At 42.0% G+C, this 60948-nt stretch overlaps 3 protein-coding genes across 3 annotated transcripts; 1 reads left to right on the top strand and 2 right to left on the bottom strand.

The window, feature by feature from the left end:
* Positions 1-1365: 1365 nt before the first annotated feature.
* Psmd6 (proteasome 26S subunit, non-ATPase 6) lies at positions 1366-11055 on the bottom strand. Its single transcript, XM_038350074.1, has 8 exons — positions 10837-11055; positions 10173-10378; positions 7115-7260; positions 6718-6937; positions 6491-6599; positions 3436-3604; positions 1710-1787; positions 1366-1577 (listed from the first exon to the last, which is right to left on the bottom strand). The coding sequence occupies exons 1-8, from the start codon at positions 10979-10981 to the stop codon at positions 1481-1483; spliced, it is 1170 nt and encodes a 389-aa protein (XP_038206002.1). The 5' UTR covers positions 10982-11055; the 3' UTR covers positions 1366-1480.
* Positions 11056-20336: 9281 nt separating this feature from the next.
* Positions 20337-50008, top strand: LOC119827686 (mediator of RNA polymerase II transcription subunit 14-like). The gene is made up of 2 exons (XM_038349515.1): positions 20337-24595; positions 48047-50008. Exons 1-2 carry the CDS (start codon positions 20452-20454, stop codon positions 48070-48072), a joined length of 4170 nt encoding a protein of 1389 aa, XP_038205443.1. The 5' UTR covers positions 20337-20451; the 3' UTR covers positions 48073-50008.
* A 728-nt stretch (positions 50009-50736) lies between these two features.
* On the bottom strand, positions 50737-51687 carry LOC119827755 (olfactory receptor 2T6-like). The gene has a single exon (XM_038349613.1). The coding sequence runs from the start codon at positions 51685-51687 to the stop codon at positions 50737-50739; it is 951 nt and encodes a 316-aa protein (XP_038205541.1).
* Positions 51688-60948: the final 9261 nt, after the last annotated feature.

The following is a 60948-nucleotide window of genomic DNA, read 5'->3' as shown; positions in this document are numbered from 1 at the left end:
GAGCACAGGCTTCTCTTCCAGAGGTCCTGAGTTCAATTCCCAGCAACCACACGGTGCCTCACAACCATCTGTAATGAGATTGGGTGTCCTCTTCTGGCCTGAAGGCATTCATGCAGGCAGAATACTGTATACATAATAAATAAATCTCAAAAAAAAAAAAAAACCAACATAATTTGCCTCTATCAAGACTCTAGGATAATGTTCTTCTTTAACTTAGGGGATCTTCTTTGGACTGTTTTCATATACCCTTTCCTGCCTAACTCTTAGCAAATCTTGTTGCTTCTACCTGGTTGAGCACTTCAACTGAATGCACCATGACAGAGCAAAACACTTAAGTCCAACCTGGTCATCCTTTGTTCAAAGTGTCCCCATTGTCTCCCGTACTCCCGTACTCCCCTCAGGCACCAATTTGCATGATCTTATTATACTCATGTAGCTCAAAGAATAGAGTTCCCTTCACAACCTGGATCCCTTTTATATTCTGTATCTCTCTCCATAGCACTAACCCCTTAGCATAGAAGGCAGAATTTTGATTACCTTATGATCATTGTGCTCCTATTAAAAAAAAAAAAAAAAAAAGGAAGATTCATTGTGGCTAATATTTCCACAGCATCTGTTCGGGTAAGTCATATTCTAGAGTCTAGCTCGTGCCAGCTGCCTAGAGAGGGACAACACACTTTAAAACAAGACTGTGGCAAGAAAAGTTTTCATATTTTGTCTTAAGCAGAAATCACTGCTGAATTGTGGTTAAGAGCATCTAAAACAAAGAGATTCCACATCAAGAGATGACCATCTTGTGCCACCTCCCTAATTTACTAAAAAGGCAGAGTTGCAGTGAGTAAACCTGACTACAGCCTTTATACTGTGGACTACACGGACAGGCAAAAGCTGAAGAACTGATGGAGGACTCTCATTGGTTAATAAAGAAACTGCCTTGGCTTTTTGATAGGGCAGGATTTAGATAGGTGGAGTAGACAGAACAGAATGCTGGGAAGAAGGCAATGGGGCAGACACCTCAGACAGATGCCATGCCTCTCCTCTCTGAGACAATTGCCATGGAGCCAGCAGCCAGGTCAGACATGCTGAATCTTTCCTGGTAAGCCACCACCTCGAGGTGCTACACACATTACTAAATATGGGTTACAGCAAGATGTAAGAATTAGCTAATAAGAGGCTGAAACTAATGGGCCAGGCAGTGTTTAAATGAATAGTTTGTGTGTTGTTATTTCGGGGCATAAGCTAGCCAGGCTGCCGGGAGCTGGGCAGCAGGAACCCGCTGCTCCCTTCACTACAAAGAACATTTTCCATTAATAATTCAGTTGGCATTGGTGGACCCATAAAGACATTTATGTTTAAGAAAAGAAATTCAACATAAAAAACTGGTGTATTTATTTGATGCTATTGAAGTGGGCACACAATGAAGAAATTTAATGAAAGAAAACTTCAAGTAACATCTGTAAGAATACATTTTTAAATAGTTTTACATGTTAATTACTCTGGACAATTTCTGAACCCTGTTCAGCAGCAAGTCTCCTTTCTTGATGGTTTCTTGGTACTGCCAGTTCTTGCTATCAGGTCTATAAAGTTAAGGAAAACAATAAATTATTTAGCAGCCAGATGAGTCCAAACAAGAGCTGACCTACTTGTGTACACAGGCACTTAAACTCCCCTATTATCAGCAAACACAGATGATGGGATAATAGGAGTACCTGTTAGTTTCTACTATTTCGTTGACTTTATCAATTTTGCAGTGTAGTCTTCCAGCAGCAATAAACCTGGACAGTTCCCTGATTCAGAAAAAGGAAAACAATCCACCGTTAGTTTCAGAGAACAATCAAAAGAAATGAATTCTGTCTTAGAGGTGAGATCTCCTTCTCCTCAAGCTTCAGCTACCACATATATATAAAATACCACAGATACAGTGCTCAGAGGAAACCAGGCAGAAATAAACTGCTAGAACCAACAAACCCTGACTACAAATGCAACAGCCACCTGTATTGGAGAAACAGCTTATTCCTTCTAAACACTATCCAGTTTCTTCCGCTCTTGCTTATGCTGTCTGAGAACACAAATGGGAAAAAACAACAACAAACTCTGCTTTTGACTCCATTTCTCAGCACAATTTTCAGAGAACTACACAGTCTCTGTGCAGCCACTTCAGTGAATCACCTGTGAGCTGCTGTGTTGAGTCTCACACTGCCCCCTTATTCTAGTGCACACTTTAAGGCTAAAGGGGGAGCAACTGTAACGTCAGCTTTCAGGATGCTGCAGCAGGAGGATTGCTTTCATGAGTACCTGGCTAGCCAGGGCTACAGAACAAGAAAGCAGGTCTCGTCCTTGCGCTCATGAGTCTCCTCCCGCCAGCCCACGAGAAACCCAGCTGACACGGCCTGCGATGGTGACCAGCCTAGAAAGTAAAATGTGGGATACTGCCCTTCTATGCTGGTAAGGGTCATTTGAAAAGCTAACAAGTGAACCTCTCGACAGGGGCTTTGAGTGACTTAGAGATCTATACATCTCAGTGAAGACAAGCTAAACCCCAAGACAATTAGGAGTCAGATCCTAGGAACATCGGTTGACGTCTGAAACTTGCCTGGAAGTTATTATGTGTTCAGAAAGTGTAATACAAAATTCACTGTACAATTTAGAATTCCTTTGGGTTTTATAATAAACTATAATTTAAAAATGTATACGACACAAGAGAATAGTCAGGTTTAAATGCAAAGCGCACCACTTTCCACTGTGGACCATGGTGCTCTGCAGTAAAAACCCTGCAATGGCGTCCCCTAGCACACAGGTCTTAAACTCTAAGACCACAGTCAACTGCTACACCTTAGCTATGCTACAACTTGCTCCCATCTTTAAGCTGTTCTTGCTTTTTCCTTTTTTACATGTGGAGAGCTTCACATGTCTGACATTTCTAAGTCACAGCACACTTTACCTCTTCAGGCATGCCATATCTGACGCACTTCCCAACTGTGCTATCTATACTGCTGATTTGATCTGAGGTTTGTTACAGTGCATTAAGAGTCCACAGCAGCACCAACCAACAGCTCAGTATCTGATCAATCAGTGATTCTGCTTCCACATTCTGTCATCAACCTAACTGCCACACTATCACAGGAAATGGCATTAAATACAGACATAACAGAAGGTCTGGGCAGCACTGTGCGCAGTGCAGAGCGCTCCTCTGCAGCCCCGGGGAACTGGTGAAATGACTCGAGCAAAGCACTTCCCAGCCTTGCACTTTCTCGTCTCAATGGGAAGTGTACGCCAAGGAAGTCACACAGGGCAGACGCCTCTGTTAAAACAATACTTCAGAAAAAGTCTTTGCTTTATTTTCCTTCGTAAAACTGAGGAAAGCAATGTAAATTCAAAAAAATGTAGAAAACCACATTAAAAGGCAGTTTTTATGCATAAATTTGTTAAACTTACTGGTCAATGAATTCCACACCCACGCCAAACGCTTCTGCCATATAGCCAAGGGTTAATGATCTATAGGATTCCAGCAGCTGGCTGTACGCATGAATTCTCATTTCTCTTACGTAGTATCGGTAATGTGGCGCAAAAAGCCAATCCTTTTTCATTTCCTGTTCCACGATAGCTACAATAAATAAGATGACAAATTACAAGTCTTCCTCTCACCTAAGGAACTGGCATCCAGCAGCTTTGAGTCCAGTATGGATCACTGTTCTTCTATACCGTCCAACAACGGACGGGCAGCAGCAAAGACAGACCTACTGGAACTACCCCCAGATTACAGCATAAAAATGTTCCATTGCAGAACTTTTTATGTACTCAAGCAAAATTGAGTAGTTTCATTTATAATTATAGCAGGGACAGTGATAGATGAAAGACAAGAACCAAAAAGACATTTTTATGACACCACAAAACAAGCAATAGAGAGTAATAAAACCTATTATCAGAAATGTAAAGTTTGAGGACAAATTATAATAACTTTTTTTTATTCTATGTATGTTTGCTGGGTTTTCTGTAACTGGAGTTGTAGACAGTTGTGAGCCATCATGTGGGTGCTAGGAACTGAACCTGAGTCCTCTGGAAGAGGAGTCAGTGTTCTTAACCACTAAGCCATCTCTCCAGCCTGAGGACAAATTATAAACTACAAGGCTTACGTAGCAGTAAATTGATAATAAAACTGAAGACCAAAGTGTACATGAGATATTAATGGGCAAACCACAGGAATATAAATCATCTTACTAAATTCTTCTGCTCTGGATCCTAAAACATGATACAAAATTAGTAAGTCATATACAGAAAATGGCAGTAGCCACATGGTTACGAAGCCCTCGGCCGGGGCAATAGAGAGCAAAGACCTCTGAGAAACTTGCAGAAATTACTACTAGAGAGCAGAGTTAGTAAGCACAAGTGCCAAGGCAGGATGAATAAGAAAAAACTGCACAAGTTTAAGAGGGTAGGGACAAGATGAATAAGGGAATTTGGTGTGAACAAGCTGAAAATCCCAGGAAAAGCAATAATTTTGGCTGTAGTCTTTTGGGCAGTTATTTCTTTAGAGGGTAAAAAATGAGGTTCAGACATGCTGTGTCACTATTCAAGTGGATGTGCCATCAGACAAGCAAAGCTATCAAGGAGGGGTCAGGACTACAACCAGGAATCTGCAGAGCACAGACCCAGATAAAGTTCCTAAAAGATGACAGGGACAAGGCAGGGACCACCAAAAGCAGTCAGTCACTGAAAGGAAGCCAAAGAAAACAAAGCTCTGTCCGTCTGGAGCCACGAGAACCAACTGAAAAACAGAGGCTGTCCACATCCAGTGAGGGGGACAGGCCACGGAGACGCGCGCTCCTCCAGTCTTCTAAAATGTGGACGGACACGCGTGCTTTCAAAATACTCTAAGTGAGAGAAGTACAGGTGATGTGCGCAGAAACTGGCTCCGATTTTCTAGGGGCAGCGGGGTCAAAGTGTATTAATACTCCATCTCTCAGATTCCACCCACCTAAGGAACTGGGTGTGACAGCTGAGCTACCTGCACTTTCAAAGCAAGATTACTTTACAGGGCTAAGTTAAGACCTTAGAGATCTTCCATCAGTAGACACAGGGTACGTCCCAGAAGCCCTTCAACAAGAAGAAGCTCTAAGGAGCTCCACTTGGTTGAGCTCTGCACTTGGTCCACGGGAGTCACTTACGACTGTGATTTCAACAGCACACTCCTGGAGGGTAAGAATGGAGTGAGTGGGAAAGGTGGAAGCCTTTACATCCAAAAGCTACCAAATTCATCAATTCTGTTTCACTAGAAAAACACACTTTTTACAAAACAGCAGCAGCAATTGTCAATAATCAGCTTTAGGGAAATCCAGAGGAGGTTGCCTTTATTATCTTAGAAATTTAGCCATCAGTAGCAAACCAAACGGCCAGGAGGGAGTTTAGTCCTCAAAAGAAGCACACTGGTGTGCACGGGGCTCTGTAAATTAGTCGTTAAGGAACACAAGAATTGTATGCAGATTATATTTTCAATTCACAGACCTAGCTATTACATTATTTAAAAAAAAAATCCTTGAATGGAGTGATGATTAATTAATCTCAGTCTCAAGAGATTCAGAATTCCCTACATCTTCCCCACAGACCTAATAGTAAACCATCTGCACATATTCGCTCTGTTCCTCAAGAGTAAAGTCAGGTCAGACAAACTCCCAGGTCACAGGGTCAGACACCAAAAGTTTAGGCTTTGCTAACCACACAGCTCTTTGTCATACATTCTTTTTCTATTATTTTAAACACCACTTTAAAAAAACAAAATTCAGGGGCTGGAGAGATGGCTCAGAGGTTAAGAGCATTGCCTGCTCTTCCAAAGGTCCTGAGTTCAACTCCCAGCAACCACATGGTGGCTCATAACCATCTGTAATGGGGTCTGGTGCCCTCTTCTGGCCTGCAGAAATACACACAGACAGAATATTGTATACGTAATAAATAAATAAATATTTTTTAAAAAAAGTCAGCAGGGCAGTGGTGGCGCACGCCTTTAATCCCAGCACTCGGGAGTCAGAGGCAGGTGGATCTCTGTGAGTTTGAGACCAGCCTGGTCTACAACAGCTAGTTCCAGGATAGACTCCAAAGCTACAGAGAAACCCTATCTCGAAAAATAAAAAAAACAAACAAGAAACAAAAACAAAACTCAGACCAATCTAGCACAGTAGTAAAGGCATCGACTGCCAAACTCGATGCCCTGCGCTCAATCCCCAGGGCCCATGTGGGGAAAGGAAGGAAACTCTGAAATTGTCCTCTGACTTTCACATCACACCTTGGCATACATGTGCATAACACACAATCATTCTTACATATGCAGACAGACAAAAACACATCAAGGTTGCTGACATTCCACTAAGCAAAACAGGCAGAAAATGAGTGAAGACCTCCAGTTATCAAAGACCCCTGTATCTCTCACATGTGAAAAACCCAGTTTTGTTTATTTATCCATAGGACCAGCAGATGAAGACAAATCATCAATCCTTACCTAATGACTGGAAGAAAGCCGAATAGCGGCATTCATAGAGAGAAAACAGATACTGCCGGACTGCCGGAAGGCTGTGCAGCACTTCAAGAATCTCTGCTCCTTTAATGACCTAGGTATGAAAAAAAGCAAAAACAAAAACCAATAAACACATTTTAATCATTTCTGTGTTTTTAAACTAGGAAAGCATGAAACAGTCTTTAAAAGGGTATTATGCTTTCTTTTTTTACCTTTTCCCTAAGATCTGGTCTTTCTAAGGCAATCATACTGACGTAAACTGTGTAAGTCACAAACGTCTTATAATCCATGAGCTCATAGGACGTAAATGTAGAAACTGTGTCAAGAAAGAGCTCCGCAGCCTGTTTGAAGTCACGGACAGCCACGCAGTACAGACCTTGGTACACTTTCAGCCTGTTTCTCCTGTCCCAGTCCCCACCTTCTTCAATTAGGCTAGCAAATAACACAAAAGAAACAGATTAATTCTTGAAGAAAAAAAAAACAAACTTCTAACTTAAGTATTTCAGTAAGTCAAACTCCCAACTATAAACAAAACAAAATGGGTAAGCTTAGGCCTACCAACTTATTATCAGCGCATAACCTCCAAGCTTATCCCCCTGCTAATGTTACCTTTTGGCCTTTTCTGTGTTCCGAGTGATGAGGTCATTATCCATATAAAAGAGGCCGATCCTTAGCAGATAAAACACGATATCGAGTCGGTGACCCAGGGCCACAGTCTTATCGTACGTCTTGCGAAAGGCTGTCAGAGCTCCCTCCTGTCAAATTCAAGACCAAAGGGGGAAAAGTATACAATTTAGCAATGCCATCAACTTCCCAGATTTCCCTGGCAAGAGTGGCCAGGAAAACAGGAAGGAGAGATGAAGTGAGAAGACAGGGAGAGGGAGGGTCAATGCTGTACTTGGAGTAAGGACCGAGGGTTCCTTTGGCTGGACAAAATGTAGACAACACCAAGTACACTGCACTCAGAACAACGCATGGAAACCACTGACCACACACAACAGCACTGCTGTTTCCACAGCCTCACTGCCTGTGCCTTTAACAACTATGTTACTTCACAATAATTTCCCTATAAATTATCAATCATTTTAAGAAGAGACTTGTGTCACTGATTAAATACCATTGAAACCATGAATATACAATTTCATCTCTAAGAACTGAAATAAAATGATCCTGCTCTTTACAACACACTGATAAAATCAGACTAGCTAGTTTGTTTCAGTTATTATTAGTCATGCTTCATAGATGTATAAAAGCAGTGTACCCAGTACCCAGCCTTGGGTCTGCAGTACTAGTCCTCACTAGGCAAAGGGGGTTAGGGGAGAAACAATGACTGCCAGTTTGCAGAGTAAAGTTAAAATAGAGGTGAGTTTATGCCATCTTCTATCAAAAATGAAGGTAAGCACGGGAGCCCAACGAAAGGACAATGAGGCTATGCTAGAGGACTCCACTCACAATCTGCAACAAACCAAACATCCTAAAAATCAGTTTGCAAACAATAAGAAAACCCACTGCATCCATTAAACATGTAGAAACTGTCAAAATATAAAACCTGAACTTTCCTTTTTGGGAAAACGCCTCTGAACCAACATAGAAGGAATTTGCATCACCACACAACCATAATCACCTGCTGCTAACTCAGCCATATTCTAGATGAAATTCAAGACCTGAACCAAACCTTCAAATCTCACTCACATAGAACACAGATCACTCTCTGAAATCTCACATCACATAGAACACAGATTACTCTTTCAAACCAAACCATACTCAATACTTTCAATGCTTCTATGTTTCCAGGTTTTGGCCTGGAGAGATGGCTCAGCTAAAGGCTAGGCTCACAACCAAAAATATAAGAGTTTGTTTCCCAGCACCTACTGTTGTCCTTCCAGGTACATTGAGAGAGAGAGAGGAGAGAGGAGAGAGGAGAGGGGAGAGGGAGAGAGGGAGGGAGAGAGAGAAAATAAAGTTTTAAATTCAACAACTTAGAATTCAAGTCCTTCCTTGCTAGTGCAATTCTAAACCCTTTGCCTCTACCTTTAATCAGCATGAGGTAGAAACACATCCTATTTTATACAAAAAAAAAGCAAAAAAAACCTGAAGGAGCAGTAAATAGTGACTACTCAGGCTAGGAATATAGCCAAAAAATCATACCCAAGAGCTCACACTATTTTTAAATATTGGAACCATGTCATCCTACATCTAAATACTAAGGAGTGAATCCAACACAAGAGTTATGTAAAATGACTGGTCATACATAAGAAAACAAATGCTCACCGTCCCAGCAATTTCACCTCCTCACTAATCAGTATGCTAAAGCAACACTGGCGTATAATCACAAGGAGACATGGGAACATGTTTTTCACCTCAGCAATTTGTTTAAAAAAAAAAAAAAACAGCTTTTATGGCTAGTTAAAGCAAAGGCAGCTGAAACAACGTGCGTGGCCTGCAACCACAGACAGCCTGCTCCACAGGGGGATGACAGCAGGGAGCCAGGATGTTGAAGATGTTCTCTCAAGTGTGGTGACAGACGACAGGATGAGGGGACTCCTGGAACACACTGTGGCCTCAAGTACAAAACCAGTGCTTACTACTCATTCTCTACAAGACACACACACACACACACACACACACACACACACACACGTGCGTAACTGCAAAACAAAAGAGCTTTTCTCTCAAAGTAGAGAGTAAGAAAAGTCAGACGGCCACATCTAATGTCTTAGACCCTAGAATGGAAAATACTACTAAATCTTTTAGATTTATGTGCATGAGTGTTGTATTATACCTGTACACAGGCTTGCCTGGTTGATGCCAGCGGAGGTCAGAAGAGGGTGCTGGATTTCCAGAACTGGAATTAAAAAGGGCTATAAACTGTCCTGTGGATGCTTATGAATCTGGGTCATCTGTGAGAGCAAGCAATGCTCTCAACCCCTGAGCCATCTCTCCAGCTCCCTACTGTACATCTTTTAAAATGTACAGTAAATGCTTCCCAACCAAGTGAACTACTGTCAATGGCCCCCATGTTAGAAAGGGAGTGAGTAAAACCTCTGTTCGTGCACTTGTTTTGGAGATTTATTTTTATTATTTTCAAGCACATGCATGTGTCTGTGTCTGTTTGGGGGTACGTGCACATGAGCGCAGGTGCCGCTGGAGGCTAAAGGCATCAGAGCCCCTTGGGTCTAGAGTTGCCAACCTCTTGATGTGGGTGCTAGGAACTGAGCTCACGTACTCCACAAAACAGTACACTCTTAAACCACCGAGCCACCTTTCTAGTTCCATGTGCACTTAAGCTTATAATGACACAGAAACAAGAACTAATATACACCTGGCTTCGGTTCAGGGCAGGAACCGGGTGCTACAACATAATCATGTACTAACTGTCCTTGTACGGACTCCTCAGTGCCTGTAAACATGATTAGCCTTCCTTCAAAAAAGGTTTGCCAGGCGATGGTGGCCCAAGCCTTTAAGAACTTGGGAGGCAGAGGCAAGCAGATCTCTGCGAGTTCGAGGTCAGCCTGGTGTACAGAGCAAGTTCCAAGGCTGCCAGAACTACAGAGAAACGCTGTCTAGAAAAAAAAAAAAAACAACAAAAAAGCTCATTTATGCAGTGAGATATTACCCAATATCAATCAGTCTGTACCTCCAGAGAGGAGAGAGCGTCTCCACTGACCTTGTCACCTATCTGACAGAGGTACTCTGCTTTGGCCATCATCGCGTCTCGAATTTCACTCTCTCCCAGATTCTTCTCTGCATCCTCCAACTCGTCATCCAAGCGTTTCAGCTCTTCTTCATTTGCCTTCTTCATTTTACTGAGGAGATCCACGTCCAGCTGCCAGTCGAGGGATTTGCACAAGGCTTCATAATAAGGAGCCATATCTAAAAGCCATAAATCGTGCACGGTCAGAGTCGGCCTGCTCTGTCCCACCTCACCAAAGGTCAGCTAGCAGGCGCCTACCATAAGGGCGCCTAAGGGCCTGGGATAGCACAGCTAAGGCATTGAAGCGGGGAGGCCCGCGTGAGGGCCAATCTCTATTAAGCCCGCAGGGAGGGACATCCTCAGGTTGCTCTGTCCAGCTCCTGTTCCAAAGCAGTCAGGGACAGACCCAGCTGTCCCTTGACAGGGAGCTCAACACTGTCGGGACCAGAGCCACGGAGCCTTTGCGGGCACCAGCACTGAGGCTTGTCCCGCGGCAGGAGCGAACCACGGAGGCAAGGCCCTCTCGGAGGCAGGAGGGCTCCCCAGGGTTCCCCGAAAAGCCCCAACGGGAGACGCCCAGCCAGGCCACCCGGACCGCCCCGGCCTAGGCCGCTGACTCGGCGCTCCCGGGCCTCACTGTTTTCACGGACGGCTGCCATCAGCTCCTCGCGCACCGCCGCATTCCCGCGGTGCTCGGGCAGACTGAGCAGGAAGCGCAGCTGAGCGATGCGCAGGTCGGGGTTCTTGGGCAGACCCTCTTCCTCTAGGTTTTCCAGCGGCATGACAACGACAGGGAAGCCAAATGCGGGAAAACACCACCGTCCTGCACTGCCACCGGAAGCAGGAGGAGGCGGAAGGCGTCTTGTAGCCGCCAGCCTGACTTCCGGTCGCGTCTCTACCTCCCCCTGCCTGCAGCGTTCCCTGCTGGACACCGGCGGGAGTTCACCGGAGCGCTTTCTTGCTCTAGGTCTCAATTCTTGCATATCTTCTTTTCCTTTTTAGCTGTTTTCCTTATGTCACATTTGCAACAGCTAAGGATCTGGAAATCCTCTAACGACGTGAAAATCTAACGCCGAAGAGAGAAACAAGAGAGACAGGGGCCACGTTTTTCCAGGCCCTCTGATGTTAACCGTCTTGAGGCTAGGAAGAAATTCTATTGGCACACATTGCAGGCGTGCAAACTGGAACATAACGTGTTTAGAAAAAAATGACTAAGTTAACACAACAGCTAAGCGGCAAGGCCTGAATAAAAAAACCTCTCTTCTTTACCTTTACAAATCCACATTTTTGCCTGCTCTAAGGAAAAGGCAGACCCTGTGTTTTTTAGGTTTAATCCAGTGACAGTCTCTCCAAAAACGGCTTTTACAGTATTTACTTTTGTGTGCACATGTTGGAATAGCCTTCGGGATGGGAAATGGTTACATAACACCCCACTGTGGTGTTTGAATGAGACACAGTTAATTGAAGACCTGGTCCCCATCGGTGGTGCTGTTTGGACTCCTTAAAGAACCTTTAGGAGGTATAATCCTTACTTGAGGATGTGCCTCACTAGGGATAGGCTTCGAGAGTTTCTGGCCTCTCTCCATTTCTGGTTCTTTCTTTGTTCTCTCTGTGTGTAGCTGAAGATGTGAGCTCCCAGTCTCTTGTTCCCGCCAACTGCTTCCACACCTCCCCCACTATTAAGGACTCTCTGAAAGAGAAAGGCAAAATAAACTCATAAGCTGCTTTTGGTCGTGGTGTTTCTCAAAGCAACGAAAGTAACTAGTACAACCACTGGATGCATTTACTTTTATTGATCCCTGCAACTGAGGCAGCTACCCTCCCCCAAGAGAATCTTACCCATAGGGTCTAAGGCCAGGGGGTTACCACAGATGTTGAATTCCACTTTGAAGCATAGACTTCTACTAGAAGCTTTATTATTATTATTATTATTATTATTATTATTATTATTATTAGGTTTTTTGAGACAGGGTTTCCCTGTAGTTTCTAGAGCCTGTCCTGGGACTAGCTCTTGTAGACCAGGCTGGTCTCGAACTCAGAGATCCGCCTGCCTCTACCTCCCGAGTGCTAGGATTAAAGGCATGCGCCACCACCGCCCGGCTATTTTTTATTATTATTATTATTATTATTATTATTATTATCCTCAGTACAGCAGTTGCACCAGAATCTGCTGCTGTTTCAGTTATGCAAGCTCACTGTCCTGCTGCTCAGGTCAAGGCCCGGCAGCCTTCTGAATCCCATCAGCTGCTGCATCCCACCAGCCTTCTGCATCCTACCAGAACTGCTTCTGCCACTATAATCAAATGTAGCTTTCTTTGTTTTTTTTTTCTTCTCTTTTTTTTTTTTTTTTTTTTTTTTTTTTGTCTTTTTAAGACAGGTGTTCTCTCTGTAACAGCCCTGGCTGTCCTGGAACTCACTCTGTAGACCAGGCTCAAACTCACAGAGAGATCCTCCTGCCTCTGCCTCCTGAGTGCTGAGATTAAAGGCGTGCACCACCATGCCTGGCTCAAATGTAGTTTTTCACCAAGTCTCTATCGTTCTATTTTATCAATAAAGACTCAAGAGTCAGATGCTGGGGTGAAAACCTAGCTCAGAGAGGCTGAAGGCAGGGTTTTGCTGTAGTTTTAGAGCCTATCCTGGAGCTAGCTCTTGTAGACCAGGCTGGCCTCGAACTCACAGACATCCGCCTGCCTCTGCCTCCTGAATGCTGGGATTAAAGGCGTGCGCCACCACCGCCCGGCTGCAGTGGATCTCTTATGCCGTCCTTCAACTGTCCTGGGTCCTGAAGCAGGATGCCCCGTGAAGGATGTGCAGACCCAGGAGCCACACCCCGTGTGATGGTTACCATATGCCTGACCTTTGTGAAAGGAGAATGCAAAGGTTTGTCAAAATTGATGCTAAGGGGCAGTCTGTTTTATGCTGCCAGGATGTTATAACTTTATATGGAAACTGATCCTCAGTCCCCCACAAGAGAGGTGCTGTAGAGGTTATCCTAAGACTTTCATGAAAGCCGAGCGGTGGTTAATCCCAGCACTCGGGAGGCAGAGGCAGGTGGATCTCTGTGAGTTCGAGGCCAGCCTGGTCTACAGAGTGAGTTCCAGGACAGGTTCCAAAGCAACACAGAGAAACCCTGTCTCAAACAAACAAACAAAAAAAAAAACACGCACACACAAAACAAAACAAAACAAAACAAAACAAAACAACCTAAGACTTCCATGAATGTGTACGGGTCAAGAGGAACTGGAGCTTTAAATCAAGCCCCTTTGTGACTATAAGGATCTTGCAAAGACTGGGTTCTTACTATACATGGAATATGAATAAAATTATATCCATAATCTAGTCATAAACAAAAACTGTTTATAAAAGCTGGATTGTTAGTTCCAAGAAACATACAGTAAATGGCCACACCTTTAGCAAAGAAATTCAAGCTCCACTTTCTATGAAGATCAGTCTTCCTGGCATCCTCATGCATGCCTTTTATCTTAGTAACTAGGAGGCAGAGACAGGCAAATCTCTGTAAATCTTATATCAGCCTGGTCTTCACAGTGTGTTCCAGGCCAGCCACAGTAACATAGTAAGACCCTAACTCAACAACAACAACAACAAACCTGTCTAAAGATGCTGTCTACCCAAGACATCAATGTTTAATGAGCTTCTCTTCTTATATTCACCTTACCATAAGTCTGAAGTTCACAGACAATAAGGGAACAAGAAATCCAGAGGAAAATCCTTGGCACTGCACTGTGTCTTACAGCCCCTAACTGCTCATGAGGCCACAACTCTCAGAAGAGGCCTGCAGCATGGGCCGTGGTCACCCTTCCCCACAGCACCCACAGGAGTAGTGGAGACCTGAATGGACTTCCAAGGTGTATGTGCTGGTCACCTCTGACACTGTGGTAAAATACCCGAAGGGGAAGAAACCGAAAGTGTTTACTCTGGCCTGTGATAAAGGTTTACCTTCGAAAGAAAACTCAATATGTCTACACCCTTCTAATAGCTCATTCAGCTAGGAACTCAAGGCATTAACAAACTGATGGAGTCAGTACCTTGGTGGTTTCATCGCTTCTCAAAAGCACCAGCAGCTGAGGCCCAAGCCTTTTAAAACACAAACTTTTATAAAGCATTTCATACCCAAACCACAATAGGGTGATTACCCAAAGCATTGCCCCCATAAGGGCAATAGATAATAGTGTGATCTCTTTGTAGCCAGGTGCCATGATTGGCCGTGGCCATTCAGAGTTTTCTCTACTTTGTCTTAAGGCATGTTTGTTTCTCACTTGGCAGAAAGACCCAGAATGAAGCTAAAAATGCTGTGGCACCCAGAGAATCATGGCTAACAGAAACAGGGACAAAACCAACCAATATACAGGTATCAAGTCATGTGCCATACATTCTGCATGGAGCAAATCAGGGATATTTGCCCACTATGTGAAGATGTATTACTATGATTGGCTTAATAAAGAGCTGAACGGCCAGTATCTAGGAGAGAATATAGGTGGGACTTCCAGGCAGAGAGAAAGAAAGGAGGAGATGAATCTAGGTGCATGGGAGAGGCCAACAAGACACGGAGGGAGTCAGCCATACAGAATAAAAGAAAGGTAAAAAGCCACGAGGCAAAACATAGATGAATATAAATGGGTTAATTTAAGTTTTAAGAGCTAGTGGGACAAGTCTAAGCAAAGGCCAGGGTTTCATAATTAATAAGAAGTCTCTGTGTCATTATTTGTGATTTGGTGACTGACAGCAAAGCTTGCTACAGATCCCTGTGACATGACAAGGACAATCCACTTGGTTGTCTTCTCTACTCTGTCTACACCAACCTGGCTTACACCTATTGGCATGGCCTTCCCTAGCCAGTTCATTGTTGATGAGTTCGCCTCCGCCAACTACATACACGATAGCTCCAAAAGAGCTTCTCATCTCCTTGATGAACTCACTCTTTGGAGCTTTGGAGTCTCCTGCTGTGGGCTGGCATCTAAGTGTGAATCCCTAAGGGTACCCAATGGGCAACTTCACCAAGTCCTTGCTCTCGTAAAAAAAATTTTTAACTGTTACTCTCAGTGTACCACCTTCTGTTTACAATAAAGTCAGATATATGACTCCCCCCTCCCAAATTATCTGGGGATTTTCTGTCTGCACAGGTCCCAGTCATGAGAGTATTTGGCATCTCCCTGGTATGCAAAAGAACTATGGGTGAAAATAGCCTCTGGGTTGAATGTTACAGGATGTGGATCCAGATAAAGAGAGACTAGCACTTCCCAGCTGCAGATGGGCACTAGCTTTCATGTGGAGAAGCTAAGACAGCTTATGTCAGTATTCCCTGCTTGTGTGTGGGGGGAAATGTATCCGTATAAACATTAATAAGAAAACAAATATTAAATGCCTTATTTTCCGGGTTTGTTGTAATATATGGATCGAAGACGTGTTTGTCCATCGCTATGTCAGTTCCTTGAGTCGATTTTATAAAAATAACTCTACTTCCCCTAAATAAACATCATTTTAGCAGACACTTGCTATTACGTTCAGCTAACTTTGGTCACAACTTCCCATTAAGAGACTAGGAAATGACTCAGGAAGGAGAGTAGGCACTGGAAGTCACAGAGCTGGCAAGGGGCAGAGCTGTCTGAGATTTTGCAGTCTCAGTGGTGCTGGCCTATGTGATCTATGTGCCCTGGGCTAGGCATCCTTTACGACCGATTATATTGTCCCTTAAATGGATACTTAAATCTTCTGAAAGACAACCAGCAATGGTGTGTAGCACTCTTTGTGAGTTGTTTTTTTCTGTAATACCCTAAGCTACCTGCACAAGACAGACTTAAGTCTGAAGGATAAAATCTAACTCAAATATGAAAAAAAAACCAAGTATCTCAGATTTCTATAAATGCTGAGAATACATGGAGCGCTTCCTAGTCTAGAGGCTGATGCTTTGAAATCTCTTTGGGGTCCAAATTTCCCCTCCTGAACTTAGAGCTTCAAGAGCAGCTAGTTCATACCTGAACCGGAGGGGGGGGGGTCCCAAGAAATGCCTTCCGGTACTCCTCCTACCTCTGCGATATTCTTATGAGCTACATAAAGTACATTTCCTTCAGAGGAATATATACGATATATATTATATTTCATATGAGATAGTCAATATATTTAATTCTGTTAAAATAAAGAATTTCTTCCAATATCTAAAACATTTTATTAACGTGTAATTAATTTACCCAAGTAGTTAGCAGTGTATGTGTGTGTGTGTGTCTGTGTCTGTGTGATGGTATATGTTCATGTGCATGCATGTGTATGCCAACATATATGAATGTGAAGGCTAAAAGTCAACCTCACTTGTTGTTCCTCAGGAACCATCTACCATGTTTTCTGAGACAATCTGTCTTTGTTCTAAAGATCACCAACTAGGTTGAGCCATGTAGGCCAGCAAGCAGCAGGGACCTGCTTGTTTCTACTTCTTCCATGTTGAGCTCAGAAGTGTATACAACCATGTGATGCAGGATTCCCCTCTGTATACGGTGAATGTCATTGGCTAATAAAGAAGCTGCTTTAGAGCCGGGTGGTGGTGGCACACGCCTTTAATCCCAGCACTCGGGAGGCAGAGGCAGGCAGATCTCTGTGAGTTCGAGACCAGCCTGGTCTACAAGAGCTAGTTCCAGGACAGGCTCCAAAGCTACAGAGAAACCCTGTCTCGAAAAACCAAAAAAAAAAAAAAAAAAAAAAAAGAAGAAGAAGAAGAAGAAGAAGCTGCTTTAGGCCTTCTGCAGCACAGAATAGGGCAAGGTGGGAATTCCAAGAGAAAGAGAAAAGGCAGAGCCAAAGAGAGAAGTCATGTAGCCCCAGCAGGAGACAGGCACGGATGCCAGACAGAACCTTACCGGTAGGCCGCAACCACATGGTGATACACAGATTAATAGAAATGGGTTAATTTAAGATATAAGCACTAGCCAATAAGAAGTGTGAGCTAATAGACCAAGCAGTGTTGTAACTAATATAGTTTCTATGTAATTATTTTGGGTCTGAGCGGCTGGGAACGAATGAGCAGCCTCTGTCTACATTCGTGCCCTGCTTTCATATCTGGGTTTTGGAGACCAAACTCAGGTTGTACTTCCAAAGCAACACTTACCAACTAAGCTATCTCCTTAGCCTGGGTTAATAATTTGATTCCTGTCATGTTAGGAGGGGATATGTAGATCACATGCCTACATATTTGTTAAGCAAGCTTATTTATAATGTAGCTATTATATGCTTATATTTTGCTAGAGTTAGGAAGCTGATCTGTAGACAGAGATTGCACTTTCATTCCCAGCCGCCCAGACCCAAATGAGCACATAGAAACTATATTACTTACAGCACTGCTTGGCCAATAGTTCAGGAGTAACCCTATCCACCTCTTATGTCTTAAATTAACCCATTTCTATTAATCTATGTATCACCACGAGGCTATGGCCTACCACTAAGGTTCCGACATCTTTCTCCTTCAGCAGCTACATGGTGTCTGCCTGACTCCACCTTCTTTTCTCCTTTATTTCTGCTTGGAATTCCTGCCTTGCTCTATTCTGCCCCACCATGGGCCAAAGCAGTTTCTTTACTAACCAATGGTAATAAAACCATATTCACAGCATACAGAGGGGAATCCCACATCAATGATCAAAATGAGTAAACATGCTAGAGGAAGGTTCATTTACATGTGTTCAGTGTGTGTAAGAGATTGGTAAGTGTCATTTTCTTTTTTTGGATTTTTTTTTCCAAGACAGGGTTTCTCTGTGGCTTTGGTGCCTGTCCTGGAACTAGCTCTTGTAGACCAGGCTGACCTCAAACTCACAGAGATCCACTTACCTCTGCCTCCCGAGTGCTGGGATTAAAGGCGTGCGCCACCACCGCCTGGCGATTAGTAAGTGTCTTAATGCTGGAGCCACTGTTACCGAGTTCAGATCCTGCTGCTTCCCCTAATGTCTGCCTACAGCACACTCTCAGTTCTCCTTGTTTCCTGGCCCATGGCAGCAAACCTCAAGGACCAGCTGATGATTGTCAGTCTTCCTATGGAAGGACAGACCCTTCCAGAACAAGACTCCAGTTTTTGGGTTGGTGCTGTTGGTGTGGCCTGTGTCATGAGCACCTTAAGGGCTTGGTTGATAAACTTGTCATTTGAATTTTGGCCTTAATATTTATGGTTCTTTTCAATTCTGGATACTAATTTCCCATCTTAACACTGCTAGGTAGCATTATTTTTCTCATTTGGTAGGCTGTCTCCTCACTTTGCTAATGGTTTTCAATTTCACACAACCCTATGTGTCATTTTGGGGAGTGTTTCGTGTGTTATTAGATTTCTGAGAGTCCTTGCCTGTGTTCAATGTCTTTCCTTTATACGTTCCCATAGAATTTCTAAACTTCAGGGCTTATGTTCACAGATTGGATTCATTTGAACTGATTTGTTCAGGACGAGAGAGCCAGGTCTAATGTAATTCTTCCCACCCCTCCCCTTTGTTTTTTTTTTTTTTTTTTTTTTCGAGACAGGTTTTCTCTGTAGCTTTGGAGCCTGTCCTGGAACTAGCTCTTGTAGACCAGGTTGGCCTTGAACTCAGAGAGATCTTTCTGCCTCTGCCTCCCGAGTGATAGGATTAAAGGCGTGTGCCACCACCGCTGGGCTTAATGTAATTCTTATACAGAGCTACATCTGATTTTCCAGGAACAATTTTTAGAAGAGGCTGTGTTTTTTCTAGTGAATGCTTTTGACACCTTTATCAAAAATATGGGTGGCTGTAACTGTGATTTTACTGTGGGGGGTCCTCTATTTTAGTCTATTAGTTTGCATATATTTTTAATGCTGGTATCTATTTTTCTTACTATGGGTTTGTAGTATAGTTTGTGATTGGACCTTTGATATTCTTCATTGTTAAGTTGACTTTGGTTATGTATGGCCCTCAGTGTGTCTGCTTATATTTTAGTTTTTATCTATTAGAAATGTCATTATAATATTGGAGAATTCAATCTGTGCTTTATTCAAAGAAAAGTGAAGACCCAGGACCACCCTCTCATCAGAAATATAGTTTCTTTGTTCCTCAGATGTTACCAAGAGTAGTTTTACTTTCGTTTTGTTCCTTTTACTGCAATAAGAGCAAAATTTTGGGGTCAGAAAACCTGGGTTTAAGTCTGGGCTTCTTCATATTTTTTAGTTCTGTTGGACCAAACAGGTGACAGTTTTTCTAAGCATTTAGTTTCTCAGTCTGTAGAATTGAGATTACAAATTCCTGCTTCTGTCTGTGCGGTGAAGATGGACCTCTGTGATTGCCTCAGCCTGTCTGGAATGTTGGTGTCGCCAGTTCCTGCTGATTCTGAGAGAGCAGAGGAACCGGTCTTGTGGGTGAGCAGACCAAGACCGACAGTGCTTGAGAAAGCAGCCACAGGGATCAACTGAAAATTAAAAATGTCCTTGAATAAACAGAAACATCATGGGTTGCCTCTATAAAAAAAAAAAAGCTATAAGCTTTTGTGTTGTAAATTATCTCACAGTAGCCACATGGCTAAGTATATTTAAGGAAACTGAGGCACAAGATTATCTGCTAAAGTTCATACAGTAAAAATAGGAATTTGAAACCAAGCCTATGTCCCTAGTACCTTTACCCATCCTATACATTGATGACGCACTATATATCTGTGAGTATCTCCAGGAGACTTTGCACATATTTTTGTAATTGTTCTTATGAAGCAATTGCGTAGTCATTTTATGAAACGTCTATGAATGGATTTTCCCCGTGATCGGTGACGACTTCCCTCCATTTCTGCTTGACCAACATGTACAAGATGGAACAATTCTGTATCACTCAGCAACAGGGCTGCTTCAGAGCATGTGGTGAAAACTCATTAGCATGGCTGTTCGTTTGCTATAATCAGACTTTATAAGCCCTGCACTTAAATCTCTAGAGCTCACTCCCTTCCGCGGCGGCGGGCCCGCCCCTCGGTCCTCCCGGCCCGCCCCCCGGTCCTCCCGGCCCGCCCCCCGGTCCTCCCGGCCCGCCCCCCGGTCCTCCCGGCCCGCCCCCCGGTCCTCCCGGCCCGCCCCTCCGCCCTCCCGGCCCGCGCTCGTCTCGGCCCGGCCTATTTTAGGGGCGGGCCTCCGCAGCCCGGACTCAGCTTCCTGTTCGGAGACGGCCTGGCGCTGGGATCGGCGGCCGCTCTACCCGCGCCGCCTTGGTAAGGTCACCGACCCCGGGGAGGAGGCTCCAGGCCGCATCGGTCGCGCCGAGCCTGGCTGTGCGTCGCCATGGCCCCAGTGCAGCAGGAGAACCACCAGGTGATTCCTCCGGGCGGGGGCAGCGGCTCGGCGTCCGCCCCGGCTCCTCCGCCGCCGGGAGCCGCGCTGGCGGCGGCAGCTGCGGCCGCAGCTAGCCCTGGTTACCGGCTTAGCACGCTCATTGAATTTCTGCTGCACCGGGCCTACTCGGAGCTCATGGTATTGACGGACTTATTACCAAGGAAATCTGATGTGGAAAGGAAAATAGAAATTGTACAGTTTGCTAGCCGGACCCGGCAACTCTTCGTTCGATTATTAGCTTTAGTCAAATGGGCTAATGATGCTGGCAAAGTAGAAAAGTGTGCGATGATCTCTAGCTTTTTGGATCAGCAAGCTCTCTTGTTTGTGGACACCGCTGACCGCTTGGCCTCCTTAGCTAGAGATGCACTGATCCACGCACGCCTGCCTAGTTTTGCTATCCCGTATGCCATTGATGTGCTGACTACTGGGTCTTATCCACGACTTCCAACCTGCATCAGGGATAAAATTATTCCTCCAGACCCCATTACCAAAACTGAGAAACAAGCCACGCTTCATCAGCTTAATCAGATTCTCAGACATCGGCTTGTCACAACAGAGCTTCCTCCGCAGCTCGCGAATCTTACAGTGGCAAATGGCCGCGTGAAGTTTCGAGTTGATGGAGAATTCGAGGCGACCTTGACAGTAATGGGGGATGATCCAGAAGTCCCGTGGCGCCTTCTCAAGCTAGAAATCCTAGTTGAGGATAAGGAAACGGGAGATGGCCGAGCTTTGGTTCATAGCATGCAAATCGACTTTCTCCATCAGTTGGTGCAGTCCAGGCTTTTTGCTGATGAGAAGCCTCTTCAGGACATGTACAACTGCCTGCATTGCTTCTGCTTGTCTCTTCAGTTAGAAGTGTTACACTCCCAGACTCTGATGTTAATCCGAGAGAGGTGGGGTGACCTTGTGCAAGTGGACAGGTATCATGCTGGAAAGTGCCTCTCTCTCTCAGTTTGGAACCAACAGGTTCTAGGAAGAAAAACAGGCACAGCGTCTGTTCACAAGGTTACAATTAAAATGGATGAGAATGATGTCTCCAAGCCTTTACAGATTTTTCACGATCCTCCTTTGCCAGCTTCGGATTCTAAATTAGTCGAAAGAGCTATGAAGATTGACCACCTGTCAATAGAAAAGCTCCTGATTGACAGTGTCCATGCAAGAGCCCACCAGAAGCTGCAGGAACTGAAGGCCGTTCTTAGAAGCTTCAACGCTAACGAAAACTCTTCCATAGAGACTGCACTTCCGGCTCTTATTGTTCCCATCTTGGAGCCCTGTGGTAATTCGGAGTGCCTGCACGTTTTTGTCGATTTGCATTCTGGAATGTTCCAGTTGATGCTTTATGGACTTGACCAGGCCACTCTGGAGGACATGGAAAAATCTGTGAATGATGATATGAAGCGGATCATCCCTTGGATCCAGCAGCTAAAGTTTTGGCTTGGACAGCGGCGTTGCAAGCAGTCTATAAAACATCTGCCTACGGTAACCACAGAAACGCTGCAGCTTTCCAACTGCTCAACGCATCCCATTGGAAACCTCTCCAAGAACAAGCTGTTCATTAAGCTTACCCGCCTTCCACAGTACTACATTGTTGTGGAAATGCTTGAGGCTCCCAATAAGCCCACTCAGCTAGACTACAAGTATTACGTCATGTCTGTGAGCACTCCGGATGGTGAAGACAGCCCTGTCACGGCACTGCTGCTGCAGCAATTCAAGGACAACATCCAGGACATGGTTTCCTCCACGAAGACTGGGAAACAGACCAGAACTGGTACCAAGCACAAATGGTCTGATGACCCGTGTCCAGTAGAAAGCAAGAAAGCCAAACTGTCAGGAGACACGTGTGCCTTTGATAAAGTTCTAGCTCATTTTGTCGCTATGTGTGACACCAACATGCCATTTGTAGGGCTTCGATTGGAGCTGTCCAACCTGGAGATACCACATCAGGGAGTGCAAGTGGAAGGTGACGGCTTCAGCCACGCAATTCGCTTGTTAAAAATTCCTCCCTGTAAGGGAGTAAACGAGGACACCCAGAAGGCCCTGGACCGCTCTCTTCTTGATTGCACTTTCCGATTACAAGGCAGAAACAACCGCACCTGGGTGGCAGAGTTAGTGTTCGCAAACTGTCCGCTCAATGGCACTTCCACCAGGGAGCAAGGACCATCCCGGCGTGTGTACCTCACGTATGAAAATCTGCTGTCTGAACCTGTTGGTGGTAGAAAAGTGGTTGAAATGTTTCTTAATGACTGGAGCAGCATTGCCCGATTATATGAATGTGTGTTGGAGTTTGCACGTTCTCTACCAGACATACCTGCTCATCTGAATATTTTCTCCGAAGTTCGTGTTTATAATTACCGAAAACTCGTCTTGTGTTATGGAACCACCAAAGGAAGCTCAATTAGTATCCAGTGGAATTCCATTCACCAGAAATTTCACATTTCTTTGGGAACAGTTGGCCCAAACTCTGGGTGCAGTAACTGTCACAATACCATTCTCCACCAGCTTCAAGAAATGTTCAACAAAACACCGAATGTGGTTCAGCTGTTACAGGTGCTGTTTGATACTCAGGCGCCGCTGAATGCCATCAACAAACTCCCTACTGTGCCAATGTTGGGCTTGACTCAGCGAACTAACACTGCCTACCAGTGTTTCTCCATTCTACCGCAGTCATCCACCCACGTCAGACTGGCCTTCAGGAACATGTACTGCATTGATATATACTGCTGTAGTCGAGGGGTCGTGGCAATACGGGATGGTGCCTATAGTCTTTTTGATAACAGCAAGTTAGTTGAAGGCTTCTATCCTGCGCCCGGATTGAAGACATTCCTGAACATGTTTGTTGATAGCAACCAGGATGCTCGGAGAAGATCTGTAAACGAGGATGATAACCCCCCTTCTCCTATAGGAGGGGATATAATGGACTCTTTAATATCACAGCTCCAGCCACCTCAGCAGCAGCCGTTTCCAAAGCAGCCAGGAAGTTCAGGCGTTTACCCTCTTACTTCCCCTCCTGCGTCCTACCACACCACAGTGAATCAGTCTCCGTCTATGATCCACACCCAGTCTCCAGGAGCCCTTGACCCTAGTTCTCCGTACACTATGGTGTCACCGAGTGGTCGAGCAGGAAACTGGCCTGGATCTCCTCAAGTGTCTGGACCCTCACCAGCAACCCGTTTGCCTGGAATGTCACCAGCCAACCCGTCTCTACATTCTCCTGTTCCCGATGTTTCTCATTCCCCTCGAGCTGGCACAAGTTCCCAGCCAATGCCAACCAACATGCCTCCGCCTCGCAAACTACCTCAGCGCTCCTGGGCAGCATCCATACCCACCATCCTCACTCACAGTGCCTTGAATGTCCTACTGTTACCCTCTCCAACGCCGGGCCTTGTGCCTGGCCTGGCAGGCAGTTACCTCTGTTCGCCGCTTGAGAGATTCCTTGGATCTGTCATCATGAGACGACACCTTCAGCGGATTATTCAGCAGGAAACGTTGCAGCTGATCAATTCCAACGAACCCGGTGTGATCATGTTCAAGACAGATGCCCTGAAATGCAGAGTAGCCCTTAGTCCCAAAACCAACCAGACCCTTCAGCTGAAAGTAACACCTGAAAATGCCGGACAGTGGAAACCTGATGAGCTTCAAGTGTTGGAGAAATTCTTCGAAACAAGAGTTGCAGGACCACCGTTTAAAGCCAACACACTCATAGCCTTCACCAAGCTGTTGGGAGCGCCAACACACATCCTCCGTGACTGTGTGCACATTATGAAGTTGGAGCTGTTCCCAGACCAAGCGACACAGCTACAATGGAATGTTCAGTTTTGCCTCACCATCCCTCCCAGCGCACCGCCGATTGCACCTCCTGGGACACCGGCCGTGGTGTTGAAATCCAAAATGCTCTTCTTTCTTCAACTGACTCAGAAGATATCAGTCCCTCCCCAAGAACCTGTCAGTATAATAGTTCCCATCATTTATGACATGGCTTCAGGTACCACCCAGCAGGCAGACATTCCCAGACAGCAGAACTCTTCTGCGACTGCGCCCATGATGGTCAGCAACATCCTGAAGAGGTTTGCAGAGATGAACCCACTGCGACAAGGTGAATGTACAATATTTGCAGCTGTTCGGGATTTAATGGCTAATCTTACACTTCCCCCTGGTGGGCGTCCATAGACACTGTTGTTTTTAATTCAGGAAGGCTGACAAATGAAACACACACACGGACACACACACACACACACACACACACACACACACACACACACACGAGGCTGTATTCAGCCATCAGTTTTTAAAAGGAAAAGGACTTCCTTCTTTTCTTTCTTTCTTTCTTTTTCTTTCTTTCTCTTTCTTTCTTTCTTTTTTTTAAATTCTAAGAGCTAAATATTTTAAACTAGCAGAATTTTTCAGGGTGCACTTCTTTCATCCAAAAGACCGTCAATGTTTTGAATAGTGAACTTTATAGTACGTTTAAATGTGACACATTTCAAACTAGGTAAAAGATCAGTGTCTGCTTGCCAGTAATAAGTTTAATATTTCATTTTATACTATAAAGTAATGAAAATGCCAAACTTGTTAATTTAATGTTTTCTTATGTTTTGGGTATAATGGTCTTTTTTGATTTTTGCTTTTTTTTTAAGGCAGGTCTGTCATTTTTGGATACTGTAAAACTGTGACAAGCTTTCTATTGAAGCTGTATTTTAATATGACCGCTTTGAATCCTTACACAGAAATGTTTTGGGAGCTGTTAAACATATCCCAAAGAAGCAATATTTAATAAAACTAGGATATAAAAGTGACACTCACTGGTGTGTGTATAAGCTCTCTAGAGTCCTTAGGGCCTCCCTTCATCTTTAACCTGGTGGGGCCAGTCGGTTTTTTAATTACGTATGTCTTAAATTTGGCCAAAAACATTTTTTTTTGTTTTAAGGTTAATGTAGTTTCTTCAGACATTCCTAAAATTTAGCACCTTGGTTGTTTGTCAGTATAGGATTTGGGTAAAATGAAAGAACTTTGTCTTTGAAAAGAGACAGCAAGTGATTTATAATGACCAAGGATCCCAAAGAATGCAATTGTTCTCATGTGCGAGGAAATGGGAACCTTTTTGCTAGGAAAATGTCATGTAAAGGATGCTTCTGCATACAGCATTAACTAGGAAGCAAAGAACTTGAACGCTCTAGTTTGCGTGAAGTGTCCGTGACATTTCTTTATCTTATTTTTCTTACCTTCCCCAACACAAGTGGGGTTGTTCTGAACAATCTCAGTTTAATTCATTGCCAGCAAAGCAATAGGATATTTTGCTGGACACAACCTGGTCCGGTTATTTGAAAAGTCCACAGTGCAGAGCCTGTCTAGAGTCCAGTAGAGTTCTGGCACTGGTACCGCTCAATAGGATTTCTATCTAGAGTACTATACTGTCTCTCGCAGCCAGCCAGGGACTTTTTAAGCTTTGATGAATATGATCTGATTCAAATGTTTTCTAATGAATTGATGTTATTTGGAGCAATTTTTTTTGTTTTATTTTTTATTATTTTTTTTTTATGATACTATCATGCTGAGTTATATCTAGCCAATGTAATATGGTCCTCGATGAAATTTTAGATGTTTATCTGATTCCATTTTAAGATGATTAATTGAGATTCTATAACTATAACCACCAGATTCTGATTTTAAGTATCTCACTGCAACTGTATCATATGTGCTCAACTTCGCTTGAATCTCCGTTTCCAGTCAGAGCTGAGGCCTTCTTGGTCCTCTGTGTCTCCTTTCTGCCTTCACCTCCTGCTTTTCCCCCAGCTCTGACTTCTCCAGAGTGGGTGCCTACACTCTTCTTCTTCCTCTAGCCCTTTCTCCTTCTGTTTCAGTTCTCTTCGCAGTGCTCATCACATGGGTCTGGAAATCTAAGATGTCTTGATCAGGAGTCAGCCCTTTTCTTTTGGGAGCTAAATCCTATCTTTCATGTAGAAATCTACATGTATATACAAGAAATGTATTTTTATCTGCAGGATGATATTTTTTCAGATAATTTTATGAATAGAATTAACTTTTCAGGTATTTTCTCTTTTAAGTGTGGTTTTGAAATGTTAATCTCATTTTTATACGTGATGCATTCAATGGCTACTTTTTTCTAATTAGAACACCTTTGAATGCATCGTGTAAAACAAGTAAGATAGAATTCAATGAATAGAATTTGATTTTGATGCTTATTAAGAGTAAACCAATGAATTTGAATTTTGATATCATGCTTGGTACTTGGAATTGATATATACTTTATTAAAGCTTGGAAATACTTAGCATTTGAATCGTAACTTTCATCACAAACCATGTCTTTTGCCTCTTTTGTTAACCAGGTTCAATCAAAGAAACTGGATGCCATAGTGATTTTTCTCTAGTAGGTGATTTGGAACTTGATTTTAATAAGGTATTTTCAATGTGATTTTAGTATTTACAGTAATAAATAAAATTTATAAAGTTTCAGAGCAAAAAATCATGAAAATCTGTCAATGTAATCCACCATCTAAACAAACTGAAAGAGAAGGGAAAACATAATCATCCCATTAAATGCTGAAAAAGTCTCTGACAAAATCCAACACCCTTTCATGAGAAAAGTGTTGGAGAGATCTTGGACACAAGGGGCAAACCTAAACATAATAAATGTAATAATCAGCATTCCAACAGCCACCAAACATCAAATTAAATGGAGAGAAACTCAAGGCAATTCCACTAAAATCAGGAAAAAGACAAGGCAGTGCATTTGGTGTGTATCTATTCAATATAGTACTTGAAGTTCTGGCTAGAGCAATAAAGACAACAAAGGGTATGAGAACCCAAAAATGTGAACCTGTTTTGCCTTGTCTGAAGGCAAACTCTCAGAGAGCTTGAGATTATTTTTGCTCTTTCGAAGTTGATGACAACAGGCGTGGCTACAAACAGGAGACCCTGGCCTGGGATGTGGTTACTTGGTGTTTTGATCATTAGCCCATAGAGGTGGGTCCGTTCCACCCTCAAAGTTCAGAGAATTCAGCCGGGAGGTGGTAGCGCACGCCTTTAATCCCAGCACTTGGGAGGCAGAGGCAGGCGGATCTCTGTGAGTTCGAGACCAGCCTGGTCTACAAGAGCTAGCTCCAGGACAGGCTCTAAAGCTGCAGAGAAACCCTGTCTTGAAAAACCAAAAAAAAAAAAAAAAAAAAAGTTCAGAGAATTCAAGCTTACTTTTGCTTCTTTTAAAATAGGAGGTTTGACTTAGGGCGTGGTTGCCTGCAGTAAACTTGGTTTAGGGTGGGTTCACTACCCAAACATCCAATACTTTTACTTTGGAATTAAATGGCTTGCTGTCTCAAGTATTGGAGCAAGTACCTGTTCTGGTTGCCCCTTGTATCATGTTAAAGCAGTGTTTTGCCTTCTTTACCCCTTTTGTATTGGGGTAAAAGTGTTTGAAAACTAAATGTGTGCTAACTCAGAATTCAGAAAATTCAGCGTTCAGTATCTGCTGAGTTGCCCTCCCGGTACTCACATATGTCTCTGTGTTTCTTTCTTTTCTCTGTTCCTCCTACCCTAACATTTCTAATCCTCATGCCCCTACCCTGGAACGTACGAACCTGCTGTGGCTAGGATGTGACAGAAGTCACCCTAAAAAGGTGACTCATGACAAAAAGGAGATCAAGGGGATACAAGTTGGAAAGGAGAAGTCAAAGAATCGCTAGTCCCAGATAATATGATAGTGTACATAAGCAATCCCCGAAATTCTACCAGGAAACTCGTGCCATTGATAAACAAGTTTCTGAGAACAAGGTTAACTTAAAAAAAAATTGTAGCCCTCCTATATACAAATGACAAATGGGCTGAGAAAGAAATCAGGGAAATAGACCCTTCACATTAACCTCAAGTAATATAAAATATCTTGGGATGACTCTAACCAAGCGAGTAAAAGACCTGTAAGACAAAGAGCTTCAAGTCATATATATATATATATAAAACATTAAACTTTACATGCCAATATCAATTCTCTCTCCCTTCCCTCCTCCTCCTCTCCCCACCTTCCCCCCACCCCACTCCCCAGACATTCCTCAGAGAGGGTGAGGCTTCCCATGGAGAGTCAACAAAGTCTGTCACATCACTTGAGACAGGATCAAGGCCCTCTTCCCTTTATCTAGGCTGAGCATAGGAATAGGCTTCAAAGAGCCAGTATGTGCAGTAGGGATAAATACTGGTTCCACAGCCAGTGTCCCCAAGTCACACAACTGTCACCCACATTCAGAGGCTCTAGTTGAGTTATATGCAGGTTCCCCATCTGTTACTCCAGTGAGCTCCCGCTTGCTCAGGCCAGCTGTTTCTGTGGTTGTCCCCATCATGGTCTTGACCCCTTTGCTCATATTATCCCTTCTCCCTACAACTGGACTTCAGGAGCTCGGCCCAGAGCTTAGCTGTGGATCTGCATCTGCTTCCATCAGTTACTGGATGAAGGTTCTATGGTGTCAGTTAAGGTAGTCGTCAGTCTGCTTACAGCAAAAGGGTAGCTAAGGCTTCCTCTCCACTGTTGCTTAGGGTCTTAGCTGGGGCCATCCTTGTAGATCCCTGGGAATTTCCCTAGTGCCAGGTTTCTCGCTAACATCATAATGGCTCTCTCTGTCAAGATACCTCTTTCCGTGCTCTCCCTCTCTGTCCTTCCCCAACGCCACCTTCTAATCCCTCATGTTCTCCCCTTCCCTTCCTCCTCTCCTCAGTTCCTTTAAACCCTCCCCTATCCCTCCCCAACAACCGCTTTACTCAGGAGACTTTTGTCTATTTCCCCTTCCCAGGGGGATCCATGGATGTTTCTTTTAGGATCTTCCTTGTTTCCTGATGTCTCTGAGGTTGTGGACTGTAGGCTGGTTATTCTTTGCTTTATCCATTTATGAGTGAGTACATACTGTGTTTGTCTTTCTGGGTCTGGGTAGCCTCACTCAGGGTGATTTTTTTTTTTCTAGTTTCATCCATTTTTGCCTACAAATTTCAAGATGTCATATTAATTATTTATTTATTTATTTATTTTTTTTACGCCGAGTAGTACTCCATTGTGTAATGTACATTTTCTTTATCTGCTCTTAGGTTGAGGGGCGTCTAGGTTGTTCCCAGGTTCTGGCTATTATGAATAATGCATCTATGAACATAGTTGAGCAAATGTCCCTGTGGTATGAGTGAGTATACATCCTTTGGGTATAAGCCCAAGAGTGGTATTTCTGGGTCTTGAGGTAGATTGATTCCCAGTTTTCTAAAATACTGCCATAATGTAGTGATATTGTATTTGTATTTTCATAAATAAAGCTTGCCTGAAGTTCAGAGGGTAAAACAGCCCCACTGGTCAGCCTTACAGACCAGGCAGTGGGGGCACCTTTAATCCCAGCAGCCATGCTAGTTTGCCATAGAAACCATAGAAAGGTGGTGCACACCTTTAATCCCAGCCCTAGAGAGGAATATAAAACAGGTGGAGACAGCTCTCACACACAGTCTCCTTCTGAGATTCCTGGAGCAGGATCGCCACTTCAGACTGAGGTAGAGGTAAGAGCCAGTAGATAGCTGTTTTGCTTTTCTGGCCTTCAGGTTGAACCCAATATCTGTCTCTGGGTTTATATTAATTGTGCTACAAATAGCAACCAAACGTTTGGCAAGAATTTCCACATAAAGCCTGAGAAAGCTTTAAAAAAATATTTTATTCAGACAAGAACAGAGTCAAGTGCAGCTTCTTGGTAACTGTCTTTTCTCCGGTAGGCTCTGTTTGCTGGCAGCTAGCAGAGACATGACTCCTTTAGGAAAGGCTTCTTGACTCAGCATTAGCAGCAAAAACCGCATGGCAGTGCTTTTAAGAGGTCCTGCCACAAAACACTTAAGTGGTGTTTATGAACAGCCGGTGGTATGCTTCTTGGTGGCATGGACCTAGAAACTCCACAAAGTTGTGGCAATAAATGTGGCTCCTGCCTGTACCTCCACCATGAAGTTAGACTCTCAGAAAGCTAAGGTATGGGGTGGAACTAGTTACCAAAGCCACAGCTTTAATCCTAACCATGTAGCAGATTTAAGACTCATGTACTCAGAAAAAGATACAGTAAAGACAGATTCAGATGAAAAAAAAAACAAACAAACCTCTAAACAATTTATAGTGTGTTTTAAAATGTACATAGACTTTGGAAAGAAAATAAAAGAGAAAGTCCTCAGGGGAAAATAAAAGAAAGAAAGAAAGAAAGAAAGAAATACAGTAACCAGGCATGGTGGCTTACACCTTTAATCCCAACACTTGGGATTCAGAGGCAGGTGGCCTGCTCTGTAGAGTGAGTTCCAATACAGCCAAAGATACACAGAGAAACCTTGTCTCAAAAAACTAAAAAGTTAAAAAATAAAAATAAAAGAAATAAGAGTAAGGAAAAAGTCACTTAAAGATGAAAAATATACAGAGAATCTGGATGCTGTATGTTATTGGGTTGTCTTTGAATTGCTTGACTGCTGAGGAAGGAGCAACATCTCCTAAAAAGACATCTGACTATAAATGATGCTGGATTAATCCAATCTATATATTTTGGAAATGCCTTGACTTCAAAATTAAAATTTAAAGATATGTTACTTTTGGAAAGAGGTTCTGTTTTTGCTTCCACAGAAAATAAGAGGTGGTGGATTCATTCTGGGTTAAGAAAAATAAGGTTTGATTGAGGAAGACCCCCCCTGAAAAATCTCCAATGGGAATGGATGGCCCAGATGATCTAATGTTTCAGAGCACCTCTGTTGCAGTTTCCTCTGAGTTCTATATCTGGGACAGCCTCAAGACTGCTGGCTGAAGTGATCAAGCTTCACAGAATATTCCAGTCAGTTCTTGACCATAATCCTAAATTTTCTTTGGGTTTCCATAAGATTAGGAAGCAGCCTAGAAAACTATACCCACATTTCCCCCCCCTCCCCTAAAAGGGATTATGGGTGTTTTTCTTTGTTTAGTGTGTTGGTTACAGATTGTTATGGATAATGGTAAGGAAAAGAAAGCCAGGCAAGGGAGAATAGATTCAGGGTTTTGTTTTGAAAAGAAAAAAAAAAGGGGGGGGGGGGGACTGCTGTGTTATCATGCTTTTGTACACTGTAAAGATTTATCACTTGTATTGGTTTAATAAAATGCTGATTGGCCAGTAGCCAGGGAGGAAGAATTGGTAGGGAAAAGAGACTAAGAGAATTCTGGGAAGAGGAAAGACAGAGAGATACAGTTACCAGACAGATACAGAGAAAGCAAGATGAGAATGCCTCACTAATAAAAAGGTACCAAGCCACATGGCCAAACATAGACACGAATTGTGGATTAATTTAAGTTGTAAGAACTAGTTAATAATAAGCCTGAGCTAATAGGCCAAACAATTTGTAATTAATATAAGCCTCTGTGTGTTTCTTTGAGACCAAACAGCTGAGGAACTGAGCTGGACAGAAGCTTCCATCTACAATATCTGTCTCTGGGTTCATACTAATCATGCTACACCATACTAACCAGCAATGCAGGATTGTTCCCCTTACTCCACATAAGCTGTCATTTCTGTTTTTGTTCTTGGCCATCTGACAGGTGTAAGATGTTATCTCAGAGTTATTTTGATTTGCATTTCCCTGATAGCTAAGGATATTAAGCAACTTAAGTGTCTTTTGGCCATTTGAGATTCTTCTGTTGAGAATTCTGTATTTAGATCTGTACTTCATTTTTAATTGAATTATTTAGTAGTTTGATGTCTAGTTTCTTGAATTCTTTCTATTATTTTGGAGATTAGCCCTCTGTCAGATGTGGGGGTCAGTGAAGATCTTTTCCCATTCTATAGGCTGTTTTGTCTTGTTGGCTGAGTCCTTTGCCAGAAGCTTTTCAGTTTCAGGAGGTCTCATTTATTAATTGATGCTCTCAGTGTCTGTGCTACTCGGGTTATATTTAGGAAGTGATCTTTTATGTCAATGTGTTCAAGTGTACTTCCCACTTTCTCGTCTCTAAGAATCAGTGTAATTAGGTTTATGTTGAAGTTTTTGATACATTTGGAGTTGAGTTTTGTGCATGGTGATAGATATGGTTCCATTTGCAATCTTCTACATGTTGATATCCAGTTATACCAGCACCATTTATTGAAGAGGCTTTCTGTTTTCCATTTTATATTTTTTAGCTTCTTTGTCAAAAATCAGGTGTTCATTTGTGTGTGGATTATTATCAGGGTCTTCGATTTGATTCCATTGGTTCACCTGTCTGTTTTCATGCCAATACCAAGCTGTTTTCATTACTGTAACTCTGTAATAGAGCTTAATGTCAGGGATGGTGATTTCTCTGGAAGTTCCTTTATTGTGCAGGAATGTTTTGGCTATCCCAGATTTTTTGTTTTTCCATATGAAATTTGGTATTGTTCTTTTGAGGTCTTTGAAGAATAGCACTGGGATTTTGATGGGTATTGCATTGAATCTGTAGATTGCTTTTGGTAAGATTGCCATTTTTACTATGTTGGTCCTAGCAATCCATGAGTATGGGAGATCTTTCCATTTCCTGATATCCTCTTCAATTTTTTCTTCAAAGGCTTAAAGTTCTTGTCATACAGGTCTTTCACTTGTTTAGTTAGAGTTACCCCAAGATATCTTATTTTGTTTGTGGCTATTGTGAAGGGTGATGTTTCTCAGATTTCTTTCTCAGCCCATTTATCATCTGTATATATGAGGGATACTGATCTTTTTTGAGTTGATCTTGTATCCTGCCATATTACTGAAGGTATTTATCAGCTGTATGAGTTCCCTGGTAGAGTTTTTGGAGTCACTTATATATACTATCATATCATTGGCAAATAATAAAGTTTGACTTCTTCCTTTCCAATTTATATCCCCTTGATCTCCTTTTGTTGTCTTATTGCTATAGCCAGAACTTCAAGAACTATGTTGAATAGATATGGAGAGAGTGGACAGTCTTGTCTTGTTCCTGATTTCAGTGGGATCACTTTGAGTTCTCTCCATTTACTTTGATGTTGGCTGCTGACTTGCTGTATATTGCCTTTATTATATTTAGGCATGTTTCTTTTTTATTGATTTTTATTAAGCTCTACATTTTTCTCTGCTCCCCTCCCTGCCTCTCCCCTCCCTCTTTAACTCTCCCCCAAAGTCATCATGCTCCCAATTTACTCAGGAGATCTTGTCTTTTTCTACTTCCCATGTAGAGTAGATCTATGTAAAGTCTCTCTTAGTGTCCTCATTGTTGTCTAAGTTCTTTGGGATTGTGGTTTGTAGGCTGGTTTTCTTTGCTTTATGTTTAAAAACCACCTATGAATGTTTCTTGTATTCCTGATCTCTACAAGGCCTTTATCATGAAGGAGTGTTGAATTTTATCAAAGGCTTTTTCAGCATCTAATGAGATGATCACGTGTTTTTTTCTTTCAGTTTATTTATATGACAGATTACATTTACAGATTTTCATATGTTGAAACATCCCTGCATCTCTGGGATGAAGCATGCTTGATCATGGTGGATGACTTTTCTGATGTGGTCTTGGATTAAGTTTGCCAGTATTTTATTGAGTATTTTTGCATCAGTGTTTATAAGGGAGATTGGTCTGTAATTCTCTTTCTTGGTTGAGTCTTTATGTGGTTTGGGAATCCAGGTAACTGTAGCCTTATAAAAAGAGTTTGGCCATGTTCTTTCTGTTTTTATTGTGTGGAACAATTTAGGAGTATTGGTACTAGTTCTTCTTTGAAATTCTGGTAGAATTCTGTGCTGAAACCATCTGGTCCTGGTCTTTTTTTACTTTTTTTTTTGAAACTTTTAATGACTGCTTCTAATTCCTTAGGGTTTAAAGGTCTATTTAAATTGTTTATCTGGTCTCAATTTAATTTTGGTATATGATACCTATCCAGAAAATTGTCCATTTCCTTTAAAATTTTCAATTTTGCAGAGTACAGATTTTTGAAGTATGACCTGAAGATTCTCTGGATTTCCTCTGTCTGTGTCTGTTATGTCCCCCTTTTCATTTCTGATTGTATTAATTTGGATAGTCTCTGTCTTTTGGTTAGTTTGGATAAGGGTTTGTCTATCTTGTTGTTATTCTCAAAGAACCGATTCTTTTTCTTATATGCTCTCTGTATTGGTTTCTTTGTTTCTATTTTATTGATTTCAGCCCCAATTTGATTATTTCTTGTCATCTACTTCTCTTGGGAGAGTTTGCTTCTTTTTGCTCTGGAGCTTTCAGGTGTGCTGAGTCAACTAGTGCGAGGTTCCTCCACTTTCTTTATGTAGGTACTTAGTGCTGTGAACTTTCCTCTTAGTACTGCTTTCCAGTAAGTTTGTGTATGTTTTGCACTCATTTTCATTGACTTCTAGGAAGTCTTTAATTTCTTTCTTTATTTCTTACTTGACCCAGAGGTGATTCAGTTGAGCATTGTTCAATTTCTATGGGTTTGTGGACTTTTTGTAATTAGTGTTGCTTTTGAATTCTAACTTTAAAGCATGGTGATCTGATAAGATACATGGGTTATTCCAATTGTTTTGTATCTGTTCATGTTTGCTTTATTACATAGTATGTGGTTGATTTTAGAGAAGATACTATGAGGTGCTGAGAAGAAGGTATATTCTTTTGTGCTTAGGTGGAGTGTTCTATATATGTCTGTTAAACCCATTTGAGTCATAGCATCTGTTAGTTCTCTTATTTCTCTGTTCAGTTTCTGTCTGGCAGTCCTGTCCAGTGGTGAGAGTGGGGTGTTAAGTCTCCTACTATTGGTGTATGGGGTTTGATGTGTGATTTAAGTTTTAGTAATGTTTCTTTTACAAATGTGGGTGCCCTTGTATTTGGGGGCATAAATGTTCAGAATTGAGACTTCATCATGATGGACTTTTTTTCTGTGACAAATACAAAATGTCCTTCTTCATCTCTTTATTAATTTTAGTTTTAAGTCTATTTCATTAGATATTAGGATAACTACACCAGCTTGTTTTTTAGGTCTGTTTGATTGGAAAATCTTTTTCCAACACTTTACTCTGAGGTAATATCTGCTTTGAAGTTGAGGTGTCTTTCTTGTATGCAACAGAAGGATAGATCCTGTTTTCATATCCATTCTGTTACCCTGTGTTTGTGAGATATTAATGTGAGATATTAATGATCAGTGATTGTTAGTTCCTATTATTTTTGGTTTTGTTGTTGTTGTTGGTAGAATATGCATGTGTTTCCCTTCTTGGGTTTTGCTGGTGTGGGATTATCTATTGCCTTTTTTTTTGTTGGTGTAGCTAACTTCCTTGGGTTAGAGTTTTCCTTCTAGTACTTTCTATAGGGCCGGATTTGTAGCTAGGTATTGCCTGAATCTACTTTTGTCATGGAATATCTTGGTTTTTTTCCCTGTCTATGGTGATTGAAAGCTTTACTGGGTATATTAGTCTTGGCTGGCATCTGTGGTCTCTTAGTGTCTGCAGAATGTCTATCCAGGATCTGGCTTTCATAGTTTCCATTGAGAAGTCGGGTGTAATTCTGATATGTCTGCCTTTATGTGACTTGACTTTTTTCCTTCACAGTTCTTAATATTCTTTCTTTATTCTGTATGTTTAGTATTTTGATTATTGTGTGTCCAAGGGGATTTTTTTTTTGTTCAGAATATTTGGTGTTCTGTAAGCTTCTTATACTTTCATAGGCCTGTCCTTGTTTAGGTTGGGAAAGTTTTCTTCTATGATTTTGTTGGATATATTTTCTGTGCCTTTGAGCTGAACTTCTTCTATTTCTTCTATCCCTATTATGTTTAGGTTTTTCATGGTGTCCCAGATTTCCTGGATGTTTTGTGTTAAGAATTTATTGGATTTAACATTGACTTTCACCGATGACTCTATTTCCTCTCTCTTACCTTCAGTGCCTGAGAGTCTTTCTCCCATCTCTTGTATTCTTTTAGTTATGCTTGCTTCTGTAGTTTCTGATTATTATCCAGGTTTTTCATTTTCAGAATTTCCTTGGTTTATATTTTCTTTATTGCCTCTAATGCAGTTTTCAAGTCTTGAACCATTTCTTTCCCCTGCTTGTTTGTTTTGTCTTGGCTTTCTTTAAGAGATTTATTGAATTCTTCTAATTTTTTGTTTGTCTTCTCCCACATTTATTTAAGGGATTTTTTCATTTCCTGTTTAATGGCCTCACTTATCTTCATAAAGTTATTTTTTTGACTTTTTTATAACAGTTTAGCTTTTTTATTTTATTTTAATATTTATTTATTATGTATACAGTGTTCTGCCCGTATGTCTGCCTGCAGGCCAAAAGAGGGCACCAGATCTCATTATAGGTTGTTGTGAGACACCATATGGTTACTGGGAATTGAACTCAGGACCTCTGGAAGAGCAACCACTGCTCTTAACCGCTGAGCCATCTCTCCAGCCCCATAAAGTTATTTTTAAGGTCATTTTCTCCTGCTTCGTCTGTGTTGGGATGTTCAGGTTTTGCTGTTGTAGAACCATTAGTTTCTGGTGGTGCCATACTGTTCTTGATGTTGTTGAATGTATTCCTACATTGCCGTCCACCCATCTCCTCCTCCAGGTGTAGGTGAGCCATGTCTCTGGTATCCACTGATGTGTCTCTGGGGGCTCCTCTCTAGGTGCAGTCAGGGCCAAGACGATGGTGGTCACAGATGTGGAGAGGCTGCTCCAGGGGTCTCTGGGGTTTTTGTGGGTCTGGACAGGCTTTAGGATCTACCTCTAGGCCTAGAAAGCAAAGCCCTCCAACTGAAAACCCAGGCATTCACCTCTGCAGGGGCAGTCAGGGCCAAGGCTCTGGTGGTTGCAGATATGGTGGGGGATGGTTATGGGTGAACTTCAAGTCTTTGAAGAAAGAAATTGAAGAAGATATCAGAAGATGGAATGATCTCGCATGCTCATGGATAAGTAAGATAAACAAAGTAAAAATGACAGTCTTACCAAAAGTAGTTTACAAATTCAATGCAGTCCCCATCAAAACTCCAACACAATTCTTTGCAAACCTTCAGAGAACAATATTCAGCTTCATGTGGAAAAACAAAAGCCCCGGGATAGCTAAAACAATTCTGTAAATTAAAAAAACTTCCAGAGGCATCACCATCCCTTATTTCAAGCTGTATTACAGAGTGATAGTAATAAAAACTACATGGTATTGGCATACAAACAGACAGGTTGAGCAATGAATTGAATCAAAGTCCCAGACATAAGTCACACCTATGAACACATGATGTTTGATAAAGAAACCAGAAATATACAATGGAAAAAAAAGAAAGCATCTTCAACAAATGGTGCTGGGCCGGGCGGTGGTGGCGCACGCCTTTAATCCCAGCACTCGGGAGGCAGAGGCAGGTGGATCTCTGTGAGTTTGAGACCAGCCTGGTCTACAAGAGCTAGTTCCAGGACAGGCTCCAAAGCTACAGAGAAACCCTGTCTCGAAAAAACAAAAAACAAACAAACAAACAAACAAAAAACAAAAACAAATGGTGCTGGTCTAACTGGATGTCAGTATGTAGAAGAATGCAAATAGATCCATATCTAACACCCTACACAAAACGCAAGTCCAAGTGGATCAAAGACCTCAACTTAAAACCAGATACACTGAACCCGGTAGAAGAGAAACTTGGAAATAGCCTTGGGCTCATTGGCACAGGAGACAGCTTCCTGAACATAATACAAATAGCACAGGCAAACCAAATAATCCAGATAAAAATGGGGTACAGACCTGAACAGAGAATTCTTAACAGAGGACTCTCAAATGGCTGAGAAACACTTAAATGTTCAGCATCCTTAACCATCAGGGAAATGTAAATCAAAACACTGTGGAGGATGTGGAGCAAGGGAAACTCTTTCTCACTTCTGATGTGAGGGTATTTTATGGCCACTTTGGAAATCAATATGGAGGTTCCTGACAATATATACACATATACACACGTACACATATACACACACGTGCCACTCCTGGGCATATACCGAAGGATACCCCTTCTTGTTGTAGGAAGCCGCTTGTTTGGTCCTAGCTGCTCAGTCCTGAAATAAACACACAGAAGCTTGTATTGATTAAATCACTGCTTGGCCCATTAGCTCTAGCTTCTTATTGGCTATCCCATTTCTATTAATCTGTATATCATCACATGACTGGCTTACCAGGTAAAGTTCCTAGTGTCTGTTTCCAGCTGCTCCCTGGCTTTTCTCTGACTCTGCCTTCTCTCTTCCAACATTCAGCTTAGTTTTCCCTACCTAGCTCTCTTACCCTTTAGCTTGCTATAGGTCCAAATATTCCTTTATTTATCAATGGTAATCATAGCATACAGAGGGAAATCCCACATCACCTTCCTACCACAAGAACACATGCTCAATTATGCTCATTGTATTTTTATTCATAATAGCCACAACCTGAAAACAACCTAGATATCCAGATATCCCTCAGCTGAGAAATGGACAAAGAAAATGTGGTAATTTACACAATGGAGTATTACTCAGCTGTTAAAAATGATGATATCATAAAACTTGATGGAAAATAGATGTAGCTAGAAAAGATCATCCTGAATGAGGTAACCCAGACCCAGAAAGACAAACATGGTATGTACTCACTCATAAATAGATATTAGCTGTAAAGTAAAGGATAACCATGCTACATTCCACGGACCCAGAGAGACTGGATAACAATCAGAGCTCAATATGGGATGCTTGGATCTCCCTGGGAAGGGGAAATGAGTACATCTCATGGGTGGACTGGGGGCTGGTGGGGATGGGGACAGGAGGGAATCAGGCAAGGGGTCGGGGGGAAGGATGGAGGGAGACAGTACTGGGAGAGAACTGGAACTGTGGGACATTTCAGGGATGATATGGAAACCTATGCAGAGGATACTCTCTGGAATCTTTGGGGTGACCCTAGTGAAGACTCCTACTTACGGGGTATATGGAGCCTGAACCAGCCAACCATCTTCCGTAACCAGGCAAGGTTTCCAGTGGTGGTACTGAGGCATCAACCCAGCTGCAAGAACTTAGATCTACAATTTGTCCTGCCTGCATGATGTGCCAAAGAAACAGTGGCACAGAACTTGTAGGGGTGGCCAACCAATAACTGGTCCAACCTGTGGGCCATGCCACGACTGTGAACCAGCCTGGATGGCTAGGAACCAGGAGCTGGATAGCCCAGAGTTGCAGGATAGGCCCAAACACAACTGGAAAAAAAGGCAATGAGTTGATTCCTAAGGATGCTCTGCTATGCCATAGACTGAAGCCTAGCATAGTTGTCGTCAGAGAAGCTTCATCCAGCAATGGGAACAGAAACAAAAAGACACATAGTCAAACATCAGGGGGAGCTTGGGGAACCCCTCAGAAGAAGGGAAGAATTATGGGAGCCAGAGGAATCCAAAACACAAGTACACAGCCCACAGAATCGGTTAAGCAGGACTTTGGCTCACAGAGATCGAAGCGACAATCTATCTTAGAGCTTGCATGGGTCTGAGATAGGTCCTCTGCTTATATGTTATGGTTGTGTAACTTGGCGTTTTTATGAGACTCCTAATAGTGGAAGTGGGGGTTGTCTCCGATTGTTTTGTCTCGTTGGGGATCTTTTTTTCTCCTACTGGGTTACCTCATCCAACTTTGATATGAGAGTATGGCCTAGGCCTATTGTAATTTGTTCTGCCTTGTTTGGTGGCTATCCCTGCTGGGATGTCCCTGAGGGAGGCCTGCTCTTTTCTGAAGGGAAACGGAGGAAGAGTGGACCTGGGGGAGAGGGGAGTTGCTGGGGGGTGCACTGGAGGGAACAGAGGGAGGGGAAACTGGGGTTGGAATGTAATATATGAGAAAAGAATAACTAAATAAAACGGATTATGGATCTCAAAGGAAGAAATAAAAATGGCTAAGAAATATCTCAGGAAGTGTTCATCATCCTTAGAAATTAGGGAACTGGAAATTAAATCTACTTCGAGAGTTCACTTTTTCCTGGACAAGATGACTAAGAGCAGCAAAACAAATGACAGCAAATGCTGGAGAGGGTGTGCAGAATAAGAACCCTTAACCACTGTTTGTTGGGAGTGCAAACAGGTTCAGCCACATTGGGAATCAGTGCAGAGAATTCCAGAAAGCTTAAAACGAATCTACCGCATGAGAGCCAGCTGTAACATTCTAAATCTGACATGCGTGCAGAAGACTGGGCCTCCTATTCTACAGGTACTCTCTCCACCTTGTTCATTGCTGCTCCGTTCACAATAGCAAGGACATGGAATTAACTTACATGCCCTCTAACTGACGAAAGGATAATGAACATATACCCAGTGGAATATTATTCAGCCCTAAAGAAAAATGAAATCATGACATTTTCAGGTAAATGAATGGCACTAGAAGATATAATTGAATGAGATGACCCAGACTCAGAAAGACAAATGGCACATGTTCCCTCTCATCTGTGGTTCCTAGTTCCAGATGTGAGTATATGGTCTGGGTGACTGCAGAAACCAGTGAAGTGAATGTGAATCATAGCAAGATATCTGTAAAGGCATGATCACGGCACTGGTATCTTTGTGGTCATCAACAACTGTTGAGTTGGTCAGCCAGGTGAAAACTACATCTTATACTAGAAACGTAGCCAAAAGCCTATGACTAGGAAGGTCGCAGATCTTAGAGGAGAATCTACGCTGCCGCTTTACTAGACAGATATGGTTACTAACTGCATTCCAAATATTTGCCCTCAAATAAATAAATAAGCAAATAACTGTCCTTATACTCTTACCCCTCACCAAGGAAGTTTCTCTTTGCAGCACACAGAGACAATTACAGAAAGCCACAACTAGTCAAAATGCAGAGACCAATGGACCATGGGATGCTCATCCTGGCTTGGTACAACTACAATATAACACCCATCCTTAAGGCTCAGTGAACACTGTGAAGAGGGGTGCTAAGACTGTGAGAGCCGGAGGACCAGGAGGTCTCTGAGACTGTATCTTCTAAAAAATGACAGGGAGTACCCCATAAAACATCAAGCACGTGACTGCCCAAACAAGACCCGAGCATTGTTAACACCAGTAGATAAGCTGAGACAGAAGTGTCAAATCTCACAGGACCCTACCCCTAGGTGAAGAGCAGCAGGCTATTAGTGTGTGCGTGTGCATGCATGTGTTTGTGCATGTGTGCGTGTGATCCAATACCAATGGTCAGTCCTAAAACATTTACATAAAAGCAACACTAAATGAAGCCAGCAAATTGTATTTATTAGCATGTCTAGTATATATAGCAATAATAACTAGAGAAAATTGTCCATTAATTTGAAAGGGAGCAGGGGGGTTATTGGGGGTATTGGAAAGATAGAGGGAGGGAAAATGATAATATTTTGGGGGGAGACAGAGTCTTTCTACATAGACCTGGCTGTCCTGGAACTCACTATGTAGACCAGAATGGCCTTAAAATCACAGGAATCCACCTGCCTCTGCCTTCTAAGTGCTGGAATTAAAGGCATTGCTACCACCCCCAGGAATGTAAGTATATTTTGATTGAATTTAAAAAAGAATTGCCATGAGAATTATCCTGGGCAACTGGATATTTATCTAGATGTATGACAGGCACCTTACCAGGTCACCTTTCAGCATATGGTCATTAATTCAACCCTGACAAGTCAATGTTCCCTTTGGAATCCGGTGTCATTTGGTAAGTTTCTCTTCCTCCTAAGTAAACATTACCTAAATGGACATAATTGCCTACAGTGGACACAACAGCAAACATTAAAAAGGAAATTAAGTTACTATTCCTACTTTAGAGAAAGATTGTATACAAACAGAGGGGAGACTGTTTCTGTTTTGGAAGAGCAAAAGGAGCAGAGAGAGGAACAGTGGGCTTGGAAATAATAAGAGAGTGACTATGGCCAAAATGTAGTGATTTGTACATGGACAAAAATCATTGTGAAAGCAATCACTTTGTATAATAAATGCATATTAATAATTTTTGAATACTGTGAGGGAATGCTCCCATTTTTGCCAGCTTTGAGGCATGTGCTTAGAAGTGGTAGCCCTGGCAGAGATTCACTGGGTATCCTAAGCAGTGAGTCCCGACTTTTAGAATATGTGGCCTGACAACAAGCATCAGGGCTTTCGATGTACTTTCCAGATAAGGATTGTAATGAATCCCATGACCTTCGTGTACGAGTTCCAGTCTCGATTTGTGGTCACGGCCTCTATCATATACTGCAGATAGCATATAGGGTTTATATGGGCTCAAGCCGAAGTATTTGTAGGGATTCAAGAGTTCCTTTGGAGGGTAATTAATGACGTCTGGTAATAGCTGAGTAATGAATAACACAATGCACTGGAGCCATGCATTTCCATCCCTATCCTGGCTCTTTAACTTAGAGTCACACAGGCGTGGGTGCGCTCATCTCTGCTCTCTTTTTCTGCACCTAGAGAATGATGAGAGCAAAAATACACACGTGTGCGCGTGCACACACACATGCATGCACGCACACACACATACTTACATGCACTCACATGCACACACAAACACATACACAATAGTAATATAAAATTCCCTAAAATGCAGTGGGTCTATCACAGTGAAAAAAGAAAATATTCATTTCCCCCAATACCAATGATAAAGGGAAAGTGGAACCTGTGTGGGAAACATACAGACACTTCTTTTCCCTGACAACACCATATTTTCATATAAAGATGGTTCTCAAATGACTTATAAAGAATTCTTTGATTTGCACTTCTCTGATGGCTAAAGATGTTGAGTATTTCCTTAAGTGTCCTTCAGTTATTTGAGATACATCTGTTGAGAGTTGTCTGTTTATGTCTGTACCCCATTTTTTTATTGGATTATTCTTTTGATGACCAATTTCTTGAGTTCTTTGTATATTTTGGAGATCAGATCTCTGTCCCGTTCTGTAGGCTGCCATTTTGTCTTGTTGACCATGTCCTTTGCTTTACAGAAGCCACTCAGTTTCAGGAGGTCCCATTTATTGTTTCTCAGTGTCTGTGCTACTGGGTTATATTTAGGAAGTGGTCTCCTGTACCTATATGTTCAAGAGCACTTCCCACGTTCTCTTCTATGAGGTTTAGTGTGGTTGGTTTTATAGTGAGGTCTGTGATCTGTTTGGACTTGGGTTTTGTGCATGGTGATGGATATAGATCTATTTTTATTCTTCTACTTGTTAATAGCCAGTGACACCAGCACTATGACGAGTGTCTAGCATTAGACTAGTGTCTTGGTGTGCTTGAAAATTATGTAAATTCTCCCATGTTTGAGGGTGTCCTCCACATATTTCTCACACTGGACTGTTAATTGTGCTACCAGAACCTTCTCCATCATTACTGATTTCTTTACCTCCTTGTCTTCTCAGTCACTAAGAGAGCAAGAGATTAAACTCTCCAAGTTACATGAAGGATCTATCCATTTGTCTGTAGTTGGGTCAGTTTTTCCTCTGTATACTTGGAAGCTGACTGTAAGGTGCTTTCGAAGTTAGAAGTGTTACTGATAGAAAATTCAAGCTTTATTGGTGTGTAGTGAGCTTTTCTTTATTCCCCACCCCCCAAAAGCATTTTAGGCCTTAAAGGCCATCCTATCTGAGATATAATTATGCCTATAATTACATCCTGTGCCAGCTTTATTTTAGCATATGCCTGCTTACGGTGTTTCTGCTCTCCTTTGGTTTCAACCTTTTTTATATCATTGTATTTTAACATATATCTTCTAAATGGCACATATCAGAACTTTGCATTGTTTCCTTATACATTTTGAACCTATTCCGGCATTCTTTATCTTTTAACGGAAGCATTTAGTCTTTATGCATCGACTGATTTATCACATATTTAAGGCAATGTTTATTATTTTCTTAAACTTAAGAAAAAAGCTTTCCAATCTGAAAAAAGAATTGTTACCTCAAATTAAATAATATATAATATTTTGGGTACTACCATAATAGAATTTGAGGGGCTGGAGAGATGGCTCGATGATTAAGAACACTTAGTGTTATTCTAGAGGAACTGGGTTCAGTTCCCAGCCTTATAACACCAGTTCTGGGATCCAGTGCCCCCTCTTCTGGCCTGCTTGGGCACACCATTGTGCACAGTGCACTGACATGCATACAGTCAAAACATCGATACATATAAAAAATAAATAAATCCCAAAAAATTTAAAAATATTGGAGTTGGAATTTGTTTTATTTTCAATGGTTAGTGAATTCAAGAACCTTGAAGAGGGGAATTCAGGAGCCAGGTGAAGTTGAACGATGCATTCTATATTCTACACCCTACAGGTCAGTTTTGGTCCATGAAGTTTCATGAGACAACACAAAACATTCATTCATTATTACACTGTCCTGAGTAAGGTCATCAGAAAGATTCCTCTTTGAGTCATTATAGGCTATCTTCTATGAGAGTTGGTCAATGTCAGATGATCTGGGGAATCAAGATTCTTGGACAGAAAGGGGTACTGTCCTATTGGTCCTAAAAGGACAAGAATTTGGCATCTTGAGAAAACTTCCAAACACACAAGAATGTTTCCCCCAAAATTGAAAAAAAAGTTCATACTCAGTTAATTTATAACTGAAAAATTAAAACTAAGCATTAAAAATATTTTATAAGAACACTGCAAAATAATTTTAATTTTACATAGAATCTTCAACATCTAATATATATTTTCTTCATTATGTTTTCCCTTGGCCATCACCACTGATGAGTTAAGATAAAAACAACTCTAAATGTTCTCTGGAGGTGTGTTCACATGTATGTTGGAAGGAACATGCATGAAAGGAGAGGAGTCACATGCAAACACTCATTGACAGTGTCAGGCTCTTGGTAATTGCCATGGGAAGAAGTGAATGAGAAATATAGATTTCCTGTGCATATAGCCATTAATTGAAAGTATATCCTGCAGTGGATAATGTGATTCCATTCAGCTCTCCCGAGGGAATAAAAAGCAGATCTCTAAGAAATTCCAGTCTGGTCAAATTCTAAGACCCTTGAGCCAGTTCTACCACTGAACTACCAATGCCGTCTGGAGAGATGGCTCAGTGGTTAAGGGCACTGCCTACTCTTCCAAAGGTCCTGAGTTCAATTCACAGCAACCACATGTTGTGGCTCACAACCATCTGTAATGAGATCTGGTGCCCTCTTGAGGAAGAGACCTGTTCAGTCATCCTCATCAACTTAGACATGAAGCCCAATATGGACAAGTTCAACAGAATCGCTTATACAGGCTGCCCATGCATGTTTCAGCATTGCCAGGGCATAAATTTCAAATTTCAGTTTCAGAGTCAATTAGGCATTTGATCTCTCTGGTTTGTTCTCTGCCACCTCTTCCATTAGGTCGGTGTTCTAGAGTTCTGTGGTGTTTATGACATTGCCAGGCTACAATCCATCCATTCACCCCTAGATATTAGGGGTCAGAGCAAGGGATATAGAGCGTAAAAGGCTATAAACACACACGCAGCATCTTATACGCTTTCCCCATTCTTTGATGATGCTTCTGTGAGCACAAATTACACATTTCACTAGTTCATTTTTTACTAGAATCACAGAATCCTAAGATTTTCACAGTCCTACACACTGAAGTCTGATAAGTCTTATTTCTTCAGGCATGACCAAAAGGACATGACAGAGGAATGAGTGCGTGACATGTCAGATCATCGCAGGGGTCTCCAGTGGAGCAAAAGTTCTCATGATGACTGAGGAAGAATAGATAATTGAAAAATCCCATGTAGTTTTCTACAGCAATAATCATTTAAACTGCATAGTCCTTTGAGAGGACTCTTAGGGGTTAGGACTTAAACAATGGAGGATGAAGCACCTCTACGTAAAGACAAATAGACAGCTAGTCATCTCACTTAGAAAAGGTCACTTCCCCTAACAGCCTTGGTTCAATAGGCTGTTTACCCTGGCAAGAATGGAACTGCAGAACTCAAAGAAAAACACTGCAGGGTATTTTATGTTTTAAATGAACTATTTTTTTCCTTGAAAGGTTAAATAATTTTGGTCCATGAAATAAACTGGAAGTAGATAACAGTTAAAAAAAAGTCTACATACTCTTATTACAAGACTAGTGGACCTTAAGGAGAGGTTAAAAAGTCATTTAACTTTATGTAGATTTGAGCAAAGGGATGCTTTAAGTCTCCAGATAAAGGAGATGGGCTATGGAGTTCTGGGGAGAATGTGTACAGTAAGAAAGTGTGTTGTCACTGTGTTGACAGAGGTCCTTGTAACAGCCCACTGGTAATATCTGTGTGGGCTACAGCAGACCCTTGCTGTATAGGAGAAGAGGTGGGGATACAAGATAAGAGGCACCTGTCTTTCTTCACCTTACTAATGCAGATGTGAATTTCTTATTATGAAAAGCAGCTATTTAGAGTCATTCCTGTCCTCAGAGGTCCGTAGCATCTGAAAAAACTTGAACTCTGACAAGAAACATTTGGGGTGGAATGTTTTATTCTCTCAGAATAAACCACCTATTTCCCTCCTGTGCAAAAACAATGCATTAGCAACCAGTATAGAAGCTAACTTAGAACATGGCGTACCAAATAGTATACTACCATATCTCGAAGGGGGAAAGCTAAAATTTATCCCATTTTCTTCTAATTACTTTTCATGTTCAATAAATACTAGCCACACTGTCCACCACTAAATACTCATAAGGTCAAGCCTAATTTTATGAGCAAACTTTTGTCATGTCCAGGTCCACTCAACTTCCTAAACTTCTACAATTCTTGGATGATAACTTATTGGATGATGACATATTGGATAAAATATACTATTAGAAAATTTACATAGTTTCTAGAAAAACTGACTTAGTTTTTTGTGTGGATACTGGCCTCCACTTGAGATAGCCTTGGGAAGAAGGTGCATCTCCTATGCAGAGCTGGACTGGCTTCCTCTCTGTACACTGATTGTCTCCATGTATTGTAAAGTAGGGTCTTCATTATTCCATAGAGGTCCATAGAAGATGGCTATTTAGTTAGTTTGCTATCTTCTCATATGGTTTTTGAACAAGCAAGTAGAGCAGAAGCCATTTTTCTATCTGATTACCTTCAATTTCTTCTTCTGTCAGGAGGAAGGAGGAGGGAGGCGGACGAGGGGGAGGAGGAGGCGGGGGAGAGAAGAGCGGAGGAGGCGGGGGAAGAAGAAGAGGAAGAAGAAGAAGAAGGAGGAGAGAGGAAGAGAGGAGGAGGAAGGGGAGGAGGGAGGAGGAGGAGGCGGAGGAGGGGAGGAGGAGGAGGAAGAGGAAGAGGAAGAGGAAGAAGAGGAGGAGGAGGACGAAAGATGAGAGAAAAGCCGCCGCGGGCGTAATCGTTTCGTGCGTAGACCTGGATTCTTCTTGCTTCGTAGTGCGGACTGTCGTCGTCTGCGTACGTATACGCTCCTCGTCCCTTCTCTTCGGCTTCTGCGTCTCTTCTTCTCTGTCTTGTTGCTCTTTTCTTCTTCTTCTTCTTCTTCTTTTTCTTCTTCTTCTTCTCTGTCATTATCTATCTATCATCTATCTATCTATCTATCTATCTATCTATCTATCTATCTATCTAACTATCATCTATCTATCTATCGTTCTTTGATGGCCTACAGTCCATTTATAGTATAAAGTAAAGATTAAGTAGGAGCCCCCTTATTTCTTCTTACAGAGACTATTTCCATGGCAACTGACTGAGAATTGGTCAAAGCGCTGAAAATAAGTGGCTGTGAGTGCTCAGGTATACAGGTCATCTGCATCAACCTCCCCTCTCCAAAGGCTCAGGAACATCATGAAAGAATGGATAGAAAGAATGCAACACCCGTGAAATGAGGATGGGAGCCGTGAAATGCTGTCTTCTCGACATGATGTGGCTGATGTCAAGTCACAACAGCTGTGGCCACCTGCACAAGATTGTCCTAGTGGGGTGCCAGCATGGATTGGGGAGGTGCTCCCAAGGCCCTACCCCTAGCTGAGGAGCTATTGACAGTTGATGGCTGTGGAGTGAGGGAGAAGAATGCACATCTTCTGTGCAGATCTGGACTGGTTCCCTCTCTATATGCCGATTCTCTCCTGGTGTTGTAAAGTGGGATCTGGATATGGTGATCTCAGTCTCCAGAGTTGCATAGTTCATGATCATTGCCTTTTGCATTGGTGGGTGTGCAGCTGGTTCTTGTAATGGTCCCTACTGCTAGTCCCACACGAGAAGCATCTGTCAAGCCAGCCAATCCTATAGTTCCTAGTTCTTGGTTTTTGTGTCTTTTACCTGAGCAGATACCTTGAGACATCTTTGAAACAGTTCCCAACAATATGTGGCCTTTGTCAAAGAGGCCAAAGCTTGACTGGAATGAGACAAAAAACAGCCTGAATTATTTATTTTTAAAATAATTTTCTGTTTTCTGTTACTTTGGGCTGTCAGACCCAATAACCAAAGCTAGCTAATGAACTCTCTTTCTATAATAACACACACACACACTCTTCACTGATTCTGGTCAGTAAGGAACCCTTCCTAATACAAGTATATACCAGAAATCGATACACAGCTGTCATGCATCAACCCTCTCCATTCTTTCTCATTTATTAGACCGCTTGAATGCCATCTCCAGATTGAAAATCACTTGCAGTGGCAATTTTTGCATATATGTGTATGCATATTCACACATATGATTTTTGTGTATCAGTAAACAATCTAGAAACTACAAAGGAGAAAAACATAAATTTCTCTTTCTATCACTGCCTGGATTCACTTAGTATGGTTGTCTCAGGTTGCATCCATTTTACCAAAAACAACATAACTCCATTCTTCTTTGTGGCCATAAAAAAAGGAAAAAATCCCATTGTGTGTATCTGCCATGTTTTCCTTCTGCATTCCTCTGTTGTGGATGGTGCTTGGCTCTATAGCTTAGCTGCTGTGAACAGTGTTGCAATAAACAGGTATGTAAGCATCACACCAGCATGGAGGTGTTTACCCAATAGGGTATAGATGGGACCTATGGTATATCTCCTGGCTTTTCGAGAAACCTCCCTTCTGATTTCCATAATCACTGGCAAACTTTACATTCCCACATGTTGCATGTTCTGAGCTAGCCTCACAAGTTTAAAGTACATAGTAGTCTCCAGATGGAGTCTCTGAGGGGCTGCTTCTTTTCTTGAAGATGCTTAACTATGCAGTTAAACAGAATCGGGTCTGCTTCCTGAGTCCCACTGGTTAGTCCCGTACAGAACTCCAAGTCTGCTCCATTTGACAGTTTTGTATCTAACACCCAGCAGCATTTCAGTACAACAGGAGTCTGGCTCTGTTCAGTCCCCACACTATTGTCAGAGCAGCGGGACATCACTGGATGCAACTTGGATTTCGTCCAACAGGTACAAAGCCTAGCACTCAACCATGCAGAGTAGGTACAAGAGGATGGGGTGTGGTTTTTACTGACCGGGTGCACTCCAAATACTTTCCCCAGCTTTTAATTTCTTAAAACAGAAATGATATTAGATTATCTCCAAAAAGGATTTGCTAGCTGTAACTTACGAATGCAAAGCTGAGTTATATTTATTTTCTCATTTTGTGTACCCAGTAAAAAAGCCAGCCCTGTGGGGAAGGAAGCAGGTTGTATCCAGCATTGCTCTTGAAGTGGGAAGAAGATGGCATTGTTCCTCCAATCACTAACATCTACACCGAGAGTCCAAGAGTCCCAATGTTTTAGAGAAGAACCTGGGACACAATTGCAGAGCTTGCTCTTGTATGAGCTATTTCTTTCTCAACTCTCTGCTTCTACACACGCCAATATAATGAGTAAGAAACACAGTAGAACCCCTGCTCTATGGTAATTTGATCCTTGAATTGCTCCATAAATGTGGTTCTTTTTCCCCCCACCCTCAAGTTAGATAAAGGAGATTTTTTCAATTGCTATTCCAGAAAGAGATGTCTTGGATTTTATGAATTCTATTGTTGAGTATCTGTATTCCCTATGAAGCTCTATAATGAGTTCCTGTCATTTAAATGTCGACCTTCGTAAGAGTTTCATAAACTCTACCATTGAATAGATTAAACATTGCTGTTAGTTTACAGATTCTTATAAGGTCACTGAAGGTTGATATGTAGCCTTGAACACACACTTCGGGACCTCCACATACATAAACTGCAGTAAGAAACTTCCCATGAATGAATTAAAGCCAGTGGAAATGAAGAAGGAGAAAATAAGTGGTGGAGGGGGGGGAGAGTTAGCATTGTTTAAACATGAGATGTCACAAGCATCTTATCTTTGATGCAAACACTTCTGATGCATTGCTTTTAAAATTGCGGTAGCATTTATCCATTATCCATACTTCGTCCTAGACAGGCACGGGCATGTTAGTTTCTTGCAATTATTTTCTTTCCACGCTGCAGGTCCCTCTATGTCTTGCTATGGCTCTCTTCAAAGCCCCAGCCACATCTCTGTTCCTCAGACTATAAATAACAGGATTCAGCAAAGGGGTGAGGATAGTGTAAAAAGCTGAGAAGATTTTGTCTTTGAGTGGGGTGTGGTAGGATTGTGGAAGCATGTACGTGTACAAAGCAGCCCCATAAAACAACGTCACCACAATCACATGTGACGAGCAAGTGGCGAAAGCCTTCTTCCTCCCTTCTTCTGACTTTATCTGATGTACGGTGACAAGTATCTGAGTGTAGGACGTGATCACCACGGAGAAGGGGACCAACAGCATCACAACACAGCAGACGTACATCACCATCTCATACATGGCCTTGTCACCGCAGGCCAGCCTCAGCATCGTGGGAGCCTCGCAGAAGAAGTGGTTGATCTTGTGGGAGGCACAGAACGGGAGACTCATGGTGATGGGGGTGAGGAGAAAACTGTCCAGAGCGCCACCAAACCAAGAGCTGGCCAAAATAAACCAGCAGACCCTCCGACTCATGAGGACAGGGTAACGGAGTGGATTGCAGATGGCCACGTAGCGGTCATAGGCCATAAGTCCCAGCAGGAAGAACTCAGCTCCTACAAAGCCCATGTAAAGAAAGTACTGGGCTGTACAGGCAGCAAAGGAGATGGTCCCTTTGCCCACAATGTAATCTATCAGTATCTTAGGCACAATAGTGGAGATATACATCATGTCAATGAAAGAGAGATGGCTGAGGAGGAAATACATGGGCGTGTGGAGGTGAGGATCTATGTGAATGAGAAAGATCATGACCCCATTAGCCATTATGGCCATGAAGAACGTGGCACAAATAACACTGAAAAGGAATCCCGATGCTTTGTTGTGGGTAAAGAGCCCCACGAAGGTAAAGTCACTGGGAAAAGTTTTGTTTCCATCCATATGTCTGTGCTTGAGCTGAAAGCATAAGGAGAGAAGCAGCAGTTATTGTAATGATGAAGGCGAGAGGAATCATTACAAATCGGTCAATGAGATCCTTAAGTGAGACTCATTTTGTCTAATGTCAAGCATTTCTGGGAAGTCAATTGCAGCTGCTTTTTTGCCCATTTTTTCTTGTTGAGGAGTAACCTCCCAAAAAGTATGTTTCCCATGGCACAAAACTGAGTGGATATATGATAAACAGTAGTTCATACAATAAAGTTTAATTATCATTGCATAGTATCTGGGTCTTGGAGAGGCTTCTTTCTTTAGAGCACAGCCTGGTTGCTCAAAATGTATATTCAACAGCAAAACAATTGATATTTTAAATCCATTTGTACAACCAGAATAATATTTTATCAGATTGCGACTTTTCTTCCCGGTTTTAAAATTTGTCAATCCCAGGCCGGAAATAAAGATGGTTCAGCAGATGAAGGTGCTTATCACCAAGCTTGCTGACCCGAGACCTGATTCCTGCATGTTGTCTTCTGCTGTTCACATACATGCCATGATACCCCCATGCTAAGTAAATAAATGAACAATACTTTCAAAAGAAATGTTAAAACTTACCAGTTCCACTAGAAATAACCATAAAGCTGCGGACTCTGCTGGAAGCTAATAAGCTGTAGTGAATGGGATAGCAAAATCATTCATAACTGACCATGACTGTTAGTCAATTTCTCATTAATTCATTGCCATATCCTGTCTCTAAGGTGACATCTGTGCAGAAATTTTGGTGCTAGTGGAGTAGATAAGAGGGAGTGCATTTCGTGTGTTTTAGTGTCTTCTTGGAAGAGAAACACTGAAAGACGTTAACAGGGGAGGGGGGATGTATTTGGATACTGCTAGTAAGAAAGAGCTGGGGGAAACATCACAGACAGTAAAGGAGAATGGATATAAAAGGACCATTCATAGACTCTGAGTGTGGGCTTTCATTATAGAAAATGAACATTGTAAAGCACAACAGAGCTCAGACCAAGGAGGAAACAAAAGCCAACTCAGGAAGAGGACTGTTTGTGAGGACGGAGCTCAGTGGTAGAGCACTTCTTTAATGGACATGAGGCCCCGGGTACCATCTTCAGCACCACATTAAACAAACAAACGATCGGGAAAGGACAGTGAGGGATGGGTAGTCAGTTTCTCGAAGTAAAAGGGCTGGAGTAAGGAGCTCAAGTTATTTTTTAAATATTATCGGTGGAATGGACTGCAGTTTGATTTTTAAGAAATTACATAACATTTAACATGTTTGGGCCGGGCGATGGTGGCGCACGCCTTTAATCCCAGCACTTGAGAGGCAGAGGCAGGCAGATCTCTGTGAGTTCGAGGCCAGCCTGGTCTACAAGAGCTAGCTCCAGGATAGGCTCCAAAGCTACAGAGAAACCCTGTCTCAAAAAAAATTAACATGTTTATCTTGATATTCTAGGAAATTCTCCCTTCTCAACATTTGTGATCTTCCTCTTCCTCCTCCTCCTCTTCCTCTTCCTCTTCCTCTCCCTCTTTCGCTCTCTTCTTCTTATCTTCTTCCTTTTCTTCTTTCTACTTTGTCTTTAGATAGGGTCTCACTATGTAGCTTGACTGTCCTCAAACTCATGTAGGTAAGGAAAGACTTATTTGGCACATATTTGAGGGTGCAACTCTCATGCAGGGAAGGCATGGCTGTAGTTGGCCACCTGCAGCTGTGACAGAAGGCACTCATTCACATCTGGGCAGATATGATGGGCCTGATTTCCAGATATGTCCATCTTGCAAAGATTCTACAAGGCCTACTGCTACAAGCAACTGGAGACCCAGTATTGAAACGTGAGTGTGTTGGGAATATTTTACAAACTGTAACATCCAGCCTGCACATGGCCCTGGGTTTTATCCACAGCACCACAGAAAGTATTCAGAAAGTGCTTGGTGTCCCTAATCATCAAGGAAATTCAAATCAAAGCCAGGATTCACTATCAGTAGCTAATGGCTACTGTCAAACATGATTCAGTATCACCGCTGGCTAATAGCTATAATCAATAAAGACAAAATAACAAGTGTTGATGGCTGCCTTCCCATATTGATGGCAGCACTAACTCCCACAGTGCTGCAGTCACCGAATGGAAGCCACCTAACTGTCCAAATATGAACGCATGTGTAAGGGATACATATATAGACACAACGGAATACAGCTCAGACATAACTATGATGAAGTGACATTAAGTAACTCACACAAGATGGTAAATATCACAGGTTTTTTTTTCTCATAGGCAGAACATAAAATTATTGGCATCCTGAGAGTTCAGAGTAGACACAGAGTAGATAGCAAGGGTAAGGAGGAGGTGCAGGGGGTGGAGACTGACATCTTTGTATACAAAGTACAGCTGCATAAGAAGAATACCTTTGGGATTCACATTTATCTCAGGACAGCAGTGAGCATTAGTGTTTTGTGTATTTCAAAGTAACTGGAAAAGAAGAATTGGATGGTCTCATCACACACACACGCATACACACACACATGCATACACACACAAATGTATGTGGTGTTGCAAAAGCAACAGTAGTTTTTAAAATTTTGTTACTTGTACACACACACACATCAGCCTATCACTCTGTGCCTAAAATGCATATAAAACAAGTGTTGAATGTGTCCTAATGGGTTTGAGAGAGAGTTGGAGGCATAGTAGGAGTTGGAGGGTGAGGAACAGAAAAGCAGAAATTATGTAAATGAAGTACTCATAGATAAAAATTCTAAAAATAGCCTTAACTTAAAAATATGCATCAGAGCCGGGCGGTGGTGGCGCATGCCTTTAATCCCAGCACTCGGGAGGCAGAGGCAGGCGGATCTCTGTGAGTTCGAGACCAGCCTGGTCTACAAGAGCTAGCTCCAGGACAGGCTCTAAAGCTGCAGAGAAACCCTGTCTCGAAAAACCAAAAAAAAAAAAAAAAAAAATGCATCAGACACTCATGGATTCTAAGGTAAATGGAGATGGATTCTGAGGCTGATGGTGGACTTTGCAGGACTGGGTGGCATTTGAAGGGACCATGCTCACCACTGCAGAGACCTATCTCAAGTCACTGAAGAGTCTAGATTTGCATCCTTGCCTGATACCAACTATGGGTTGCCATGGGACCTGAGCTGTGTGACAGAGAAGATGTGCCACCTACATCACCCGCCAAGGGACAGAATGCCACCACTAGGGTAAGACTAGCAGTAGTAGATGGAGGGTTGAGCAGACCCTTAGGTTCTGGAGAGGTTGGATACTCAAGGGTGTTCGACCAGGTAGGCCACCCTGTGTGTACCTCCTGCAAACCATGGGTATACCTTCGCCACCTGTGTGCCTTCTGCAAGCCAGCTTCTACTGGTCTAACCTTACAGAGGTTTCACTCACACAGCCACACCTCAGCGCTGGGTAAAGGGCCTGCTACTTGACATCCCTGGATGCTTCCCCTTCAGGTCCTGTGGTGGCTTGGGTGGGGGTGGGGAAGGGTGAGTAGGGAGGGCTTCTTCCTCCCGCTATCACCTGTCTCCAAGGTTTCCGCTAGACCTCCCTGATAGGTCACAAACATGGAGTTGGACTTGTCCTCCAGAATCTTACCTAAATCAACCTCTTAGCACATTAACATCCCCTATATCTAGTTTAGAAAAAGTGCATCCTTACTCAAAATAAATGAAATAAAGAATATGCTTTTTGAAATGGAGATAAAATTCACTCAAATTTCTCCATGCTAACAATAGTTGGAAGAAAATGATTTAAAAATAAAAAATCAATAATTGAACCACAGTTAAGACTAGAGCTACATACTTACTTATTGAAGGAAATAAGTTAGGCTTATACAAATATATTTGGAAATTTCAATGAAGCTAATTTTATGTGTTTATGAGCATATATATATATATATATTATGAATGTCAGATCTAGGCACAATGTATACACATGCATATATAAATGAACTCTAAAAATGTTAACTAGTATCTATAAATGTGGAAGACATGGGAATTAAAAGAGAAACTATGGCTACTTCATATTTTCTACTTAAGAAAACAGTTAATAATACCCCTAAAATTGAAGTTAGAGCTTTTATCTCTTATCTTGTAAAAAAAATCAAGTAAAAATGGATTAAAGGCTTGAATATAAGAACATGGAAGTTTGAAGCCACCTGAAGAAAACTGAAAAAAATTCTTAAATATGTAGGGAGAAGCTCAGGCTTTCTATGAGTCCAGTAGCCCAGAATATCATAAGTCAAAACAAACCATACGGCATCAAATTAAAAACAGCCCACAGCAAAAAAACACAACTAAGTGAAGAGAGCTTACAAGCAGAAAGGCTTTTCAAGTTCTTCCCTCGCCATGTATTAATGTAATGTACAGAACTCAGAGCTCAGCAAAGCAAACACCCAAAAGCCAAATCTAATCCCTAAAGCCAATCAATAAATAATCTAATCAGCAAATGATCAAATGAACCTGTTACCAAAGGAAGGAAAACTATTTAACAGTTTGCATTTTAAAAATACTTAATATCTTTAGCCATCAGAGAAGCACAATATTACATTGAGATCCACCTCATCCTTTGCAAAAATGACTGTCATCAAGAAAAACTAAACATTAGAAGATCAGCAGCAGTCAAGGCCCAGGAGAAAAGTTACCCTTGTCCTAAATTAGTATAGCCCACTGGGAATCATTCTGGAAGCTCCTCACAACACAGAGCAGAGCTACTGAGTGAGCCAGCTACACCATTGCTCCATACACACCTAAAGGAATCAAAGCCAGGGCGTGCTAATAAAACACTTACCTGTGCTTCTACTCTACCGGTTACAGGAGCAAAGAGTCACGGAATCGACCTTGGTGTCAGTCAAAGGTTGAATGGATAGAAAATGTGATACTTAGGAAGAAACCTCCAATTTTTTTTTATCAGTTCTGGGGATCCAGAAGCCCAAGATCTAAGAGGCAGAAAGACATTTCCTAGCTCCCACAATGGAATTTTATTTATTATAACAATGAATGGAGCCACACAGTTTTGTAGGAAATGAAGATGAAAATGTAAACCGTATCGTGTGAAACAATCTAGACTCAGGAACACAATGTTGAATGCTTCCTTCTTCCTATGTAGAATACAGTGGGGTGAAGAAAAAGAGAGCGGGGGGGGGGGCTATAGGAGAGAAGGGGGAGTAACAAGCGGTGAAGGGAGCATTATAAGGATTGTAGATATGATCAATTTATGTTACAACCATGTTTGAAACTGTCATAATTAGTCTTTAATATAACTGCTACACACTAATAAATGAAATTCTTCTAAATGTAAAATATTCCAAAATTGTTCATGCATAAAGGTGTAATTTTATTTATTTGTGGCATTCATACTATAAACCTATCTCACATATGAGTTGTAGCTAACCTCAGCAGCTCATCAATAACCACACATATACATGCTCATTCATATATGTCCACTGGCTTCTCAACTCCCTCAGAACATGCTGCGTTAATTGTCAGCTAAAAATAACAGCCTGAGTGAAGCTCATAGGTTGGAGAGAGACCTGGAAGAGCTTCTGGCTCTCCAGTGCTTTAAATCTCAGTCACTAACATTTGGCTCCTAGGAAACAACTCGACCGGGGAGCTCTCTGCCCAGAATGGCCTCCTCCCCTCCTCATTTGTTTAAACAACTCCAGATCTTGACTTCTCTCTATATATATATATTTCAGGAAGTTGCTTTGGGTGTACATACCTGCTCCACATGCCCTACGATATGCCAGCAAGCTTACTTTAATTGTATTAATGAAGTATCAATAGAACACGTCCATGCAGTAACAATACAAACTGAAATAGCTGGTACAGTTGCTAAGACTCAAAGAAAAATTATAATGCTAAGAGAATGGCAGCCTTAAAGTCGAGCAGAAATTCTTCTAGGAAATGTTGACAAAATGATTCTAAAATGCCATCTGAAGAAAGACTGTTGCTTTTGTATGTGTGTGTCTGTGTGTGTGTGTCTGTGTGTGTGTGAGGATCTAAAAACAAGACCACAATCCACAGAGCACAACAAAACAATAGAAGTTACAGAAAAGAAAGTCTAGAAATAATGATCAAACCTGCCAAAGAAACTATACAAAATCCCCATAATGGATGCTTTTCACATACATAAGTTAGGAGCTCAAATGATGTATCTTACAATATGGACATGAAAATAAAAATTGAAGCTAAAATGAAGAATAAGACTTCTAAATGCTAAAATCTTCAGGCCAAGTAGCTCAAAAATGTAAGAGTAAAAATATGTATCTAAAGACATTTTTTGTGTACTGTTTGAATCTCCCCAGAAAAGGTATACTATTTTAGCAGCAGAATATTTATGTGTGTGTGTGTGTATGCCAACAATTTTCACATTGCCAAACTATCAACAAAATATTTCTAGGCACTAAAGCAAAATGACAAAAGAACATATGTATATTTTAGTGTGTGTGTGTGTGTGTGTGTGTGTGTGTCACAGCATCGTTTATGAGTTTCAAATTGAGGAAGTAGGCATTATCATACACTACTACTGTGAGTTAAAACAATTTTGTGGGAATATTTGGCAAAATGTGTTGACATCATTAGAAGATAGATCATCTATGCTTTAGTCCCTTTTAGGAATTTACTCTAAAGCATAAAGTGCATTATAAAAAGTCATAGATATATGTAGAAACATTAATAAAAGTTATATAAATGAACTGTTAATTAATATATTAATATAAAAACTATTGTTATTAATCGTGAAAACTGAACATATCCAAAGTAATATTTCAAGTTTACTAAGTTGGACATTGTTCAATCTCCCTGAACTTATCAACAATAAATTACATGGATCATTTATAAGAATAAGGTAGCTAGAAAGAGGCATATTAGTTAAAGACAAAATCAGTTACAATAACCTTCCAAAGAGAAATGATTTTAGCTTTGATTTTGATTTAGATATGATTTTAGTTTGCCGTTTTGTAGACACACACATAATACGCTTGAACAAGAGACAGATAGTTAGGAATATGCTTTATCATAGCATCCTAGGCAGTTTACTTAGCTGTATGCCGTTTACTATATATTTTATTCCTTCAAATCTAATAAAACTAGACTCTGCTGCTTTATAGTGGTCATGCAGACACTTTCCACTTCTTCATGATGCTCTAACGTCTGTCCAAGAGGAATCCACATTGCCCTTGTCCTCGGGATACACCTTTAGTTTTTTCCTACAAGTCATGTTGTTGTGCTGGGTTGCTTACTCCGTGTTTCTACATTTCAAATGTGTTGTGTTTGAGGATGTAGTCTTCTTTAAATAGTCCTTATACCCACAGCCATTAGCCAGTCAATATGTTGATCATTTCTAGAGTTAAATGATGCTATAGGCAATCATTTCCCACCCAAAACGCGGTACTCTTAAATGAGAGAAGAAACGCCTGAAGATGGGAGCGTTTACCATGTTCTTCTCTAGGACCTCACACCACAAAGAGGGCTAACCTGAGTCTGAGAGAGAGAGAGAGAGAGAGAGAGAGAGAGAGAGAGAGAGAGAGAGAGAGAGAGAGAGAGAGAGAGAGAGAGAGAGAGAGAGAGAGAGAGAGAGAGAGAGAGATTGAGAGAGAGAGAGAGACCTTGAGAACAGAAAGGAAGCTGACGCCAGCAATCAGAGGGAGTAAAAACGTGCAGCTCATTTGTAACTCTCTTCTAACTCATTTGCGTACTTCAAGCCTGTGGTTTGAGTACAGTGTGACTGATAGCGTCCGGCCAAACTCCCCCGCAATGGATATGTTGATTCACATCACAGTGGGAGTTTGCCTGTTCTCCAGACTTGTTTACTTTATGTGGCTTGAATGAGTCATCAAAAGCAGTAGGTAAAATCTGTCCCCATTGTAGCCAGCTTTCGGCATCACAATGTCTGCAGGTTAATCTGTCCTGTGTTCAGTCCAACCACTGAACAGTGAAGTCAGGTTTGCTTCAGAGACAGGCGAGTGTTTTGTTTGGTACACGAAGCAGCAGGAAGTCTGCGATCTTTCCCATCTTTCTACTGTTACTGTCTACTGGTGACTGTTAATATTCACTCCTATCAGAAATGTATCTCTGAGTAAGCTGAAAATCTATTTCTGTGTTTGACAACTAGGCTTTTGACTGACTGAAGTTTTTACTGTATTGAACCCCAGACAAGTAATTTATCTTTGCACCCCTGAGTGTGCTTTATCTGTTTCCGACCCAGTCTCCATAAAGTGAGCACCCTTATTACACCACCGGAAAAGACCTCACTTTCCTATCTAGTACAATTATCTTATCTCATCAATACCATTGTGTGTCATTTCTAGAGAATGTTCAAAAAGTACAAGTTACTTGAGTGATCTGGAATGGGCAAATGTTCTACCTAGACATGATCCAAGATAGATGTGCGACCTTCTCCCATTCAGGATGAAAGCGGAAGATGGTGTGTAAGATAGCTCTCTCTCTCTCCGAGACAGTGGAGATCCGGGCTGAAAAGTACAGAGCACCAAGCAAGGACGGAGTCTCTTAGAACCTGTGAGGATGGCCACTTACCTGAGCCATTGGCCTCCTCTTGATTACTATACAAAGTTGGAGCACACAGCGCTGGGCAACCAAGGAAAGGCAAGTTTAAATAACTTAGAAAATGAAATCATAACAAGTCCGAGATTTCTCCCAGGAAAAGCGTCGAAGCATCCAGAGGGCATCAATTAGACAGGCCCAGCCTGATAGCAGACCCTTCACTCACAATACCAGAGAGCAAGCAGAGAACGGGCCATCTTCCCGTCAGCTGCTTTCCTTTTAATTAGCAGCTTGAGGATAGCAATCGACTAGATGTTTCATCACCAGAACTCTATGCCCCTCATTTCTCCAGAGTTTAACTGAGTAATATTTGGAGTGTTGCCAAAGGAAGGGAAGCAGTTCATGGACACACTTGGTCACTTTAGACTCAATTTTAATGCTCCCAATATTCTCTTCTATGAAATAGCTTCCCAACTAATATCATTCATTAAAAACACAAATAAATAAAGATTTTTTTAAAACAAATTTTAGATGGGTAACATGGAGCTATTTTCAAGTGTATGATGCACTTCATACCCATCCCTCATGCCCAGGCCCTCATGCCCACCCCTCAGACCACACTAGCCTCCTGGCTCTTGCTCCCATTCACACAAGGCCCCCTTGCTCCCTAGACAATGTCCTACCAATTTCATATCGTCTATGCACGCAAGATTTTGTGTGTGTAAATCCTAGAACCCACAATTGAGATA

This window comes from Arvicola amphibius, chromosome 12, assembly GCF_903992535.2.
Source record: "Arvicola amphibius chromosome 12, mArvAmp1.2, whole genome shotgun sequence".
Classification (NCBI taxonomy): domain Eukaryota; kingdom Metazoa; phylum Chordata; class Mammalia; order Rodentia; family Cricetidae; genus Arvicola; species Arvicola amphibius.
The sequence above is the reverse complement of the archived record's forward strand: the minus strand, read 5'-3'. Positions and strand labels throughout refer to the sequence as shown.

What these genes read in the sequence shown, in the direction of transcription:
- LOC119827755 (XM_038349613.1), bottom strand. Translation starts at nt 51,687, where the DNA reads ATGGATGGAAACAAAACTTTTCCCAGTGACTTTACCTTCGTGGGGCTC.
- LOC119827686 (XM_038349515.1), top strand. Translation starts at nt 20,452, where the DNA reads ATGGCCCCAGTGCAGCAGGAGAACCACCAGGTGATTCCTCCGGGCGGG. An exon ending in GATGAACCCACTGCGACAAG is followed by an intron (nt 24,596 to 48,046) that starts GTGAATGTACAA and finishes TTCTTCTTACAG; the next exon opens with AGACTATTTCCATGGCAACT.
- Psmd6 (XM_038350074.1), bottom strand. Translation starts at nt 10,981, where the DNA reads ATGCCGCTGGAAAACCTAGAGGAAGAGGGTCTGCCCAAGAACCCCGAC. An exon ending in GGTGTGGAATTCATTGACCA is followed by an intron (nt 1,788 to 3,435) that starts GTAAGTTTAACA and finishes TTTCTGAATCAG; the next exon opens with GGAACTGTCCAGGTTTATTG. An exon ending in GAAATAGTAGAAACTAACAG is followed by an intron (nt 1,578 to 1,709) that starts GTACTCCTATTA and finishes TTAACTTTATAG; the next exon opens with ACCTGATAGCAAGAACTGGC.